The sequence below is a fragment of the Sardina pilchardus genome, chromosome 5, assembly GCF_963854185.1.
Source record: "Sardina pilchardus chromosome 5, fSarPil1.1, whole genome shotgun sequence".
NCBI lineage: Eukaryota > Metazoa > Chordata > Actinopteri > Clupeiformes > Clupeidae > Sardina > Sardina pilchardus.
Window position 1 is genome coordinate 9023940 of NC_084998.1, and position 70719 is coordinate 9094658.

The window sequence follows — 70719 nt, forward strand, 5'->3', positions numbered from 1 at the left end:
GAGAGTGTGAGTGCACGTGCACGTGCAAGTGCACTTATGACAGAATGTGTGTGTGCATGTGTGTAGTGAGTGTGAGTGCACGTGCACTCATAACAGAGTGTGTGTGTGTGTGTGTGTGTGTGTGTGCGTGCCTGTCAGGATGGTGTCACGTGCCTTGAGTGTTAGGGGGTTTTGTCTATGGCAGGCTCCTAGCTTGCTAACATTTCCCACGCTCTGCGCCCGGCACCAGCTTTGAAACTCCAGTGGCTGGAGGAATCTGCTAGGATTACAGCGGGGCTTCGGATAAGGGGGGGCTCTCTGCCGTATAATTGAGCACTTCATAATTCAGTTTTTATGGATGGTTAACATACTTGAACTCATGCCAGCAACATGTAGCTAAATGATAGCAGTGATGGAGGACCATTGAACACCAAGTAACCTTTTAACGTAATAAGGGTCTCTATTGTAAACATACTAATGCTCAGACTTTACATCTCTCTTCAGATGTTTAGAAAGATGTGGCGAAAGATGTTTCACAAGACACGTTCCTCTGATTCCTGGTTCCCTGGAGATCACTGTGATGTCATCGTCGTAACACCTCTTGTTTTGGATACCTCAGCACCTTTTGTTTTGGATACCTTGTGTGTGCGGAGATCCACTGACCAGTCCAATAAAGGACATGAACCATTGGTTTTAAAAGCAACAAGTGGTTTCAAAGGAAGCACATCCCTTTAGATAATCAGGTCATGATAGTTGTAAAGGATGTTTTTTACATGGCGTGGTGTCCTGTTGCAGTTGAGTAATGTCTGACACGTTGCTGATTTGTGGGGAGGCTGTCTTCGATCAATATCAATCACTCCACAATCCCATCTACACATTGTTGTCTCACTTCTTTTTCCTGTTCTTCATTTTACTGAGACTGTAAAAAAAAAAAACCTTGGAGGTGTGGGTATTCATTTGTTCGCCAGGCCCTTGGATAAAAGCTGTTGGCATGGGATGCGCCGCGTGAAGGAAGAGGTGTTTTTGGAAGATTTAATGACCCAGTCAGCACTGGTTCTGAGCCATCCCTGTGGCCATCAGCGTGAAACATGCTGACTCTCTCTCTCGCTCTCTCCTCATCCTCCTCCTCAGTGCCTGCCATAGAGAGAGAGAGCGAGAGAGAGAGAGACCGGCCTGGGAGGTATCCCCCCCCCCCATACCCAACCCCCGCCCTTCTTGGTGGCTCCACGGAAAAGGAGCGTTCAAAGGCAAGGGGTTACTGACCCTCAACAACGGATGTTTCCTGTGGGTTGTCAACTCGTTTTTGTAGCAGAGGAAACGAGTTCCTCTCCCATCAAAACACAGAGGAAAGAAGGGCACAGGGCCGGGCCTCGGAGCGAGGTAGATTTAGATAAATTTGATGTCTGTGGGGCACTTTATCTCATCCTCTGGGGGTGTGTGTGTGTGTGTGGGGGGGGGGGCCTCAGGGCAGCTTCCCGTTATTCTTTCACTGGATCAAGGTCAGGGAACGAACCCTCAGGCTGGAGATTCTGCCATCTTTATTAGAAGTAGAGGTAGACCAGGCCAGCTATTGTATTGCCACAAATACCTCTTTGCTACCGCAGCCACTCCCCTGCTGAACCACACATACTTGGGAAATTGTGTGGATAAATGTTGCACAGTCTGTGAATGCTGCACAACAGTTTTGTGCTTTAATAGAAAAAGAACATGTTTTGGTTTGATAGAGTTTTTGGCAATCATGCATTGCTGTGCAATAGTTTTGCACTCTAATAGAAAAACAGCATGTCACTGTTTGATATACTGTAGTTTGAGCAACCCTGCATTGCTGCACAATAGCTTTGTGGTTGAATAAAAAAAAAAAGAGCATGTTTCTGTTTGATACAGTTTGGGCAACCATGCATTGTGAAGGACACACATTCAGCCAGCTCAGCCAAAAGCCATGGCCTTTTTTAGACTTGTGTCTTGCTATCAGCTGATGTAAAATGGAAACAAATGTTTTGAGAGCAAAAGAAAAGAGCTGGCATTCCCAGCCAGCTCGATCACATCTCTCAGACGTATCAATCATGCCAGAGGCTTAAAGGGATATTCCGCCATTTTTGGAAATACGCTCATTTTCCACCTCCCCTCGAGCAAAACAATCGATATTTACCTTGTTCCCGTTCATCCAGCCATTCTGTGAGTCTGGCGATACAACTTTTAGCTTCAGCCTAGCATAGATCATTGAATCGGATTAGACCATTAGCTTCTCGCCTGCTAGCTTCATGTTTAAAAGTGACTAAGATTTCTGGTAATTTTCCCATTTAAAACGTGTCTCCTCTCAAGTTAGAAAGTGTAATAAGACCAACTGAAAATGAAACCTGGCGTTTTTCTAGGCTGATTTGACATGGAACTACACTCTCATCTGGCGTACTAATCAAGGCAACTTGCAGCTACTGGCACTACTACTGCTTGTTCTCTATGGGGACTATTTTCAGATGCTGCGTACGATATCACTGCGCCTGCAAGTTGCCTTGATTATTACGCCAGATGAGAGTGTAGTTCCATGTCAAATCAGCCTAGAAAAACGCCAGGTTTCATTTTCAGTTGGTCTTATTGCACTTTCTAACTTGAGAGGAGACACGTTTTAAATGGGAAAATTACCAGAAATCTTAGTCACTTTTAAACATGAAGCTAGCAGGCGAGAAGCTAATGGTCTAATCCGATTCAATGATCAATGCTAGGCTGAAGCTAAAAGTTGTATCGCCAGACTCACAGAATGGCTGGATGAACGGGAACAAGGTAAATATCGATTGTTTTGCTGGAGGGGAGGTGGAAAATGAGCGTATTTCCAAAAATGGCGGAATATCCCTTTAAGCCCCGTGTGCCTAAGCGGGGCAGTATTTCTGCCTTCACGGGGGCACGGCGGGGCGAGACCACTAGGCAATTTCCAAACAGCCCATGGAGCACGTTGTCATGCGGAGATGTACGAGCGAGCTCCAGCATCTCCATAAAAGAAGGGCGCGTTTAAGAGCTAGTCGTCCGGGCCCGCACTCCGTGACCCAGAGCTGCGTCCCAGGGCCTCGAACAACCCAGCGCCGCCCTGGTGTGTTTTATGTGACAGTGGCGTCTGGGGGGGAAGAAGAAGTTGAGCTGTTAAAGGAACTGAGGCGAGGAGTCGTCCAAGATAAATGTCATCATATTTTTTCTCTTTTTTTAAAAAAAAAGTTTTTTGTTTAGTTTATTTTTTCTTTCTTTCATTCCAGACTGCTCATTGTGAAACCCATACTCGAACCGAAGTGCAGTGGTCACAGCACATCCTTCAGTGTTAATTAAACAGGAAAAGAGAGTTTCTTCTTATGGTCACCACCACCAAACCGAATGTTTGGGTTTTTTGAGTAATACAGCTCTGCTGGTGAGATCACGTACGGAAGTAGCCCAGATAAACAGATGCCCACTCACATGCATGTGATGTCTTTGTCCAGACGAGACACTCGTTTATTCTACCATTACCAAATTCGTCCTCGGAAAACGCCACAAAGACACCAACAGTGCCAAACAACCCTAACAATGCCACTGCAACAGACATGCACAGACTGCCCACTTCAAACCACAATTAATTCCATCAGTGTTAAAGCCATTTGAAGCTTGACAAAATTAAACCCAATGTCCTTATTTTTTCCCAAGCTGTGGCTGAGGCAGACAGAGAGGGGAGTCACAGAGTTGAGGTAAAGGAGTCTGATTTAATGGGTCAGTCACATTCGACAGGAAATACAGAAATGGCGCGCTAACGGTGAGATCGTATTTTCCCCCTCTCCCTCCAGTGACTTCCTCGCTCTTCCCATTCCATCCTGTCATCCTCTGGCAGCCGTCCGCTTGGCTCCGGACACCATTGTCTACGAGCGTGAAAAACAAATAGCTGCTCCGAAGAAATATGGAGCTATGATAAGAATGGAAGAAAAGAGAGGGACCGAGGATGCGGCTCTTAAGGGCTGGGTCCCCTGAGCAGCTGCATCCAGGCTGGGATGGGGACCGCAGGCACGAACCTGGAGATGGACAAGCTGCCTCAGTGCGTTCGCATCCGAATCACCCCCCCACCTCACACACACACACACACACACACACACACACAATCCTTCGTCCACTCCCTAAAGTGTTTTGACGCAGAGCCGGGCCGAGAAGTTGAAAGCTGCAGGAAGAGCTGTTTAGTTTTGTCAAGGACGAATGCGTCCAAGCCAGATGCCCAGACAGCGTGCCAAAACACGACTAAAACAAGAGGGGGAACAGACCGGGGGGAGGGAGTGGAGTTGGGGGGGCGAGAGCAAAACATCTCACGCAGACTGGGCCTCTAGCTCTCCTTTTACACGGCTAACATTTCTTAAGTAGGTCAGGACCAATCTAACGTTTCTTATGGCCACTGACTAAACAATGCCTTTAGCTTGATGTAATAGCCCTGTCTACTTCAATATCACAATGCTCCGTCGTGACACCGCTCTCCCCAATGGCTATGTATACAGCTCACCTAATGAAGTCAAGCTTCCATATATGGCCAGGGAATGGGTTTTTCCAGCTGTTGGGCAGGATCGCTTCGGCAGTCTGTTTTCTTTTACACTTGTTCGCTCGCTCCTCTCCCCACCATCTGATTGGCTGGCTCTCTCTTACAAACAATTTATGACAAACCTTTTGTTTGTCATGCAATAGAGCAATACACACATTTGACAAGTAGGCTAATAACACCCAGGCTATGACATAATCTATGGCCTAACGAGTGCTTTGTTTCTGTATCAAATCATAAGGGAATCTTTTTAGTGACAGGATCGTGGAGAAAGTCCTAGGATTTGATGAAATGTTTGATAATATGCCTCCACTTTTTACATTGTTCAATGGCTATTTTGTAGTGCTAGAAAAAGTAATGAAAACTCACCCACGTTAACATGAAATAAATACAGAAAAAAAAACATGTGAAGTGAACTTTCTAAATGTTTTTTTTTATTTGGAATAAATACCTTGAAGTCAAGACCATTCAAAATGCCAGCGTAAACAAAAAAAAAATAATAACAAGACATAAAAAGGTATTTACATGACTTATTTGTGCACAGCCAGATGGATGTATACATGGTATACAAGGCAGCCCATGCAGGACGTTGAAATCTTTTGCAGTACAAAAGCGCAAAAGAAAATAAAATAAAAACATTCCAAGTAATACAGGAACCATCTTTTAGATGGACGATGTGGTCCCTCTTAAGAACCGCACAAAAAAAAAAAAAAAATGAAAAAAAAAGAAAACGTATATGTACTGTATGATGGATTACAGGGATTTCAATAACTGCGAAACAAAAGAACAAGTTCACCACAAAGGCTGTGGACACCAAACATACACACTGTACAGCCTCGTCGCCACCTCTCACCTCTCAAAAACGTTCTACTAGTAATAACTTAGTTACTATGGCAACTGTACCAGACAGGGCATGATTATAGCAGCCGCACTGCTGGCTCAATAATAACATGAGGAGGAGCAGAGGACGATTCCGATAAAAAGCAAACCGCTAAGTACACTTTGAGAATGGGACAAGGAGGACCCGAGGCTTCAAGCCGGATGATTAATGGCATGTCTCTTGGCTAGAATCTACAGCTAGGTAGGTAGACAGCCCCACCGGGTTTCAGTGATGGTGAAGGAGTACGAGGCACATAGAATGGACAGGGAGGTCATCCTCAGGGAGCTAACGTGCTAGCGCAGCATGCTGTGTGACACAACACAGACGTCCGAGCGGCCAATGTTTATTTCCTGACCTGCTTCATCTTTGGGGATTTGGGGTGGCTTGTCTGTTCTGTGTTTCTTTCCATGACCTCTACTCTTTCAAGTTTTCTTGTCAGGTCTCGTGAGACTACCGCACAAAAGGTTAGCTCTGTAGTTTTTATTTGCTGGGATCAAATATGGAGGACTCCCATTTATCAATAACATGTCAAAACAGTGCCATGGAGAAATGGCCGAGGCACACACTCAGGTTCGCTGTGTGTACACACGGTCCTCATGCCTGCACAGTCTCCCCAAGCTCTGGGAAAAAGACTGAACTCTCAGCACTCTCCAGGACTTTGGATGCTCTTATTAGCCCGAGCTGTTTGAAGTTCAGTTAACCCAAATGCATGACCGACACCACTGAAGCAAGTAACTCCTGCTCCGACGGCCCCTTCTCTGAGATTATTAACTGGTGAAGTGAAAGAGCCTCCATGGGCAGTGAGCACAACCCTGTTAATATATTACCCTGTCCCAGTCACAGAAGGCCACAGCTATCTCTCTCTGTCCATCACACACCAGAGAGTATTGAACAAGTACCCACTGCATCCAGACTTGCAGTACAATGGCATTCACTTAGTTAAGACTCCTATCTGTTTAACGGAATGTTCCAGAAATACACCAAATCCATTTTTTTTTTTTTGTTTGGCGAAGATGATAGCACACAAAGCTGCTGTTGTCCCTCCTTATTGATTCCTTGCTGACACTGAAGTTACTCACAGGAGTAGAATGTTCCAACTGTTGTGCAGCTAATGACAGTACCATGCTAACCATGCTACCACACAGTACCTAAAACTAACTTTTTGGATGGTTACTAGCATCACAATGTACTTCCTACAACATTGTGGGAATGACTCTGTGTAATGGATTGGATTTAAGATGATACCTCAGTTTCCTACTAGGATCTGGGCACTGTTAGACTTGTGAACAAAACTGCTGGTTTCTACAGGCAGAAAAAAAAAATACGGGCAGAGAACATCATTTTCTCCTGTTACAACCAGAGGTAGACTTTGGTGTGCTGAAATCTGAAATGAACATCAATGACTCTACTTTACCTCTGTGCTTTGTTACTCGCTCCTCCTCCTGTCTGTTATTCACATGCCCCTCTCAAAGGCTGTCTGTTTTTATCATCCTCGTGTCTATCCCCTGTTGCAGGCAGATGCGAAAATGTATGCACCAGAACGAACACAGTTCTGGATCGTTTTTTGTTTTCTTTTTTTTTAGTGTTTCTGTCTTTTCTTTTTTTTCCTTTTCTCTTTTTTTTGTTGAATATATCATTTAACAAAATGACAAGTCCATATGTGGTGGTGGTTTGGGGACGGGGGAGTAGGGGTAAGGGAAGGGGGGGGGGGGGGGTAGAGGTCATTAACAGGGCCGTAGTGAACAGAAGTCCAGCTCCTGCGGCTTGCGTTGGCCCGCGCAGTGCTCGCGCGGCAGCAACAGTCCCCTCCCCGCGGTGCAGCGCAGCGGCCGCCGCTTGAAGCCCTTGCCGCAGGTCTTGGAGCAGGGGGACCAGTCGCCCACGTCCCACACCGGGCAGGGGTCCCCGCAGGAGCGGAGCGCGCTGGGCCGCTGGGCCGCCTCGCAGTCTGTCCCCGTCCCCGTCCCGGGCCCGCCGCCGCCGCCGTCGCCGCCTAGGCACTGCACCATGCGCCGCTGGAAGCCCACGCCGCACGACACCGAGCACTCGTCCCAGCCCGAGGCCTGCCACTTGCCCGGCGGTGGCGGCGCCGCCTCCTGCTTGGTGAACGCCGGCGACAGCTTCTCCTTGAGAACGTCGCCGTCGACTCCTCCTCCGTCCTCGGCCAGCACGCTGTTCTGGGCGCGCGCGCGGCCCTCCTTCTTCAGCACGCGCTCCTCCTTGCTCTCGCGCGGCAGGTAGAAGGAGTAGCGGATGCGCGGCGGCGTCATCTGGCCCACCGAGAGCACCTCCACCGTCAGCGCCTCGCCCAGCGGCTTGACCGCCTGCAGCGTCTCGGACAGGCCGGCCGTGCCGCTGTAGCGCAGCAGGCTGCCGCGCACCAGGATGTCCCTCTCCACCGCCGACACCACGTAGTTGCCGTTCAGCAGGTACACGCCTTTGCTGTTCTTCACCGCCAGGTAGTTGTCGTCGTTCACCATGCCCTTGTAGCCGCGCTGCCGGATGTCGACGTTGGCGGCGCCCAACGGAAGCATGACCACGAAGTTATAGCCGTGTCTGGAGGGGGGAAACGAAGGCGACACACACAATGAGGCAGAGCACACAACATTACGTCAGGATGTTTTATGGACTTAGCAGGGGGAATGAGTAATGCAATATGTCGGTTGCGGAGGGAGGTTACAGGCGAATCGGGCCAAAGGGTGTGAGCGCATCTGAGTTCACTCACATGGGTTTTGTGAAGAGGCCAGAGACTTTCTTGCAGTTTCGGTTGTCTCCCCCACAGATTCCACACTTGTCGAATTTCTTGCTGGAGCCCAGTTTGCCGTCACACCCAGCCTTGATGCACTTTCCCTGGACACAGACCGAGGAGGAGTCTGGGGAGCAGGGCGTACCATCCACCACCTGCGGAGAGGAGAGGAGAGGAGAGCAGATATGATATGATATCTCCCTTTTATTGCATTTTTCAGAGATGCCACAGAGGATTTGTGAAGCTTGCATACCAAATATGACCCCTTTTCCAAATATCGGAGTCTGGCTACATTTCACATAACCTGCCAACAGTTCGACTTTTTTTTTTTATGACATGATTTCCTTTTGTCTGCGCACAGATATGTGGCTAGAGTCCCAGTCGTGTCTTAGAAATATTAGGAGTTTCGAATTTTTGCGCACAGCTCAAGCCGATCGCATCCCACCCCTCTGAGGTCCGCCAGGTCAGCGTGTGCGTGCGTGCCAAGGTCAGAGTGGGATGAAAGTGTGAAGCCCGTGCGGCTCAGCAGTGGGTCAGCGAGCTCCGCTTCGCCAACTCTCGGCGTGCCCGTCTCCTCGAGGCTGTGCTTAACGGTGCCCAGTCATGCCAAGATCCATATGCCGTTGCCTGTTCTAGCGGAGCAGCATTCACTCTCCAGATCCAGAGAGTGGTGAATCGCACTCTCTCCAGATCCACTCTCTCCCGGGGCATGACGTGGCCTTCACCCAACTGATCTGAGGTCAAGGGCCCCTGTTCTATATCACTATCTTTTGATGTTACCCCCCCCCCCCGGCCCCCCTCTCTACAGGAGAGGCTGAAGACACATACCTCCAATGCTCCTGCAAAGCTTCACTCCTCACTCTTGTATCTATGAATGATTTACTCCCCCCCCCCTTTCCCTCTGATTCTACATTTTTCTCTTCTTCTCTTCTCCTCTGATTCGTCTCATCATTCTTTTCTCACCCCCCCCCCCACACACACACACACACACACCCCTCTCCCCATTGTTAATTATGGAGTTTCCTACTTACACAATCTGACACAGCCAACTGCAGCTGACCCTGTACTCGGAGAAAAACATTGCTCGTTCTATTTCTATCGTTCTCTATCCATCTCTGTCTGTCTCTTTATCGACTCGAAGTCTTGTTTATATCTGAAGGAGCTATGGCTTCCACATGCATGTGAAGAAGGAGAAGTGTCTGCCAAAGGTTTTGAATCATTAATGCACACATAAGTGCATCATCCAAGTGCGGCGGAAGGCTCTCGCAGACTTCCATAATTTCTCATGACTGTTTTCTTTTCTGCCAAAGTGAATTTTGTTTGCTAGTTCTCTAGTAAACACCATCGGTTGATGTCCTGGATTCAATAACGGGGAGTTTGTAAATATTTTTCCAGATGGGTTATGTCCAAGGAATTGTTTAACATAGAGGCCCACCAAAGTGCAGATCAGCAGTTTGTTGTAGTGGGAAAAAAAGTACATCTAAGCAGGTACTGTTGTAAACAGTTCACTTACAAACCGTAATGCATTTAAAAACAGCAACAGAGATTAGTTGTTGTCTAAGTTCCTTTTGACGTCAGTCAGGCCATAAACAATCTTTATTAGGGGCAAGTAATAAGTCATCAGGCTCAATTAATCCTAATTACAGCACATGCTGGTTTTGGCTGAGCATTTGACCTCAGCTTGAACCAGTGTTGGCCGTTCTAGCCCCAATTTCCACATGGCTGTGAACTAGCTTGACAACTGTGAGATTGATAACAAGCAACAGGATATGTAAACAGTTTTTTAAAATAAGAATGGATAAAAGGGATTTGTGTCAGTTTGCTTACCTTGGGGGCGAGGACATAGAAGTAGCCTGTGCCATTGGCCCTGCAGATGAGCTTGCACTTGTCCTTGGGCGAGACCCCGGAGTACTTTGGCACCCACACCACGGACGGAGTCAGACGGTTGGTGTTGAGGCTGAAGCCGTTGAAGGCCTCGCACTGCTCCTCCCGGTAGCTCTTGCCTGCGCAGCGGAGGAGGAGGAAGGGCAGGTCAAGCATGGCAGAGGTCAAAGGTCACCAGCAGCACCCGCAACGCAACTCAAGGGTGGGATTTTGAGGTCCTGCTAAGGTCACCGCAGTCTCTCTGTCAGTCTGAACCTATAAACTACTCAAGCTTTTTCCATTAGCAACCTGCGAGCAAAACCAGACACATTTCCCTTCTGGGTCCCTGCTGCTAGTAGTTTATGCAAATAGGAGAACTAAAATAATATATGTCTCACCCTTAAACCTGGAAATCATTTTGTCAGCTTAATGTGGTAACCTTTACCGTGATATAGCCACATAAATGACTGGCATTCTTCAGTTAAAACACACACAGATTAACTGACAGCCATACAAATCAGCCTGCTTTTTTTACGAGCAAAAGACCGTTTACAATAGGCTTTTCCACTTGCGGAAAATTGACTCTTTTCTTTTCCAATCAGGTCATCCAAGGCAACTTTCTCCTCTGAATGAGGGCTGTCTAAGTTCAAGGCGAATACCAACATGTCCGCGACAACATCAACAACACAAAAAAAGCCAAGTTGGGGTTATTTGGGAGCAGCTCGGGCCCTCACCTGTGTCTGGGCACGGCGTCAGGTTGCAGGAGCGGTACTTGACCCGCACGCCCTGGCAGTATTTGCCCCCGTTGGCAGGCACCGGGTTGTTGCACTCCCTCTTGGCCAGCTGCACGCCACCTCCGCAGGTCCTGGAGCACGTTCCGAAGGAGCCCCACTTCCCCCATCGGCCGTCCACCTGAGGAGAGAAACGAGAAACGTGTCCGGACGGGTCAGAGCTGGAGCCGAGCGCCGAGCGCCGAGCTTCTCTCCTCTCATCATCACAGAGGTTTTTTAGTGAAGTGCCAAAGAAAAGCCCATTTCTGTGTGGGGGATAGCGGGTAACAAGTAGGCACTGGCGCGCTGACTCCCTGTAATACACACTTGGCTAATATCACACCGCTGTGACAGTTCCAGGAAGCGCGCGAGTGTCTCACGAGTCACGACAACGAGATTGCTGGAAGGCGCCGCAGGCACCGAGCTGCCTTCAAAAGTGGTGCAGAATTGCAGTGGTGCATGAATTGCCAGTAAAACGTCAGGTTGTATAGTCTAGCGCGTCTAGCTTTGTAATCAAAGTATTCTGTTCTATACCCCCCCCTTTACTGCACGCATGCATTGTGTCTCCGCGGTAGAGGACCCAGTCTCACAAGCCGTGGGGTGGACTTCCCTCTCCGGTCCGCTCACCTTGATCTTGGTGATGTCCTGCTTCTCGGTGCAGACGCCGCGCAGGCAGAGCTTGCCGTCGCCGCAGGCCGTGCCGTCGGCCCAGGGGAAGTGGCGCGTCTGGCACACCAGCTGCCCGCGGGTCTTGCCCGTGCACCACAGCCGGTTGCAGGGCGTCTCGATGAAGGGGCAGGGCTTGGAGCCCGTGCCAAAGGCCAGCTCGCACTGGCGGTCCAGACTGTAGGAAACGCCGGGCAGCACCTCGGGCAAGACCAGGGGCTTCTGCGGCTGGTCGAGCAGGCACTCACCTGCAAAGACATAAGGAAGGCTCAGTCTGTGTGGACCAATCATATACCAGGTGGATTTATGGCTACACATCACTCCGTGTCATTCAACATTCAGTATAACATGTACATATAGTATTAAGAGAAGTACAGTATCAGCACATTCATAGCATCATTGGCCATAGATTAACATTAGTGTCAATTCATATCTACACAATTATCTTTTTCAGAGGGTAAATAGTAGATATACCCTTTTTTTTATTACAGCATTGATTAATAATGCAATCATATACAAAATGTGAAGTTTTGCTTATAAACTTGATGTAAATTCCTAAAAAAATGTATTAGGTCACACCTAACTCCCCATGAATAAGTGCCCTTAATAACTATGCACTTAATAGTCAATTAGCCTATACCTAGTTTACATTTATTAATTCATGTCGGTGCTACATGAGATTATGGTTAGAGTCAGGTTTACGCTTCAAATGTGAAATAGTATCTACTTTTATGAAAAGCACTGGTGTTATAAGTGTTATTACAGGGTATTACATATTGTTTACTTAAGTAAACGGTAATAAAACGGAACACCATAATGTTTGACTTAATGTTTCTATTTTGTAATTATGTTGTATATTTTTCTTAATTCAAAGGATTGATCCCAAGAGCAAGAAGGCAGAGCTGAATAATAAGCTTGCGGGGTTGTGTGGCCTTGGGTTATGCCTGTAAAAATGTTCTGATATCTGCGGTTTCCTCTTGAGCCTTTGTTCAAATAAACAGTTATGTCAGACAAATGTTTGCCTTTTCCCTCTCTCTTTTCAAACATCAGACAATCCCTGTATGCGTATGTGTGTGTGTGTGTGTGTGTGTGTGTGTGTGTGTGTGTGTGTATATGGGCGTGTGTGTGTGTGTGTGTGTGTGTGTGTGTGTGTGTGCAGAGGTTCCCATATGGTGTTAACATGTGTGTACACTATGAAGTCCATGGCCTCTCAGTCAGTGTCTGCGCAGTGACCTTGAGATGTTCGTCTCTTTGAAGACAAGACTTGCCTTCTTGACGCCTCTTAAAGCTGTGCTGCTAAACACCCCGCCTGCCCATCACACCCTACTGTATATAAACACACAGTTTCCCCCTCGCCTTCTCTTGCCAACTCTCTCTCTCTCTCTTTCTCTCTCTCTCGCGCCACATAGACCCTCTCTCTCTCTCTCTTCCTCTGCTCTCGTTGTCTCTGGATTCATGAACGCTCTGCACAAAGTTGACATCATTCGATGATTCAGTGATTGATTTAAACGGCCCAACTGTGACATCATTCTTTCGGTTCATAGACAGCGTCAACTCTTTCAGGCTTTATACTGATCGCTATCCTGCTTATCCAAGCTAAGGCAGCCGGGCAGAGAGGGCAGACCAACCCTTTGTTAGAGACTCCATGCACAAGTGCTGGATTTCACTGATAAGAATGAGTACACGACTTTCAAGGCATGACCCTTTCAGTAAATCAGTGCTCTTGAATGGGAAGCTTATTTCAAGAAACTGTAATGAAATATCACCAAAGGATTTGTGGTGAGAAGGGCTTATAATGTTTGTACTGGAAAAAACTAAGGTGAGCTATACTCACACAACTCTTCACAACATCTGATATATCATTTTAGCTTTCTGTACAAATTGAAGGGCTTGTCTGAGTGTGTGTGTGTGATCCGTGTGTGTGTGTGTGTGTGTGTGTGTGTGTGTGTGTGTGTGTGTGTGTGTGTGTTTGATCCGTGTGTATGTGTGTGTCTGGCCATTCCTCTTTACGAGTGGCAGTAATGAGGTGCAACAATCACATTCCCTTGTTGCTATCAGAGCAAAACAACACGCACAAAAAAAAAAACCCTGACCCGGCCAAGATGCTATTTTAACCTGCGTGAGAAAGTTCGGACGGACTACACCTAGCTGCCAACGGGACCCGCAACCGCAGCAGGTTGCCTGTCATAACCCCGTCTAATTTCAGACAGATGGAGGCCCTCGAAAATAACAGCTTGTCACATGCGCTCCCCAAATTGCCGAGATCGGGAGCCAGACATGGTGGTTTGCCCTGGTTGGCAGTGGCCGTGGAAGAGAGAGCGCAGCGCTCCGAATCGCAGCGAGGCTGGTCTGAGTCGAGAGAACAAGCCCAACTGCAATCATCCTCAGGAAGGTCAAGCTCGCCGCCGGCTTCAGCTCGACAGGAGGTGTCGCTGTGCCAATTGTGTGGGAGCGCCCAACGCATGACTAGATTTTATGATGGAGCCACCCATGTATGCTATGCGCTCTCACCTCAAAACAACATTCATGGTGGATATTACACCTCCTAACTCGTGCCACGGCCCTGTTTTCAGGAAAGCTAACTCGAGCAAACGACAGTCGGAGCTTGAGATTTTTTCCACAGCTACTTGTCGGAGGAGGGAACTCCACCACTACATCCTCCAGAGGAGCGTACGTTATTTTAAGTGACCGTGTCTGGCGCTTAAGCTGAAGCTGTGGGGACAGAAAATAGAACGTGTCTGAAGGGGTCACTAAGGGTCATCACTGCTCTCCACCCTCACCAGCGATTAAAAAAAAAGGACGTTTTGGGGGGCGCTGTGGCACAGCAGGCTACAGCGTCCGTACCATTTACGGGTCCGAGTGCCCACGGGGACCCAGGTTCGAATCCGGCCTGCGGTCATATCCCGATCCCACCCCATCTCTCTCTCCCACTTGTTTCCTGTCTATCACTTCACTGTCGTGTACTAATAAAGGCAAAAAGCCAAAAAATATACTTAAAAAAAAAAATTTACAAAAAGGACGTTTTTAAAAAGGCTCACCGTGTCCACTGTCCAGGAAGTCGGTGATGATGGCGGCGCTGCACGGGGACCAGGGGCTGGTGCGGTTGATCTGGATCAGCGTAGGGGACATCATGTGGTTGTCCTTCAGCTTCCCGAACACCTCCTCGCACGCCTTCACGTTGTCGTGGGGCATGTTGAAGACGTGGCCTGTCAGGAGAGAGAGAGAGAGAGAGAGGGAGAAGGATGAGAGAAAGAAAAAAAAGAACAAGGGAGGAGAGATGAGCCTCGGCAATCAGTCAGCCAGCCGGCCGCATCCCCCCTTCGGCCGTCGCCTGTGAGAGCCGAGCGGCAATCAGGGGCCTCCGGGGCTTGTTTTTGTGTGAATCAGGTCAGCCGTCTCCCCACAGTCATGAGTCAGCGCGGGGGACCGGTGCCAATTTTCCGTTTTGTCTTGTCAGCAGTAATCCCACATGCATGAGAAGCAGCTTTGCGGTGCCCCTAGCAGCCCTCTCTGCTCCCCCCTCCCCTCTTCTCTCCACCCCTGTCCTCCACTGATCCTCCATCTGCATCCCCCCACAACCCCCCACCCCCCCCACCCCTCGCCTCCAACCCACAGCCCCTCCCTGACTCCCCACTCGTGAGTCAGGCCTGGAGTCTTTCCCCAAGCATGCCAGTGTTTAGTCGCTCGCTCCGTGGTCCCGACCACAGCTCCAGTGGGAGAGCTCTAGGGGGGGAGGAATTATGTGTGTACGCGCTGGGAGTAAAGCGCGCATACACAATGGGGGGAGTAATCAAAAAGTCAAATAAACAACCACGGGAACTGGGCCAGTCGGGAGAGCACAAGAAGGAGACGAGGCCATGTACGGGGCGGGGGGGTGGGGGGGTGGGGGCAGAGTCAAGCGTGGAGGAGTCATGGAGGTGCTGTGGATCAGGAGGAGCAGGAGGAGAAGGAGGAGGAGGAGGAGGAGGAGGAGGAGGAGGAGGGGGAAGGCTTACCAAGTTCGTGGGCGGTGGTGAAGGCCGATGGCAGGCCGTCATCTTCAATCACAGAGCAGCTCCTCTTGGGGTCACACATGGTGCCCACGTCGGCCATGCCCAGCGTATCGCAGGTGGACGCTCCGCACAGGTCCTGGAACAGACACAGACACTGATTGAGCCTGACTGTAGAGTGTGGAGGCTGGCCTGGAGTCAGTCAGCCACAGAAACACATTTCCATCTGAATTCATTTAGCACCTCACCTCCTCCAAAACTCGTGAGGAAAAAAAAAAGGAATAATCATAACAACAGAGAGTTGAGACCATTGCCATTAACCTGCCAGTGTTGACCACTGTGTGGATATTTCATCCTCATATAATCATTGTGACTAAGACAAAACTATATTTACAGAGAGGATGATTGGAGTACATTGCTCATTTCGGCACTAAAGAGGTCCTAAATTCTAAGATAATTGAATAAGCTGTTTGGTTTTGACACACACCCCACGCACAAATGGACACAGCCATACACATAATTGAGGTGATGAGAGAGATCTCGAGGAGTCACTTTGTGGTGCGTTCAAAAGGATGGCCCGGTCCTGGCCACCATTTCATCAAACTCTGAAGGAATTCTGGGAAGCGTCTCTCGTTTCCATAGAATTTCTTGACGTGTGACCAAAATCCCAACCAAAAACATCTTGAGAAGAGAGAGATTTGCTCTCCAAAAAAGGGAATTTCGTTTCTGAGCATTTCTCGTCCAACGAGAGGGATTCCAGATGGCCTGTTAAATTTATTTCTGATTTTGGTGCTACATGAGGTAATGCTTCTGCTTCAGAATGTTGCAGCTGAGGGGCAAAGTTTCCAGTTGACCTATATTTTTTTTACCACCAAGTTTAACACTAAACCTCTCAAAAAAAATGTTTGTTTAGCTGTCTGATATAAATGCCGTTTCCTGGCGATAGAACAGGACATGGCGGCGGCACACCTTCTACGGGCAGTTTCCCAAATACGCTATCTTATTTGGATAGCCCAAAACATATTGACAAAGGCCATGTACTGCTTTAGGAATTACAACTACAATCTAGCCATTACAGCTTATCTGTCAAATGAAAACATGACTTATCAAATGACTAAACCACATAAACCTCTTTTCCTCGCAGAACCTGTCAGTAATGAATCAAACTTTTCAAAAGTGTATCCAAAGACAAGATCCAAATCACTGTAACAAATTGTTCATGGAATCCAGTTGTTGACCAATGAGAAATCCAATCCAGATGTCCATATGAGTTTGGAGTGGTTATCAACAACAACAACGAAACATACTGTATGCACACATGATGCACACATACAGTGCTGCTTAACACAACGATACATTGTTTCCCAGCAGCAAGCAATGTTTCAAAGATGACCTACTTCTAGAGTCAGCAGTTTCTGGCTTCTTTTGAGACGACTGTGAGCTGCGAACCTCCCAGGGCCAAACCATAACCAAACCTGCTCACACTTTTTTGCCTGACCTCCTTTGGGTGGGACACGCCAAAACACACCACAGCCAAAAGTTACGTTCCTCTCCAAGATCCACTGCACCAATGGTAGTTGTAGAGTTCAAGTGCGTCAGCAGCAACAGAGCCACATTCTTAGCTCAGCGTTGGTCATGAGGGCCGAGGCGTGGAATCAGAGGAGGGCCGGGAGAGTAACTTTGGTAAGCCTTGTATGCATCGTGCAATATGAACTCATTCGTAAAGTGATATAAAGTATTCATGACAAGTCTATACTACAACTACTACTACTAAAATACAGCAGTGATGACTGCGTGTGTTATGTGTGTTATGATGTTATGGTAGAAACCCTAAAGAATCAGAATTTGAAGAATCAGAATGCAAAATAATGCTTTTTGCTAATGCTGATTATTCAACAAATGGTCTTAATAAAGTTGTTATGTGACCCCATACATACTTTCATAACAAAAGTTTGGGTAGGACTTGAACTACAACATCATAATACTTTATGAGTGTGGTCTATTCATAGACATGTCAGATGCTATGATCCGTTATGAATACTTTATAACATGTATTAATGTGCTTATAATGCTTTATAGATCTGAGTTTAAGAAAAGCATAACATTTACTGCAGGATAATGGCAAAATGTGAGGGCCTTTTGTTTGTCTGGAGTTTATGTATAATACATTTGGGCTCTCAGCTGATGCCTCTACCTTCAGTACACAGTGAGGGCATACATTTTCTAATACCTAAGGGTCTGATCTGACTAACCCCTCATCTGATCATCCATCCAACTATTCACTCATACAGATGGCTTACGAGTAAAAGGGTCCAAATATGATTCACTTTAGTCTATAAAAGTAGACATTTGGAAAGAATGTCTGTGGTGCCTTTTAACATTGCACAAAGAGATGACTGCACATTGAAAAATTGTTCTCAGAAGTAGTCTATATTTGGTTCTGCACAAGGAGACTCGAGCCAGTTTTGATCTGTATTATCAGAAATGTCATGGTTTCACATGCAACAAACAACATGATGGCCTCTCCCTGTGTGCTGCTCTATCATTTAACAATAAACCTTGTTGCTGACCAAATATACAACATTTGCTAATACCAATCGCTTCATCGAAAAACTGGATCAGATTCACGCATCATATTCAGTACAGTTACAGTACATGAGGGGGGGGGGGAAGAATATGGAAACACCACACTAACCTTTCCACAAATCAACTAATACTTGTGCAGTGCCTTTGACAGGATGGTGCTCTAGTGTTTCTGAAAGCTGGTAAGTGACCTGTCTGGTACTTTGGATCGCTTTCAAAATATGCCAGACTAATGACACCACCTCCATGACATAAAGAATCCCGAGCTTTCATGATCCCCTGGACGTCTGCCTGAAGTTAATTAGCCCTGACAAAGCCCGTGGCCCGGGCAAATTAATCTTGAACCCCCAAAGTCATTCATCCTTGTGGGAATGCCTGACCTCACCTAAGATGCATTGTTTGATTACATAAAGAGTTTCCTGCATCCCCAGCACCTACAGGTGTGGTTAGGACTAGTCACAAATCAACTGGGGGCGGGGTGAAAAAAATCCCCTTCAGCGGGACTGACCCAGTTGGCATCCAGTGGTGCAAACATATGATTTTCATTACGCCTTTATAAAATCCAAACTCTTCCATGTGTGGATTGACAAACTGCTGGGTCTTCAAATGATTCTCCTCTCTCTCTCTCTGCGGACTAGTCTGTTCTTTCTCTCTCTCTCTCTCTCCCTCTTTTTGTCTTTCTTTCTTCTTCTTTTATTTCAGAGAAATCTTTAACTCTCCTCACTCCCATACACACACACACACACACACACACACACATTCTCTCCAAACTGCCAAAATCCACCCACCACCTGACTACAGGGTATTCAACAGTAATGTGAGTCCAAAGCCTGTGACACATAAAATCCACATAAAATCAATCAACCACAGGACTGCAAGCATGCAAAGTCGTGACTGACCACACTGACAACCTCTTAATGGTGTCCGTGTTACAAGCTCTTCGTGACGGAGCCATTACTCTTTGTCTCCATGCCTTCCTCACTGTTAATTGTTTAGCTACGGGACTGACTGGCCTGTGCTGGTTTTTATTAAGCATTTACAGTTACAACTCGGGATGACGTGGCTTCGGATGGATCACCCCCGAGTCCTTTTCCACACACTGCCGCTTTTCAAAACAGGTACAAAAGGAGAAAATGACTTATGCAGGGGCACTGCCAAACATGCAGCACTGCCAATGCACCCAAAGCTTTCTTTATTATGTGCTAATCTGGTGGTGACCAAGAACTCTATAAAGGTGTGTGTGTGGGTTGAGAAGGGGTGTAGTAGACCCAAACCACAGATATTTTGACTTTCGATGCAGGGGCATCAAAAGACGTGGAACCTTGTGCAACCTCTCCAGAAAAAAAAAAAAAAAAAACGGCCCAGCAGTCACACTTGACTCAAGCCTGATTCCAAGCATGAATGACTTGCCACATGCTCCCCATATCTTCCAGAAGCCGCTCAATGCATTCGCATTTAGCGTGTGAACTTGTGGGCGTATACTTTCTGGTAACATGGAAAACACCCTGGGAGTACTGGAGGACACGCACTGCAAAGATGAGGCAGGAGTTAATCATAACACATACTCACACACACTCACTCACACACACACACACACACATTCTCTCTCTCACACACACACACACACACACACACACACACACACACACAGACACACACACACACACACACACACACAAACACACACATACACACACACACACTCTCGCTCTCACTCTCTCGCACACACACACACACACACACACACAAACACACTCACAGACACACACTCTCTCTCTCTCTCTCTCTCTCTCTCTCTCTCACACACACACACACACACACACACACACACACTCTCTCTCACACACACACACAAAGGAAGGTATGGCTAACCCAAGGGAACATGTTCCAGTGCCACAGAGGCGGGGTGCGAATGCTGCTCCCCCGGGCCACAGCTGAGCTGCGAGGGCGTATAGTGCGGTGGGGCGAGTGGGCAGGTGGGCCAGGGACCTGTGGGATTTGGAGCCTCTTCTCTCTCTCTCTCTCTCTCTCTCGCTCGCTCTCTCTCTCTCTCTCTCTGTCTCTCTCTCTCTCTCTCTCTCTCTCTCTCTCTCTCTCTCTCTCTCTCTTGCTCTCTCTCTCTCTCTCTCTCTGGGGCTCCAGAGGCTCGTGCTCCAGCTGACTAGCCCCTCCAGGAGCATCCGTAATGGGAAACAGGCCTCCTCGGAGCGGAGGGGACAGCCAGTGGGATGGAGAGCGGCAGAGCGCGAGGGGGGAAAAGTTAGATCACTCACAGCTGGAGCTCGGCTAGGGGAAGATCCTCGCAGAAACGGGACACTTCCCGTTGTTGTTGCACCCCTCGGAGAGCTACATCTCCACCAGCCGCTGTCAGATTAGGTTCTAAGCACTATTACATTTGGGCTCCTACAAATGACTGTGATTATCAGACTAACTCTATTGAATACATCCTTTCCAATGACATGCGGCGTTACTGCCAAGAAGCACAGGCCATTAGCATCATCAAGCAACCTCATTTGATACTGCTGCTTGTTGCCAAGCAGTCGAATGTAGATGGTAGGGAATTATGTTCTTGAGATTTATACAATGTCCACTGAATCTTATCATGGTGTGAACAGTATTAAACAAAAATACAGGCCCACAGCATATACCTTGTATCCAACAGTATGCTGCTCGGTGCCATAGAAGGGTGCATATGTGTGTACAAGTGTGTCTGTGTTGTTTGGCCAGGCTTGTGATGTGCTGAATCAAAAACTTTAAGACACTAAAGTCACATTGGAATGTCAGACCAGCTCTATTTTATGGCAGTAATACTTGGAGGAATTTAGGGAGTGACTCTGGACCCTGGCACAAAAACTTAGCAGGCCCCGAGGAAGACAACAAGGGAAAAATTAACCCCCCTGGTGGAATTACTCATTTTGAAAACAGTGGGTGGTCCTGATGATTAACATTGGTCAGATGTTCACCATGGTCTGATTTTACGGAAAGAAGTTGATTAGTAACCATGAGAGTCTCAGTGCTTATGAATCAAATTTACCAGCTGTGATGGAGCTGAGCATGTGGTTAGATGATTCATTCGACTAACAGAAGAGGGATTCGAGGAATGCCATGATTGTCATCAAGACAATTATCAACATTCATTGTAGCATCAATCACAGAGGCTGATACGTCTTTGGCTTGCCAGGTGACACAAACACCGGCAAGAGGCCGATTAGACCCTGGAGACACCCTCTTACAGTGTTACAAGTGATGACCTATTAAAGTTATCCTTATCCTTATCCTTATCCTTATCCTAATCACCAGCAGACACTTTTCCCTGAGTTTGGGAATGAATCTCAAGGTCACCACATCATATGCTTTCATCATGTAAAACAATCTTCCAACTGCTCCACTCCAATCCACTTCCATCAAGTTCCTGGCTAACTACCAGGGTGAACAGGGTCCGGGACACTGATAGAATGAGGGAGTGATTGATTTTATGGTGAACGTCTGACAGATGCATTCTTCCACGCAGTGAATTACCTGCAGACGGCAGCATCCCGGGGTCATGTTTGACCTTTGACCTTCTCCAGGGCACATAAAACAGACCCCATGGACCTGATGCTCCTGTTGCAACCTGCTTCACTCCATTTTTTGCACATTCATCATGCCCAAGGTCAGCAAAATGCTCAGAACACTCTCAACACCTGTTCTGCTAAACATTCTATATGATCTTGTTGAATAGCATGATTTGCATTTCGGTTTGTGATGACAGGGAGACAGATGTTCACAAACACACAATGCATGGCCATCATAACATAACATAACATATGATCACAACATAACAATCATAACTTCAGGCTGATTACCATGGGGTCTTTCAGATCACAAAATAATGACCTTTTAGACTACAACATCCAACAAAAATCAAATTAAACAACTGAATTGTGCGGATATCTTACCTGTTTGGTGAAAAGGATGGCAGTATCCCAATACTCTGGGTGCTTATCGTTGTTTTTGTTCAGCTTCTTCTGCCAGGTGCAGAAGTTACGCAGTGTCATCGCTGCGTTCCCAGAAACCTTAGGTCCCTTGTCAGCCTCGTTAATCACAATAAACTTGACAACTACGATGCTGATGGAGTTGAGTATGCTCGGGTGCTTGTAAAGCCTGGCCGCTACTGACATCAGGGTCAGGAGGTAATGTTTGAGGTCATCTCCATGGAATTTAGCCATGGACTCGTCGGCAACAACCAGTGTCTCGACATATCTCGGAATAGAGGCAAATCGTTTCGACCGGCTCTTCAGCACAGTTTCAGTCATATTGTGCACATTAAGATCCTTTAAGTGCTTGTATTTCTCCAGTGATTGCGTTGCATCCTGGTTCAAGGCAGAGTCCACCGCGCACCTGGATGTGGAGTTGCCACTGAGATTCGCGTTGGTCCGACGTCGGATAACATGCGCTCTCTCATCTCTCCAGTAGATTCCCGTAGACGTGTCATTCATCGCAGGTTTGATAAAATATTCCCAGCCATTGTAGCCAAAAGCACCATGCAAGCCGTTGCAGAGACTAACTGCTGCGTAAGAATACCGCTCAGAGTTGACATCACCGGAATAGAAACACCGGCTCAGCTCTGCGCTCTCAACATCGCTTTGCGCGGTGACAGTCGGCGCAATGAAACTTGAATCTGGATGCAAATCGAGAACAAAATCCTGCTCAAATGCTCTAATTTTGATAAGAATGTTTTGAGGAAGTGTCTCCCTGTCGTTTTTAACAAAATTATTATTCCCTAAATGAGGTTGATCAAGACGTGCAGGGAAGCAAAATTCACTCTGCATTGAAAGAACAATGTCACAATGAGCAATTAGCAAATTCGTGAGAATAACTGTCCTTATAAACATTGTGCTGATGAGTGAAAACAGTTATCAAATATCTGAGAGCACTTCGTGCAGGAAATCGCAAAATAAAAAAAATTAAACCCGCGATGATAATCCAGACGAATGCAGTCTAAAAAGTTGCCTTTGCACGTCCTCTCATTGCAAAATCTCCAAGCGAAAGATCCATTCCCCTGCTCTACCTGTATGCTGTGGCGACTCTGTCCCTCTGTCGACTTTATGCTTGCGCGTCATGTGTAAACATTAAGGGATTGTAATCAGAGTTTTTGGGGAGGTGCTCGGAGAGCTCATTGGGTATGCCTCTCAGGTTAAGGTTAGCCCTGCAACCACTTGTAGCTCTGCAAGCTTTAACATCATCGCTCGCGTGCTGCAATAAATGTGCTTCCCTCCCACTTTGCCTGTTCTGGGAGCGCGAAGCATCCACTGAGAGACAACCTACGCAGGACACTGCAAGCAACCAGTTTTCACTTAGTAAAAAATCTTTCATGTCTAACAATATTTATATTGTTGTAGATTTACTACATGTGTGGGAGAAGTCTTTAAAAGTAAATAGATATTTCTTGATCAAAACCAAAAACACCTTGGCTTGAAATTGCATTACGTACCAATGTATTGTGGCGAACCTCCATCACCATCACTGACACAACCGATCTAGCCAATCTATCTCATAATCACTGAGGCTATTGCCAATCAGATGATGTTGGGCAAAGACGCACATCGGCTACTAACAGTTCCATGTTACGCACAGATGTCTGTCAAATGATAAATCAAAGGTGTATGTCTAAGAACTAGTTACCTCTGTGGTGAGAATATTATAGCCCCTATCACTGTAAAAAAAAAACACACACAAGGTAGGCTACTTTACAGGATGCGACAGCGACTTTAGGCTGTGCTGGGTAGGGAAGAGCAAAGCAATAGTCACTGCACTAGCATTTGCTTGGGGCACAACCAATTACTTCTGCAAATAAAAAAATAATGTCTGGTTTCATATGTCTATGAGTGATAAGACGTGACATATATTGGGGTCTGTAGACAGATATGAATATTGAAACTTACCAGCTTGGTGCTCATTGTCGCCATTTAATCGTGACTGAGTTCAATTTCACACCAGTCATCCAATCTGGAGTGATCATGTTGTATTATTGACATACATTTTGCATCCTAAGTAAGTCATTTCTTTCCACGTGATCTATCTAATATTGCTGAAGTTATGCAGCACTCTCTAACGGCATCTGTAGTAGTGGAGTCTACAGAACCGGGGAAATTAAAAATGTGTTGTATACAACCACGACATCTCGTGGTGGCTAAAAATCGGTTGAGACCATAAAACAGCTGTCATGACAAGATTTTTTTGTTTCGCGTAGGCTATGTGATCACACTTCCAACATGAAAATATCCAGCAGTGCGTTGTGCGCTTGTCCTGTGTCTTGCAGTAGCCTACGGACTAAAAATGATGTGACAGTGCCACCTTGTGGATGTCATTCCATCTCCTTGAATTGAAGAAGGAACGATTGAAGAACTGCAAGAACTGCAAACTGCAAGAACTTTTTTTATTTTATTTATTTAATTAGGTATTGGTAACTGTGTCTAACAATTAAACAAAATTATGTTAAATAAGGTTATGTTTTGTTTTTTCTCTAATTTGTTTTTCAAAAAAAAAAAAAAAAAACATCAAAACTTGCTGGATGACAGCCACCCGTTGTTGTTAAAAGTAACGGGATATTCTATTGTTTTCTTAGATGATGCACAGACCTGTTACATAACGCAGCTTTCCTCAGGAATCTTTCCACTCTCAAGAAGTGCATATGCATACGCATATGAGATTGCCCATGATTTATAACGTGTTTGTACAGAAGATTTTTGGAGCTACATTTATTTATGGAGTAGTTTTTGATGTTGTTTGCTTTTTGGTTTAGTGGTGAAATTGAATCATTATGTAATCTATCGACCTGCTTAGTACACTAAAGACCGGTGGGTGACGATCTATATCCAGTTGCGGTTTGGTTCTTTTAGGTTATATGGACCTACTTGGCAGACTTCTGTATGAGATGTATCACCCAAGTTATGCGGCTACTTTTTAGTCCAACGTTTACACGAAGAATTCAGGGCTGTCGAAATGCTTGAGCAGCCAAACATACTTCGGGTAACTTTGCGCATTCCGCAAACGAGCTGCGTGCTGACTTGGTTAATAATAGTCCGTATGTCAAACCAGAGCTATTGAAAGGGGGGGCGTGTCAGGACGTTCCCATTGGATCTAACGCTGATCCCAAGTTGTTGAGGTTTTTCATGAGGCATGAGGGGGAGGAGAGAGTAAAGTTCTGATGGATATCAAAAATAAACCGCGTATGTTTAAGAAGGGCAAGACTGTATAAATACCGCCGTCACGACCAGTCATCGCTAATACCGTGGGCTGTAAGGGTGTTCTTTAGCTTTTAACTTTTCCTCTTGAGTTAACGTTAACAGCCTGTTGAGAAACTTTGCAGTTGTTCTCAAACGGGTAGTTTTTTTGTAGTTTTGGTATACTTTTTTGTTTGACTTGTAGTATTTACAAGCTGAAATTGTTCATCCCCAAATACGTTACAGTCCTTGTGTATGTAGCCCCAGAGGCTACACAGTGTTTATTACACAGCGGATTTATTTGCCGTATATGGTATTGTCTTTTTAGTGCCGTTTCAGCTGAAGCATTTTACCATTTCTACCTAGCACATAATGGGTTATTTTATGCATATTGTCTTCTTCACGTTGTCGTTTACCGGCGTTGCGCTTGGTGAAGTAGTTGAGTCGGAGGAGATAATACCTGTCAGACTGAGTATGAGAAATGCTGAGCAGCCTTGGACTTTGGGACGGAGCGTAGAGCGGCTTAGCTTTCTATTAAACGCATTTGGTAACAAATTCACTATTCATTTAAATCCGGACAGTAACTTTGTCGCCCCAACACTTAATGTTCAGCACGTTAACTCGAAGCATCTTTCTGCCCTGCTCAATGGCACCAAACCTGAGGATATCTTCGAAGGTGACAGCGAGTCGTTGGAGATTGGACAAGACTTTAGAGATTGTTTTTACTCGGGAACCGTTAACAACAATCAAGAATCTGTGGTGGCCGTCAGCTTGTGCCACGGCATCCAAGGATCATTTGTAACGAATGGCGATGAATACTTCATTCAACCCAAAGAGCATCGTAATGAGACCAGCGAAAGGTCATTTTCGCAGGTGCACGTCATTAAAAGGAGAGTTTTCCCTGTCTCAAAAGACGCTATAAAGACTTTGTATGATCATATTGGAGCTGCCAAACCGCTTGTGTCCAACAGTAGGCCCACTTCGTCCCATGGAAAGACGGATGCCAAGGTCACCCAAAGACAGAAACGTTTTGTATCCTCTGCCAGGTACATCGAAACCCTGGTGGTAGCTGACTCCACCATGACAAGTTTCTACGGAGATGAAATCAAGGTAACTTATAAGTCTCTCTTTTACTCCATAAATAACAAGGCAAATAGATGAAAATATTACCGTTACCTTTTATGGTGTTGACTATGTGGTGACTTACCGGTGTTCGTTTATCCTAAACTGGCGAACATTTAGCACAGGAAAGCCATACATTCTGCGTTGTACATAGCTTTATGTTTGGGCTATAATGATCTTAATTGAAAGACTGGACAATATTATGACTTGGCAACCACATTATTTGCCACCCGGTTTGTGGTAAACAGTTCTTTTCACAGACTGTCTTTTTGCGCCCAGTATTAGTTCAGTGTCATTACTATAAAGTACAGTAGTTTCCACTACCACTACTTTCCGAGAAACAATTAATTTTGGAGGATGTGTGGGAGGCGGGGCGGGAACGGGGCCGAGAAATTCAAACCTTCAAGCTGAATCGCGTCGTGCATTATCTCAGTTCTGACGCGCATTCTGAACTGCGCGCGAGGTGAAACCACCGTGGCAAGTACCGTAAGGCATGTTTCTGAGTCTAAAAGGTCTCATGAAGACAAACGAAAGTACTTGACTACTTCCAGTATAAACATCTCACATAAACATTTAAACGCTGCTCTCCATTAATGCTCTTCAAAGCATAAACAGACCCCTTTCATTGTTCTGGTCAGTGAAAGAAGAGGAGCACTACGCCAAACAAGCACAGGCGTTTTGTTCTGGAACGGATTCTCGTATAGAGACATATGCATTGCTTGAAGGCGTGGTCATAAAACCCGTCTATGGATCCAAGTACATGCTCATAATAAACAAGAAATTTCCCCTGAAATATTCCATGGAACCTTTTCTGCTTTCATTTTTTTTTCAGTAAAAAACTACCCAACACACATAAAAACTTAAATATATTTCTGGATCAGACGTGCTCTTAAGTGTTCTCAGAAATTTCTTGGAATCAAGCAATATGATGTGATATATGAACACGTGCTTCTCATGGTTTTGTCAGATTGTATGAATAAGGAGCCTGTATACACATATAGCGTTTTTCCTGTAATAGGGCCCCAATAGGTCCTTGCAAGACATGAAATAGACTTGCTGGCACAAAAACCTTGAGTTTTAGTTAGCACCATCTGGATGTTAAGGGATGCCAAGAGGAGTTTGTTTTCAAGCGCCTTCCACCCATTTTATTGATGGAAAGAAAAACAAAAATGTTTAAATATTTCTGTCCCCATAGGCTCAGGGATTTGTTTTGAGCTTTGCTTTTAAAGTTTCACATAGACAATAACTATCCTAGTTTTACCCCATGTATATAAACGTAACCCACTGTCCTGGTGGTCAACACTTCCAAACTTGCAACTAGAACAAATGTGGATTCCTCACAATGACTGATGAGAGAGCACCTCAGCAACATTTGATGATTCCATTTGTACTTAATAGATATTCTGTCGTAGGTATTCTGCTTCCTCCCCAAGGACAGAGAATATTTTCCATAACGATTTTATCCACAATTCAAATATGAACAGTTTGTTAGACAGTTTGTTATTTTTACTGTGTTAACTGAAAGAAGTGCTGTTTTTTGTGTCCATTCCAAAGGACCTCAACTGTGCTGACAATACCTTGGCTAGGACACTTGACTGCTGAACTTTTTTGTTGTTACATTAACTGTGAAAGTGTAGAGGAGTAGATGATAGGCCATCATGTCTTTCTTTCCTTGAGAAATGTCCACACCTTCCTCATAGAGCTCGGGTCAGTCACAGAGATGAGATTCTCTGTTATAAGGATACACTGTAAAATTCTGACACATTGACTTGAAATTGAAACACAATGAAATTCTGAAGAGATGCAAAATCAGGCGAACGAAACGTGCCGATTGCATCTTTAAGCGTTGGAGATGTTCAGAGATTGCTGGCCCGGCTCTAGACCTGTGTGCGAGCCGGCTCGTCTGTGTGTGGCTCATCGTCTCCCAGACAGCTGTGGGATCTTATTCCCTGACCGTCTGTTCCCATTCCCCATTACAGCACTACCTCCTGACCATGATGGCCATGGCTGCCCAGATCTACACCCACCCCAGCCTGAAGAACGCGGTGAGCCTCGTTGTGGTGAGGATGTTTCTGGTGGAGGATGAGGAGGAAGGTCCAGAGGTGTCCAGGAATGGAGGCGTTGCCCTGCGCAGCTTCTGCAACTGGCAGCAGCTGTTCAACCCAACCAGCCAGAGGCACCCTCAGCATTACGACACAGCCATCCTCTTCACCAGAATGGTACATTTATTACTTTAGTGGTTTAAGATGTAGGAATCTACCAGAATATATAGGGATCTACTGAAAATAGGTAGGCAGTTAAACTATTATGTAAGATTTTGATTGGATAGGTTTTTGTTGTAGAGTAGCCTACTTTGTCCTTCAGTGTAAAGACATGCATTCAAGACATGCAAGAAAAAAACAACATTCTTTCTTAGCCCCTTAAGAATGAAATACGGTAGAGACAATCACGAAAACAAACAAGAATGACAATAAAAAACATGAGGTCCATTCTTAGTTGAGGCATTGCTTATTAAACCCCATGTGGCATCAGTGTGTGTGTTTGTGCTTGTGAGTCTAGTCTTGCTGGTGGTCCTTGTCTTATACAGGGAGACTTAGATATCTTTACCATACGCTGACTTTTTAACTTAGGCATGTAAAGGGCTGTGAAGTCTTGGACTGGACACTGTGGAGATCTGAGAGTTAAATTTCCTCCCTCTCTTTAAGTCTACAGTCTGCCATGTATTTGCTTCATTTTATGATGGAAACACTGACAAATATGTTTTGCTGGCAAGAGCTCGCACGGGAAAAAAAGCCGTCTGTCTGGAACAAATGGAGCGATGTCTGGATATCAGTGTCCCCCTCTCCTCCCCACTCTAACCCTTTCCTCCTCTCTGTGTGTGTCTCCCCTCCCTCCCTCCCACCCACCCCCCTCTCTCTCCTCTCTCTCTCTCTCTCACTCTCTCTGTCTGTCTGTCTCTCCCTCACACATTCTCTCTCACTTGCTCTCACCTCCAGGATATTTGCGGAAACAAGTGTGACACCCTCGGGGTCGCCGATATAGGCACCATGTGTGACCCCAAGAGAAGCTGCTCTGTTATCGAGGACAATGGCCTTCAGGCTGCCTTCACAGTGGCCCACGAGCTCGGTATGTGTGCCCTGTGTTCCTGCGGCCAGCCAGTCTATGTCAACTATGACAACTCAAACTGTGCATCTCTGCCAGAGAGATCTAATTTCGGCTCCTGCTTACAAAATGTGCGTTTACCCCCCACCCCTCCCCCCCAGTGCTCTTGAAACTTCAGGACTTATCCTGCATTCAAACACTGTCACTTGGTCACATTTAAACTGGCGCGTCACTGAGGGTTTTGTTGAGTGATCCAAACAATCTGAACTAACAGCCGTTGAAAGAATGATGCTATGTAAACAAAGCGTTACATAAGGATCAACATGGCTAGGCACGCTGAGATAAAACAGGATAACATTATACCAGTATAAATAAAGTCTGGTATCATGTAGTTGTACTTGTTCTTGGAAAGCGGCTCTTGGAAAGACACTTTGACGGTCTGTCTAAAAGACCTGTCATGTCAGAATGGCTCCCTTAGTTTAAATGAGGCTCTCCTCAATTGTATGTAAAACCCTCTAGTGACTTACTTATCAGGCCCTTAGTGGGTAGCACTGCAAGACATAGACTCTCTTGCATGGAGCACTATGTGGAATGGAACTGGAATATGGGACGGTTGTTACACTTGAGAGGGTATTAACTCTCTCCTGTGCCCTTTTTGTTCTAAGGGCACGTTCTCAGCATGCCGCACGATGATTCCCGGAACTGTGAGAAGTGGTTCGGGCAGCTTGACGGACACCACATGATGGCACCAAAGTTTGTCCACCTCAACAGAACTTTTCCATGGTCACCTTGCAGCGCTCAATATATCACCGAATTCTTCGACAATGGGCATGGTAAGGACTGGGTTTCACTGTGTCAACACATTGTTACCTTGTGTCTATATTTGCCATAGGAACACATGCTGTAGGTAAAATGTGTTGCTGGAAATAGGGTTGTCACATGGATTTGTTTGGTGCTTGTGAGTGAGGGTGAGGCTGTGTACTGGCAGATGGGTTTCCTTCTGCTAACATGGGGTTTTCAGTTTTCATTTGGTTTTGGCACCAAGGACAGAATATTTCCGAAAGAACTCAAAGAAAAAAAAAAAAGTCATAACTGTCAACATTTTAAGGCTCGTGTCCTAGAATGTCAGTCTGTCATCATGTAGTGAATGGAAACCTGCCATAGTGTTCAGTGTCCTTTTGGACTCGGCAGCACGACGTCTCTGTATAATGTAACCATTTTTTATTTTCTTACCCTTGTATTTTTTTCCCGCTCTCCTCTCTTTTTTACAATGCCCTGTCTGCCTTAACTTACTCCCTCACCACTAATAACTGGGTTTAAAGCCACACTGTGTAATTTTGCTGAGAGTGTCAAAACTAACAACCATTGCAAAGTAAACTGCTCGGTCCCACCGCAGCAACACCAAACCCCGCCACCCCAATCCACCCCACCACCCCCCCAGTCAGGTTAGCGGGAATCCAGCGGGAGGCGTCAGGTGGAGGAATGCCTCAGATTGTTAGCAGGAGGCATTTCAGGTTCGCTACCACAAGCAGAGCGCGAATTGCAGTTCTTAAGGACGTACTGCCGCTGCATCCACATCCACTATCCAAGCTGAAAAAAGGGGAAGACAGAGATAGACTTGCAGTGCAGAATAGCAGACGTATTTCCTTCACTTGCTGATTTATATTGTCGATATTTCAGTCTACACTCTGGCTTGCGCTCACTCTCTACTGCTCTGACTCATCTGCTGTGAGTCACGCATTCCTGGTTTAACAACTGTTTTCCCTCACAGAGAAATCGAGTGTAGCCAAGCACATGTTGTCTTAACCAGACTGAATATTGCCACAGGTACATAGTGAACTAGTTGTACAACAGGTCCCTCTTATTTTCTTGCAGTTCTTCAAGTAGTGTGTTGTCCTTGCGCTCCTGCACACATAAAGGAGTTTGCAGAGGGCTAACCTACATTGCCACAGCAACATGATGTATTTCCACAGACAAAAGGGTTACATTACTATCCTCCAATTAAAGGCTTTTGTTCTTTCTGCAGCCACTAATTAGAGAGCTCTGACTATGCATGTTGTAATTATAGTGATTCCCGCAAACGAAGGTTTAGATTTGCAAGGATCATACTTTGCTTTTGTTTGCGAGTGAACTTGATTTGTTTGTATTCTCAGCGTATAAGCCACGTTTCAGCAGAGTCATCATATTTTATGCCTTGCCTCTGGCTGTTTCAACATGTATTTGTCTGTCTGTCTGCCTGTCTGCCCGTCCTGCCTGTTTTGACTGTGTCCGCTCACGTGCCACCTCCAGGTGACTGTTTGCTGGATCCTCCTGAGCAGACACTCCCCCTGCCAGTCGAGCCCCCGGGTCACGTCTACGGGCTGGATCGGCAGTGCCAGCAGGTCTTCGGCGAGGACTTTGGCCACTGCCCAGATGCCCAGGAGGTCTGCTCCCAGCTGTGGTGCCGCGAGGAGGGTCAGCAGCAGTGCACCACCCGCAACGGAAGCCTCCCCTGGGCCGACGGGACCCCCTGCGGAGGGGAGGGCGGCCTGTGTCTGCGCGGCGACTGCGCGAACAAGACGGAGGAGAGGCTGGAGGTAGTTATGCGTGCCTGCCTTGGCTGAGTCACGGCCACCTGATTTATCACGGCGCTTACCTGTCAGAGCGAACGCATCTCAGAAATGATGCCCAAAAATGTCTCTGTGGAGATTTATTGCCGCGATCCTTTCTTGAGGCCATACAGTCACTCTCTCCACCTCGGTCCCCCCACTTTAAAACAATCTTGCGCTTGCCCTGACAGATGTGTTTCACTGCACCTTTCCCTTGACAGTGTATTGACATATTCATATTCCGAAACCCCCCACCCCCCATACACACACACACACACACACACACACACGTTCCTTTTTGGCTCCACGCTGCACTCCACAGAGTATCTTAATATAATTGATCTACTTTAGATTCTGATCCCAGATGCCAGACTGACTGCAGCTGGTGCAAGTACATTTGGAGGAGCTCTTTTTTAGAGGCGGATTATTTTTGGAGAAGCCATTTAAAAAGAAGTCACATTGTATTCAGTAAAGCCCCCTTTAAAAAGAGAGATTATATTTGGTGCGGCCCGTTAAAAACTCGCTTGTGATCCCAGACGGCTTGGCTGTCAGAAGACCTGTCTCGGCCAGCTCATAAAGAAAGCCCCTCAGAAAAGAAATGTGTTATTTCTGCACATGCCTTGAGCACCAGGCCTAGGAGGGGGTTATGGCCGGGAGGCTGTAACACGTGTGTCAGGCCAGAAGTGGAAACAGGCCAGCACCGTCAGTGACACAGGAGTGTAGCATAGCGTAGTATTCAGCATTTATATTAGATAACCAACCATTCACATTTGATTACCAATACAAATGGTTAGATAGAAAGAAAGATACAGTAGATAGAAAGATAGATATACATTCATATATTACACATGAACTGTTGTTTGGTTGGTTGATTGATTGATTGATTGATTGATTGATTGATTGATTGATTGATTAATTGAATTAATAATTGACTGGTTGGTGGGTCAACTGATTGGTTGATTGGTCAAATTTCTCAAGCAAACCACACATGCAGCCTAAGCGCTCCCAGTTTAGCCTTCTGTGTGAGGCATGATTCATTCGTTTGTGCTGCAGGTGCCAGTGGACGGAGGGTGGGGCGAGTGGGGCCCCTGGGGTCCCTGCTCTCTGAGCTGCGGAGGGGGTGTCGAGTTCTCCCGCCGAGAGTGCACCGATCCAGAGCCTCAACACGGTGGAGCCTACTGCATGGGCCAGAGAGTCAAATACCAATCCTGCAACATTCAGGCCTGCCAGCAGGAGCACGGTAACTTTTTCCATTTCTCCTTCTTGATGTAGGAATTTAATAAGACAAGTTTATTCACTAGAGAGGTCTGTAATTTAGCTAAGTGTTAACACAAAATACTGCTACTCCTGGACTCATGAGTTATAAATGTACAGAGAGAGAGAGAGAGGGATTGGAGGCAATGACATTTTAATCATAATCTGTCATCTGTGGTGCTGCTTAATATCCATCACACTTGCAGAAAATGTAAATGTTGCAACATTGCTTTTTCACTGGAAAAATGTTTAAATGTATTGCTTTACCCCCATAGGGAAAAGCTTCAGAGAGGAGCAATGTGAGAGGTATAACACCAACCGGTATTTGGATATGAATGGGAACATCAAGCAGTGGATTCCAAAATACGCTGGCGTCTCCCCACGCGACAGATGTAAGCTTTTCTGCAGAGCCAAGGGGAGCAGTGAATTCAAAGTCTTTGAACCAAAGGTACACCCTACTTTTCAGCTTTTTAGAAAGGAGCCTACGTCACCGGCGTTTCTGCTGTCACTATCCTAACGTTGTCCATACGTCAGTGTGAAATACAATATCTTTTATTACCGCTTGTTTAGGTCATAGATGGCACCACCTGCGGCCCAGACACCACATCCATCTGTGTCCAGGGCCAGTGCATTAAGGCTGGCTGCGACCAGGTCATTGGCTCCAATCTAAGATTTGACAAGTGCGGGATCTGTGGTGGTGATGGCTCATCCTGTCGGAAAATCACAGGAGCACTGAATAAAGCCACGTAAGCATGAATAACATATTACCAGATGTGGATTATACGCTTATATAATACTGACCGAATGCTCTTAGACACACTACAGATTACTTATGGTTAGAATTACAAGCAAAAAAAGTGACTAATGGTGAAGATGTTCTTATATTTCCATAGATACGGTTACAACGATGTTGTCACCATTCCCTCTGGGGCAACCAACATCGACATCAAACAGCGTAGCCACCGTGGAATCAAACACGATGGCAACTATCTGTCTATAAAGAAAGAGGACGGGCAGTTCATCCTAAACGGCAACTTCTCCGTCTCGACGTCGGAGCAGTACATCTCGGTCCCCGGGGCCGTGCTCCGCTACAGTGGCTCCTCGACCACGCTCGAGCGCATCCTGAGCTTCCAGAAGCTTCAGCAGGCCATCGCGGTGCAAGTCCTGTCCACGGCGGGAGACGAGTCTCCCCCGAGAATCAAGTACACCTTCTTCCTCCCCAGAGACGTTCCCTTCGCCAAGGCGCCCAGCTCCGACCGGGTGTCCCCGCACATCCTCCTGCCCTTCGGGGGCGACGACTGGGTGCTGGGCGAGTGGTCCGAGTGCTCCAAGACCTGCGGCTCGGGCTGGTCACGCAGGAGCGTGGAGTGCAAGGACGGGGCGGGATCCCCGTCCTACTTCTGCGACGTGGACCTGCGGCCAGCCGACATCCGGCCCTGCGCGGACCTGCCGTGCCCCGTGTGGCAGATGGGCCCGTGGTCAGCCTGCTCGCGGACGTGCGGGTCCGGAGAGCGCCACCGAAGCGTCCTCTGCCTGGACTATACCGGGAAGGCGGTAGACCCAGGGTTGTGTAATCCAGACAAGAGGCCCAAGTCCGATCCGGTAGAGTGCTTTTACCAGGACTGCTGAGTCTGTGTGTGGGACTGTGTGTGTGTGTGAGAGAGAGGGATGGGCCTGATAGATGCGCAATGCATAGCAAATGTAGTGAACAAACTTCTTCCCTTTCCCTTAACCACCTGACCTTGTTGCACAGATCAGCAGGGAACCTTTAGCATAGAAAGGGAATGGAGAGGTCACTTATCAAAAGTAGCCAGGATTTCCATTCTGGTCCTAGAAATGATGCCTATATCAACGATTAACTTAACTTCATTTGTTGATAATTTCTTTGATGTTGCCTTGTTATTATAACCACTATTGAAGTTTCTCCCTCCCCTAGAGATCTACCTCAAATGATATACCAGTTTAATACTCTCTTTAATGGTTGTTGGTAGAAGATACTGTCTATATTTATCCTTTCAACAAAGGAACGTAAATCTTGCAAAACAAACATACATACATAAACAAACAAACAAACAAACAAACAAACAAACAAACAGAAATCCTGCTGAGACTCCGCTGGACTTGTTGAGTACCTGCTAATCCACAAAGCATCGTCTCCTGGGTTAGTTTAATCACTCCACACTGAACAGGATCAAGGCTCGGTGGCTGCCTAAAAGCTGACAGAACACTATTTATTTTCATCGATCTTTTCAGAATAAAAGATCTAAATACTTATACTTATTGTGAAGAGTCCAAACAATGATGACGACCACTTTTTTGTTAACAAGGGAAAACAATGTATATCTGATTGGTATGTAATCATGTCAGTGAATGTTGAGTAATCATGCTAGTGAATAATGACATACTCTGATCAGATAAAGCCAGAAACTGTATGTACAGTGATGGGGAGCTACCACAGAGAAAGCTGGTGAATCAAACTCGCAGAATCTTGAACATTTCACTAATTCAGGAACACTGGATCACCTTTTGGAATACAACAATACTCCTCCGTTGAACAGAGATATTGTTACACCACACACATCTAACACAAAGCTATTCAGTAGGGTTAAGCTGATGTATCAATGTACCAATTCATTTGCCAGTTTGTTTTTCATCACACCACGATCTGAGGTAACGATTACCAGATCACAGAACATGACTTTTCTGGAGAAAAGGAAGGCCTTGTTTGGTTATATTTTCGTATTGTAAAGAAAAATGTCAAAAACAGTTTCCATGTCAGCACGAACAATGTGTGTATTTCTACTGTTTGGGTTGATCCTTATAGTAATGTAATTCACACATTATAGCCTACTTCAAACAATTAAGATACAGCAATTTCTTTTTTGTTTTACTTACCCCATAGACACATCGATTTCTTGTATTTGTCAAATAGGCCTAACTCTAACACAGTTAGACCGTTAGAGTTGTATGCAACCAGAAGGGTACAGTCACCCTTGACTTGTAGATAAATATTTAATGAGAGAAAAAGACTTAGTTCTACCATTGCGTTGAATGACGATGTAGAAACCATGATTAACTATGATACGTAGGCTAAGCATTGAGACAGCATCACTATGGCATTTAATGTTAGGGATGAAACAAGACTGACCTATATATCTTTTATATGTGAGTGTTATGGCATTCCAGGTGTGCAAATGGGGAGATTTTTGTTATATATGTAGATCTGAAACGAAAGCATTCTATCCCTTCAATGAAGGTCTGTACAATGCTATTGTTATAGCTTCCTTTTAAGCTATTTATTTTTTTCTACCTTCGGACATCTATTTGTTACATTTTCTTGATGCTGCTGTCTATTCAGAATTGTTCAAAATGAGATCATAAATTAAAAATATGTCTCGACTGAAGATATTTTTTCAACTTCCTTTATCAAAATTGTCACAAATATTTGGAATTCTTCACTGTCAATAATAATAATAATAAAAAGTTGTTTAAAACCTTATGGACTATCTTTATTTTTGTGGCCTATGTGTACAAATGAACTTGTAATTGGTTTTTCTTAATCACAATTCACTATATCATGCTTTTCCCTTAATAAACACAACATAAAGTGTAGCTTATATCCCCTTTTGAAGGACTGCATCAAGGATAGGAATATGATAATGGCAAAAAGTGAAGGAAAGATTGTTGTCAGTATTGACCGTCCGCATAGCATTCTGGGATAGAAAAACAAACCGCTGAATTTGCAGCCCACTGGCTTCCCGCTGATGGGATGAAAAAGCTGCAATATCAACAGATAAAGAAATGTGTTTTACTTTTTTATAGTCTTTTACATGGCATTGTCTCTCTAGCCTACTAAATGCGAACGTGTGTAGGATATGCTTGGATGAATGAAGCAGAATGTTATTAGAAGCACACGGTGAGACTGGCAAGCTAGCTAGCGTTAGCTACTCCGCTATCCATTAGTTTTTTATCGGAGCTGTTAGCACATATGCCCGCTACGAACTGGATTGTTATTCGCCTCAACTCCAGATATTCTTTCCTTCGTTCTGCTTTCTTTGGTAAGCTCGCGTTTCCCTGTTTCTACTGTGAGCATATTGGTTGTTGTCTTGACTTGTAACAAAAATACTTGCGTGTATCATTGGTAATGAGCTAACTAGCGGGTAGCTAGCCAGACCACTGGCTAGCAATTTAGGTATGTTAGTTAGCCAGCCAGCTAAGTTGGCGTTGACGTTACTGAGCGCTGCTGCTAATGGGTCCGATCAAATTAATCGAATGCTATTGTCGATTGTCCGTGCTGTTGCGTTGTCATTATATCCTAAAATATTTGACAGAAATGATCTTGGTTAGTCCGATGCGATTAGGTAAAGTTAGCTGATTAAGGTAGCCTCTTGCTAGCTGATCTGATTTAACTCCTGTTTGGAACTCGTGTTTGCATTTGAGAGGAGACCACAAACAACATGAAATGTTTCCAGTTCTGTTTTGATGACCGTTAGCTAGCTCGTTCGGTCATACACACTTATTTTATTGATGAAGGGCAATACAATTGCGTCATCGCTTTGGTCAGTGTTGGGTTTGTATTGTCAACTTCAACCAACTCAAATGTCAGATGTTAGCTAGCATAGCCAACGTTCGTAAAGCTGCAAACAAAACATAGCCCATAGCGTACTCATGTGGAGAGTCACGCCCCCTTTGCAACCTTCCATTGAAAACAATCTAGGAAATCTGACGGAATATGTCGTAGTTTGAGTAGATATGATTTCTTTAATGTTGACACAAGTACCATCAACGAAGTATCGTTCCAGTCGTCAAAATACGACTCGGGGACACTGCCTTACCACTCGAATCATTGGCGGAAGGGTTAATATTTGCAAAAACATTCTACAAGGCGACCCCTTTGTCAGTCTGTAATTTTACTGACGTGTATTAGTAGTCTACAACCTCCATTATTATTTAGGGTAGACGTTCAGTAACAAAATGTTGCCTTAACTTGCATTGTAGGCCTATATAATGTTATGCCAAGACACCGACCCTGATTGTAGTCTCAGGTGCATCGGGCACACTTTCAGTGGAGCCGCCTGCCTGTTTTCCACGTTTCTTGCTTTCATAAATGGCCTACATAGGCTACTCATGGGGCCTATGCTGTAAATGCACAATACATTACATATGGAGTAGTTTGCATAACTGAGATTGATCTGAATTCCATTTTTGCTTTTAGATCAGCTTTTAATTAAAAATATAATTTGATTTATAACAGACCAGGTGTACAGCAATGTAGTGCAAGAACACTGATGTAGGTTACATGACATATATATATCTGTTCTTCAATGTAATACAACATTGGCACTTGGCAGTATTTGCAGTGATACTCAGATTGTTAAGTCTAAATCTGTGTAAATATTGCTGAGCCCTGAGTCTCCATAAGGATATTCATACAAAAGACAGACTGTACAAATAAATATAGGCCTACTTGTTAAGCATAGAAATAAAGATTTTTTTCAGAACTGAAAAACAGCCATATTGGCAAAACTGTCATGAACTTTAACACGTGTCCTGAATGACTTTTCAACATGGAGATTGGTATTGAAACTCCAAACTGCTCTTCTTTAGCCAAGCTACTTGATTAAAGGTGAAATACCACACAATTTTTGTCAAATTCAGGGAATTGTTCCTCTCAGTCCTCTCGTTACGTGTTTGAACAGTATATTGTTCAAGAATAGTTTTGGATCTGTAAATGAGATACAAACATTGTGTCTCAAACTGAGCCAAGCTCTCAGCCAGTCAACACAGTGTTTCTGGGTCAAGGAAGGCAGGGATGTAACTTGGTTGGCTGTTGAACTTGGATATCAGCAACTATTCACTGTACTGAGGTCAAATAGCAGAATTTATAAAGTGTTGCTTTTAGGTAGTTGCTCTATTCCCTTGATGTGGTCATGCTGGCTGTGATGATCCAAATAAATGTCAGATCCTTAAACAGGTACACGAGAGAACCCAAAATGAGAGCTATTTGAGGTGTTAGTCATCATTATGACAAGTTGTAACTGAATTTCAGTGTTATGAAAGTGAAACAATAATCACCTCCTCATTAAAGGTTGTGCTAGCACTTGTTATGACACGCTTAGTTTCCCGTCAAGGTAACACTTGCAGATTTCTTTTTTTTTTTTTTTTAAGAAAAATGTGTGATTTTCATTTAGTCATTCCATTGATTGTTGGTTTTGAATGATTGTATTTCGTTAAAGGGATTATACATTTAGGCCTAGCGCACAGTCATGGTATAGCAATACTTCTAAAAAAAAAAAAAAAGGCTTAGCAATACTTCTATAAAAGGCTTAGTGTGACATCTACTAGTCAGCCCTCTGCTGAATAGGGAAGGTAAGGGTGCATATCTGCTTCATTCTTTTACAACACAGATTTAATACCAAGAAGTAGCCTGCCATTAGAGAGACAAAGACCCTAACTGCTGAACTGAACACTCCTCCATCTGTCTCCGAAGACCTATAAAGCTTTTGCCATTAAGGAATGGACTATACACTTTTGCACATCTCAGAAATATTATTTTCCAAAGTATTTGGCGAATCACTCTGGATTGGAATGAGTTCGTTTCTGAAATGTGCAAGGTCTCATAGTGGTAAACTTTAAAGTCCACGGGTCAGGTAGTGTTATCCTCTTTGTAAAGAAAAAAGAAAAAATAGCGAGATATTCTGACAGACCCCTAAGCACACCACTATGCCTGAATTTAGACAAGTGTGCTGCTGATTTCTTGCCGTCTGTCATGTGAATCCAGGCAATGCTATGTAAATTCCCAGCAGATGTTGTGTGAGAGACTTTGTTTGGACTCGAGAGAATTACAGAGCCGAATGCTGCGAGTGTTTCAGGACTTAGTCATACTTCAGCGTAACTATCATATGAATTCCAGCCGAGGGTTCAGTTACAGTAACCATCCATATAGACGATTCTCTTTCAGCTTTGATGAGTAATACTATGAACTCAGTGTTCCCAAGGACATATTTTCATTGTTTTTTTTTTCCTGCTTCAATTTAACCTTTACAGCTGCTTTTGTACAACCATATAATATGTAACCTACACATTAATAGGTAAAGTCTGCCATAGATTTTCGCCCACCGTACTATTGTCACCGCATATCTACCAATGTCTCGTTTCTTTTGGATTATTGAATGATCCGAGTACATTTTTCACAGTAACTTTCCTTCCAATTACGCTCTTCTCCCTACTCCCTTCTCCTTCTCTGCCAGCAACACTCATGGCCAGCTGTATCTTTTTGTGAGACAAGCAGACGACGTAAACATGTTCATCAAACGTTTTTTAAGCGTTGGCATGCATGTAAGAGTATTGACTGACATATCCTCATCATTAAGGGCAGAATCCATTTCATTTTGGAAGTGCTGTGCTGTGTTTCTTTTTTTCCCACTTTACTGTAGCCTAATATCTTAGAGCAGAAACCACAAAGTGAACTCTATTTGACATTATAGAGCTAGAAAGCTAGAAAGGCTTTTTTACAAATGGCCAAAAGATATATGTCTTGTGTACACTTGCACAATTTGGTAGTGATTATACTGTGAACTCATATCCTTTCTGTAATGATGCACAGGCTCCAGCTTGTCACTGATAAGGTGTATTTATGTTTTTGTAGGATCACCACCCATTTTCTCCGGTCTGAAATATGGGTATTAAGACCTTTACCCACAATTCCCCCAATCACAGTCAGGAGTTGCTGGACAAGTTGAACGTCCTGCGAAGCGAGGGTCACTTCTGTGATGTCACCATCCGCGTCCAGGGCCAGCTCTTCCTGGCTCACAAAGTGGTGCTGGCCTGCTGCAGCGACTTCCTGCGGGCCAAGCTGACCGGGAAGGCCGGCGGCGACGACGACCGGCGGGGGGGGGAGGAGGAGAGGCCCGTCCTCGACCTCCACCACGTGACCGTGGCGGGCTTCGCGCCCCTCCTGGAGTACGCCTACACCTCCACGCTGTCCATCAGCACCGAGAACATCATCGACGTGCTCGCCGCCGCCAGCTACATGCAGATGTTCGCCGTGGCCAACACCTGCTCGGAGTTCATGAAGTCCAGCATCCTGTGGAACCCCTCGGCGGCGGGAGCCAGCGGTGGGGCCTCGGGGCCGGGCCAGGACCGGGACCGGCCCGGGCCCCAGGAGGCCCCCGAGGGCCAGACGGGCTGCCTGCTGGCGCCGCTGGACGCGCTGTCGCCCTCGCCCGTCTCCTCCGAGTGCAGCATGATGGAGCGGAACATTCCGGTGTGCCGCGAGTCGCGCCGCAAGCGCAAGGGCTTCGCCAGCCCCCAGGCGGCGTCCTCCTCCTCGCCACAGGTGCCCAACCCGTCGCCCTCGTCCTCCTCCTTCCCCGAGAGCTCGGCCCCGGCCGTGGACCCCACGCTGGCGTTCACCTGGACGTACCCGTTCGGCATCGACCGGCGCTTCGCGGCGGAGAAGGCCAAGCTGGCGGAGGGGCTCCTCGAGTCGTCGTCGTCCGGCGGCGGGCCCGACCCAAACGCCCGGGCGCTGGTGGAGTACCTGGCCTGCGAGGGGGCGCGCAGCCTGGTCATGGGCACGGGCACGGACAGCACCGGCGGCGGCGAGGAAGAGGAGGAGGAGGGCGTGCGGGTGAAGGTGGAGCGGCTGAGCGACGAGGAGGCGCACGAGGAGGCCTCGCACCACCCGGTCAGCGCCTCCCACAGCTCCCTCAGCGACCAGCAAACCGTCCCGGGGAGCGAGCACAATCAGGAGGACCTCCTCATCAGCCCGCAGTCATCTTCGATAGGTACACACACACACACACACACACACACACACACATGCAATTCTTTTATTTGAATCCAGCAATCACTAGCCTGGCATAGCCCTCCGTAAGCTTCCGCTCAATTTTCATTTCCCTTCACCATTACGCCTGGGTCTGATCCCATTGAACTCGATTTCTCAGGATGCATTCCATCCGGACCAATCAGCGAACGGGGAGGATGGGGGGAGGCGGGTGTTAACGATGACGTCGAGCATTATGCACATTGTAGTCTTTATAGTCTCCAAACGTTAGCGATTGGGTAAAATCAGGCCCAACCGTTTCAAACTTCAGAGTTCACACCTCCTGCCTGAAATCGATTCTGAATGGAGAAGGTCCAGACCCTCTGTACAGTATTAGTAGTACGAGGGTTTGGGATTCAAATCTTTCCAGACACACACACACTTTCAACAGCCCTCATGATTTCAACATCATCATACCTGAAGCTCACCTACAGTACTTTACTGTCTGTCGGTGTGTAGATAGTGGCACCTCTAGTGAAACTAGAGACACATCCACAGTTCATATACTGGTCATTCTCCATGACGGTAGACGTGCTCCGGCATAGAAATGGGAAGGTCAGCAGCACACCAAGTGTGGAACAATGACCTCATAGTCTTTCATTTTGATTTCAAAGTCATGTGCTGGAGCACTACAGAGCCGAGACAACAAAAACTGTCATGTCCAAACGCGTAGCGCGTATGCCCGTATAAACGTTATGAGTGTATGAAGCAGGCATGCCGCCTTACTTATAGTATTAAGTACGTTAAACTGGATTTGCATTTTCGGTGCACATACAGGAGTTGAGACATTGGTTGCCTTGGCGCCCAGGACAAAATATTTCCAGTTGTCTCAACTCATCATAAGCATAAGTTGTGTGTTGGACAACTAGGAAAATAAGACACGTTAATTTCCCCCGTTCCTTTGATCCTTCCGCCCTGTCTCCTCGTTTTAGTAATGCATTCTTTGAAAGGGAATATTCCTGGTAAAAATTACTATTAGTCAATGACCAATGTTTTGTTGTTAATGCTCCATTGAAAGTGTAGCCGCCAGAGTGGAAAGAGCTGTTTAATTGGGGATCCGAAACTATTTTCCATTTGAATGATCTGAAATAGTGGTGTATTTAGCATACCTCATTTGAGTTATAAAAAGTGTCGTAATGTCAGTGGAGGTCAGTCCAGTGTCCCACACGACGCCATCGTTGCTGAAAACAAAAGGTGCGAAATATTAGTAACTTTATGTCATAATTTTGCAAGGCCAGCACCAGGGTTAGACTCCAGCCAACTAACTGCTAGCCTACACTGTCAAATGTTTCAAACACTTCAGGTATTTTCAATTTCATATTAGAAGGAGAACTTCAGATATAACACACATGAAGTAGAATGTCTACAAAAAAGATGGGCAAGCACATGTTAGTTGTCCAGCAGACAACCATATGAATTCAGTGTTTGTGCGGCTGTGGAATGTAAACTTGGCCGATGTATTTTAAACTTACTGGAGCAGGGTTAGTCAACGCGCACCCCTCTCCTCCGCTGTGCGACTTGCAGATGCTCAGGACGGCTTTTCTCTCTGTCTCCCCCTCTCTCTCTGTCTCCCCCTCTCTCTCTCTGTCTCTCTCTCTCTCTCTCTCTCTCTCTCTCTCTCTCTCTCTCTCTCTCTCTCTCTCTCTCTCTCTCTCTCTCTCTCTCTCCGCAGGCTCCATAGACGAGGGAGTCACAGAGGGCCTGCAGTCCATTCAGGGGACGCCCAACACCACCGCTCACATGGAAGAGGACGAGAGGCAAGACTTTTTTTTACTTTGCTGTTTTTTTTTTTTTGTTTTGTTTTTACAGAGTGTCCTTTTACAACGTCTCGCTTTTATAGTTTCACGAAAAAAGGACCCCTCCGAGGAGAGGCATAATTTTTTTTTTTCATTGTTCCTGTTTCCATCCTTTCCTCGCTTATACAATGTCCATAAAGAGTGGAAGCTAATGTGATATTGTCGTGGCTTTTTTAGAGGGCAGACCCGACTGCCAACAGGCCAGAAGCTTTTTGGCCCGCGTGCTGGAAAGTTCTTGGATCTCGGGTTTCGTGTTGGAATAATGGCAAAAAAATGAATTGTCATGATGCAAAACAAAAGGGGGTGGAAGAAAAGCCTCAGTCATCTAAGCCAGTGTAGCAGTTGCTTCTCGTCTGACCTTTTTTTTTGAATGCATGATTGAAACCGTGCTGATCTTTGCAGGATTAAGATAGGACACAGTCAAAATTATTAAGAGATTACACTGTTTTAAATCAGACCAGGCACACGCAGTAGAATACCAATTTAGGCAAACAAACCCCAGTTTAGTTCTCGAAGAAAAGTATGAGACGTGGGCCGAGGGATGTGAGGCTTCTCTCGCCTGCTGGTCGTTTGGCCGTCCTTTTTTCGAAGAGGCACATCTGTTTGATGTCAATTCCCGTAACATGACACGGCGTTGGCACTTTGTGTCCCCAGGCTGGAGAACGTCCAGTACCCGTACCATCTCTACATCAGCCCGTCGAACCGGCCCGGCATCAAGGGACCAGCGCGGCCCTTCCAGTGCCCCACATGCGGGGTCCGCTTCACTCGCATCCAGAACCTCAAACAGCACATGCTCATCCACTCTGGTGAGGACTTTTATGCTGATATGCTCCAGCTACGGTCTGCATTCCATTCCATGCCCTGCATTCTGCACCGGCACTCTCTTTGCCTCTACGTCATTGGGTGTTGTCAGTCTGCATCAGACAGTGTGTCTGTCAGAATTACCAAAGGTACTCTGTTGTGGTAGCAGTGGCCATCCTCCACATACTCTACTACATTTCCCTCAGGATGGATGAGTTATCTAGCGATCTAGCTATTTATCCACTCAAGCATGCCATTGTCCCCATTTTGAGTTTGCCTGCTCAGCTTCTTCTCTTGAAGCCCATTCTGATTCCCACTCTCTCTCTCTCTCTCTCTCTCTCTCTCTCTCTCTGCTTCTCTGCCTTTCTCTCTCTCTCTACCTCTCTCTATCTGCTTCTCTCTCTTCTCTGCCTTTCTCTCTCTCTACCTCTCTCTCTCTGCCTCTGTGTCTCTCTGCTTCTCTCTCTTCTCTGCCTTTCTCTGTCTCTACCTCTCTCTCTCTCTCTCTCTCTGCTACCATTTTCTTCCAACAGGCATTAAACCCTTCCAGTGTGACCGCTGCGGGAAAAAGTTCACGCGGGCCTACTCCCTAAAGATGCACCGGCTGAAGCACGAAGGTAAACGCTGTTTCCGGTGCCAGATCTGTAGCGCCACTTTCACTTCCTTCGGTGAATATAAGCACCACATGAGGGTCTCCCGCCACATCATCCGCAAGCCTCGGATTTACGAGTGCAAAACATGCGGCGCCATGTTTACCAACTCCGGCAATTTAATCGTACACCTGAGGAGTCTCAACCATGAGGCGTCAGAGCTAGCAAACTACTTCCAGACCAGGTGAGGCTTTTGGCAAAGCAGGGGCACAATAAAAAAACCTTTATGAAAAGATGCATTAACACTGAGGGAACACACGTCACACACACCACCACCACCACCCCCTCCTCCTCCTCCCCATTTAGAACAGCCATGCATGTTAAAAATTATGGACTTAAAAAAAAAGTCTTGGAAGTTAAAAAAAAAAAAAAAAAATTAAAAAGTCACAGTTGTTGCTACAACGCCTGTGCCAGAAACCCAGTTGTAAACATGCTAAAAAGGAAACATGTTGTTCCCAAATGCAATAAAATTACAAAAGACAGTCGTTCATGGTGGCGCAACATCTGGATGGCTCTTATCTGGGTTGTTTTACTTGCCAAAGGCGCACTTTTATCTGCATACGTTACAGCTGCACATTAATTGGCTAAGTAATGCTGTCTGGGCTTCTAAGAAATGTCTTTTTTAGCAATGGCTTCATTAAATACCAGGAAAAAATGATGCTTCTGTTTATACTATGCAAACCATATCCAAGTTACTTATTTATTCTTGTTGAACCAAGCAAGCTGTGATCCAATCTGATTTGTCCATTGTATATCTTGGGTATCACATTGTTTTTTTTGTTTTTTTTACTTTCACTTTGGTTTCACTTTTTTTGGCTTATAGGTCATTAAGTGGGTAAAATCTAAAAGCTAGATACCAAACATTACCTCAGACTGGCGAGTCTGATTTGACATCTTGTCGACATTGAACCACCACTCTGTTGTAGTGCAATCGCAGACACCTTGAAATAGAGCCTTGTGACGTTAGCGTTAGCGTAGTAGCCGTAAGGCACGCGTAGATAGCGGAGCCCCAGTCTTCGGCCACGCTTCTGAGCTCCCCTCTCGCCTGGCCTCCACCACCCGTCTGAGTCCAGCAAAAACAAACAGCGGTGGGGCCGGTGCTCACAAACGCGGGGGGAATGAGGCAATGTGTTGGCCCTGGCTCCATTTAAAAAAAAAACAAAACACGAAACCCGCGCCGCACGGCTTGCGTACGTGCGCTGGCAGGCAGTTAGGGGCGCCACTTTCTGCGTCCTGTTACTTGCGTGTGTGAGTATGTGTGTGTGTGTGTGAGTGTCTGTCTCTTCGCTCAGATAACGAGGAACAGCCGCCGTCGGTGCTGTCGGTCCCCTGCTGCGGCCGAGCCAGGTGGGCTCTGCCGTCTGGCACCAGCCATCATGCAGCGGTGCAGCCACGCGGCCCTGATGTTCCTATAGCCCCGTCCATTTGTTCAGCAACAGCAACAAAATACCTGCAGGGGGAAACCTCAGCAGATGCGTGCGCGACTGCGCGTGTGTGTGTGTGTGTGTGTGTGTGTGTGTGTGTGTGTTTCTACACAAGTGGGTTGTTTTCCATACCATTAGCGTTGGCCAAGTTTGCCTTTTATAGGCGTTTTTCTCCTCTGTCGAGATTAGTTAGAGTGAAGCGAGGTGCAGGGAGTGTTTTTCCTGACAGGTATGCGGCGCGGTGAGATGATTGTGTGTGGTGTGCTCTCTCTCTTCCTCCCTCCCTCCCTCCCTCCCTCCTTCCCTCCCTCCCTCCTTCCCTCGCTCCTTCCCTCGCTCCTTCCTCACGCTGCCCCCAGTGAGTTCCTCCTCCCCGAGTACCTGAGCCAGATGCAGGAGGAGTCGCTGGGCCACTTTGAGATGACGGACCAGGCGTTTGAAGGCGGCGGCGGCGGCAATGGTGGCGGCGGCGGCGGCAGCTCCTCCTCTTCCTCTGTCCAGATGCCCGTCATATCTCAGGTGTCCTCCACCCAGAACTGCGACCTCCATCCCTCCATGGCTCCGCCCGAGGCCCCGGCGCCGCGCGGGGGTCAGGGTCGCGGGGCGGCCGCCGGGGGGGAGGTGGTGGTGCTGTCAGACGAGCCAAAGACCAGCGTGGCCATCCACTCTCCGGAGGCCCTGGAGGAAGAGGAGGAGGAGGAGGAGGAGGGGGGGGACGGAGAGCGGGAGGAGCGCACAAAGAAAAAAGCACTTGTGTCCATTACCATTGAATAAGATGTGATGTTCCCGTATTCACCTGTGTAGACACACCTTAAGAGCCCGCTTTTGAGTCACAATACTAGAGTGCATACTGGATCGTGATCGTGTTGGTGCCTGGCAGTCATAGACCATTTTTGTTTGTTTGTTTGTTTGTTTGTTTGTTTTTATAATGACTTTTTTTTTGCAGTGATTAACGTGGCTTGGTGTAATCGTCATTTGTATTGTGATTGCATAGGAAATTACAGATTATTAACACATTTTACATAGGATCCCTTTTGAATTGCAGTACATATTCCAAGTGCACACTGGATTGTGATTCTCTTTGGAGCTGGCCACCTTAAGGATATATTTCCATGCATCAAAAGCTCTAGTCTTTGTTGCTCTGTGACAGAATAGATGGTGAACATGCCCTGAAATATCCTTCCCCTTGCAATTGTTGTCAACATTTGACTTTTAGCTGACTGTCTTGTGAAATTGTTTTTACTTTTTTGTGCGGATTGAGACACAATGATTATTGTGAGAACATTTTGAGATTTGTATGTTTTTTTGTTTGTGCGTTTGTCAGATCTTTCTTTTTCCAGTCTGGATGTGTTAAAGCGCCTTACCCAGTCCTGTACAGAAAAAAACTGTACTGTGAATCCATTATGTGATGGATACAGATTGGCTTATGTCCTTGTGTTCCTTTGAGGGCTTTGCCTTGGTAGATAATGTAGCATGGCCAACATAAGGGACTGTACCACTGAGCAAGGGCCATGACTTGTCCCTACCCTTCCCCAACCCCTTTCCTTAATTACAGGACTCTTTCCAATAACGTTTCAGTAGGTTTCGTTTTTGGAACGTGTCAACTATAGACAATCTCCATGTGGTTGATTGAGTCAAACAATCATGCAGACTTTGTGGTGTTCACAAAGAAAATTGTCGTGTAGATGCGTATTGGATTTCTGTGTCGAATACACAAGAGCTGTGACACCGTTTGCACAGTTTTAAGCCTTTGTGGAAACCATTAAATTAATGCATTTTTGCAGAGTGTAACTGTATGTGATTTCATGCGAAACTGAGGTAGTGGAAGTGCAGGCCTTCAGGTCCTGGTTAGCTGTCACTAGTGTCTTATTTTTGAAGTGGAAAAACTATAATCTCATCCTGCTGTCCAGCTGAGAAGCATTGCATGACTGACTTTGTGATACCTGCTTCTTTTGACGCACACACTGAAGCAGTTATAACAGTGGAATCACTCCCAACTGTACGCTAATCCAAAAGTGAGAATCCCAATTTTTTTTTTTTTTTTTTGACCGAATCAAAAAAATAGATGATAAAAAAAGCTGTAATTTGGCAGTAGTCACGGCTAACCTCGACCAAGAGGGGTTTGTATTTGTCCTGGGTCTGCTGCTGCTATTGCTCTGTGTATCTCCATCAGACCTACAGTAGATGCAGTTCCACGCTTGGATTGTTAAGGACGGTGCCCACCGGACACGTTCGCGGTGCGACGCGACAAGATTAAAAAAAAATAAAAATAAATAACTCTATTGTTTTTAAAGGAGCAAATCCTACTAGAAATGTCTGCCGCAGAGGGTTTAAAAAAACTGTTCTGAAATCCTGTGCGTCAAGCCCTCACTGCTGAACACCGTGTCCAGTGGGCGTCGCTCTTTAAGGTGTGTGGCCGTGGTCAGTCTTGAATGTTACATGTGGAAAGATGCAGCAGAAGTGAAGTATATAACCATATTTCCAATTTGCAAGATTCTCAAAGACTATCTGAAAAAAATGTGCCATTCTTTTATTTGTGCCTATTATTAGCTACCATTAAGTCCTGTTTACTCACTTAGGAATGCAAGGATGCAATGTTTTTGGTGATGTGAGAGAGCTTTTATATATGTCAAATCCTTTAGCATTTACTTGACTTCTTTAGATATTTAATATACATATCTTTGTGTCTACCATTTGCACAGGGCAATCATTGTTAAATGCTGCTTAGTTATAATGTGATATTTTTTAATGTGATGTTTTCCAATATTTCAAGAAAAAAAACGATTTCTCCCTTATTGTGCAATACAGTTGTAATACAGTGTACATGTTTTGGAACATCATGTAAAAAAAATAAGAATGTATTGTTGGTTGTTCGAAATAATGAGCAATATGAAAGCAAAAGTTGTGAATATTGGAGGTGGTTGGCACTTCCTTTGTTAAACAGTTACTTGTGGTTGGAGGAGGAGGCTGTTATAATGGACTAAAATGTGACATTTCGGTTAGTTTTCGTTTTGCGCTTTTGTGTCTGCACTTTCAACAGAAGCTACAGGTGCAGAGGGTCTCCTGCAGTGCAAGGGGGGGTCGGGGAGCCCTTCCTCTGATGTCAGCTGTTTTAATATCCGTCACTGTACTGTACCGTACCGCATCCTGTATGGTACACTAAGCTCTATGCCTGAGAACTTTGCCTGTGAGATAGTATGAACGCCCTATTTTTATTAGTAGTAATGTGAATTGCGTGGTCGGTGCAGTTACGTCTGTCATTTTTAGCTTCTGGTGACGCACTCTCTCTATAAGGTTTCAAATATTGCAAATATCGCTGTCCCAGACCTCACTGTGGTACTGGCATGTTTTCCCACACAAACATATTAAAAATACCGGGAAAGAATACAGAAAAAAATCAATATAGCATGGTTTACTTTCTTGGCTGTTTTGTCAGATATGTACAACTACGTTTTTGTATACAGTAGTGCATCTCTGTAAAATGCTTAAAAGCAAGAGGAAATGGTATTCAGATGTCATGACACATTTTGGTCTGTTTTTTGTATTCGTCATCTTTCAAGTATAGAACTTTGTATATTTCTATTATCAATGTGAGTTTCAATAGTCGATGGATTTGAGCCTTACATCATACTATTCGCTTTGTGACAATGTCTTTAAAGTGTTCCTGTATAGTTTTATTTTCTAAAACCTGTTTTTATTTGTAACTTGTGCCTTTGGATATTGAATCGGTAGTGCATTTTAATAGTCATGAACATCCATTGCTATGATTCATATCACAACTACAAATGCTGGTAGTGCTCTGATGTAGCTTGTAACCTAAAGTATTTTTGAAGTGCTAAACTATATTTTGTTTGTGTGCATTTTTATTTTAATATCTACAAATGTGGTGACTGTTTTTTGTAACTTTCCAATGGTTTTCATCTTGAGTTACTGTGCCAGTGTGTTAAACTGAACAATGTTTTGTATAGACAATGTTTTGATTGAAAGTAAAGTGATGAATAATCTTACCATTGGCCTCAGAATACCAGTCTTTTGCAACTGACACAGTGGCACAGAATCAGGTGCCAGCAGCGAGAGCTTAAAGGTGCAGTTAGCAATTTCAAGCCCATAAAAAAATGTTCGCGTTCAGTAATCATTCCCTCACAATTCGCTAGCTGCTCATTTCGTTGGTAGACTGACAACAATAAGAGTTGAAGCTCCAAAAACTGGAAACAAACAAAGAAAGTTGGGGCAGCCTGTCCCCGCAACAAAAACAAAACCCTGTGTGACGTTACATTAGGATCATGAAGGGAAGGGTGAGCTACCTCTCTGGCGTGTTTCATTTGGTCCTTTAAAAAATATCATTCATTTTGTTTTGGACAAAAGCGTCTGCTAATAATTTAAAATATAAACATGAACAAACGCGACTTCCTGCATCTGCATCTTTTAAGCCAGGTGTAAGTGCAGCATGGGAAAAGTGTTCTTATGCACAGGAGGAGGATTCATTTGAGGGACTGACAGTGTCAGGAGTGCTTTGAGAGGCCCTAGATGAAAAACATGGAGTAAACCACACAGCTGCACAAATAAATGATCACTTCAAGGGGGTGCATGTTGTAAGGGTGGTGGTGGTGTGTGTGTGTGTGTGTGTGGAGGGGGGTTGAGATTGAGAATGCGGGAGTACTAGGCTACGATATAAAAGCTATATTTTTTGCAAAGCCCAAACACCTGTTTGTGATTTGGTGTCCTCTTACCTCATGACCTGCACATCAGCCTTGTTGCGCGTCCTGCAGGTCAGGAGACAGGATGGTGGAAATTGGGTCAGAGCTACAAAGTGGGTCACGCTCCATCAGCCTGCTAATGGAATTAAGTGGCTTTATGTAGCTTTTGCTGAAAATGACCTGCGTGTAAAAATCCACCCGTCTATTTCCTCAAGTAGAAACTATGCATCATTGCCGCAACTTTATATGGGGCGATCTCTGAATTGGGTCAACCATACTATAACTCAGAGGTTAACGCAACTAATTGAACAGAACTCAGAGGAATGCACAACACCATACCCTTACTCAAAACTGCATGTGCCTCCAACACCTGCAGAACCCACTAAGGCAGTGTTACATAACGGGAAAGGACCACCATCTCTTCAAATAAGAAACCTGACTCAGTGCCAAGACTTTGTCGAGGAGATTACTTTTGTCGTGATGAATTGTGTGTCGGGTCCCAGTTTTCCATCATGTGACTGCCGCACAGGAGGAACTAATACCTTAAGCAGGAGAGCGCTACAATGTTACTGCAATATTAGTCAGTGTTACAGAGGCTACTTCGAAAGCATAGTTCTGTAGATAGATACTAATAACTCCAAACTGGAAGATGTCGACCTACAGCAAATTTACCCTAGGGAGAAATCTAGTTTGGTCAACTAACGCTATGTAGAAAAAGTAGCTCTAATTTGTAAATAATAATAATAAAAAAAGGTCGAATGGACCATACATGATGGGAAATTAAAACAAATATGATATATAAGAGAAAGGGCAAGGAGTATCTGCTTTGAATGCAATGTCCATTAGTTAGACACCTGCCTTACAGAAACAACAGTCCAGAGATTACTGTTGCCCAGAGAGATTCTAAACTTTTCTGAATATTTGAAACAGCAATGATAGTATACTCGTGAGTAAAGAACAACTGATTTATTCAAATAGGTCAAAAACATCAAAATATATGGCCATGTATTTTTCATGGGTGAGCTGACGATCCCTGAGATCGTCATAAACAAAGCAGTCCCATCAAGGATTTTCACAAGGAGAAAATGCCAAGGAATTGTAAACGAATTGTAAACAAAAGTTGTAAACGACTTGGTATCTGCTTGCTTGTATTCAACTGCAAGTAAAGAAAACCGTATTTAACCTGCACCGTTTTGAATTTTTTTTTGACCAACTTGAGTGCTGGTCTTAAAAACAGGCTTGAATTCTCACTCATTACTCAATAGTAGACTTCTACAATAGTCCTCACACTCACACCATAGGAGACGGTATGAACTGTTTTACTTCTCAAAGATTAATTCCAGTGTAGAAACAATGGTCAAATAATCAAATCAAACGTATTATGGCCTTAGATGGTTTGTAGTGGCAATACAATGGCAAAAGAATAGTGGAATTACTTGGATCTCTATGAATATGAATGCAGTTGAAGTATCAGAAAGCTACTGCAAGACACAGGTGATAATAGTTGAAATTGGAGCTTTCCTGTTGACTTCGTGGAGTGTATGTCAGTATTTATATATTCTGTGTAGTCCACTATGTGGGCAGCCTAAGTGACGACTCAGCAGGTACGAAAGGAATCCAGCTGTTGTTGGCTCTGTGCTGCAGATTTATAGCAAAGAACAGGCGAGTTCACCTTACGTTGTTGTAACGGGTTTTCATCATCCCGGCGACAGCTCGAATGTGTTCCGCTTTCCTTAATGCAGCCGTCGGTCTTCCTGCACAGACACAGCATCCTGTGCACATTTTGTACAACACGTTGATGGACACTGACCACATGCGGGACGCCAGCGACTACCTGCGTTATGTAATGGCACCGGAGACACTCGAGCAGCAAGACTGAATGGTGAACGTTCCCCCAGACTGTCACCAGAGACGCGTCCAGTTTCAACAAGGTTTCTTAGGCATACAGTTTCATCTGCCAAGACTGTTGTCGTCAAGATCAGTCTGGTAGAACCATCCATTAAACATCTTAGAGAGAAGCGGCCAAATATACCTTGTACACAGCCAAACATAGTGTTGTTAAATGAATGGATGTTATGTCACACATAACACATTTCATCTAATATATCATCTGTGGCAGAAGAAAGTGATAATACTGAGGACAGAGTCTTGGCCTGCGAGCCATTTAGACACAGCAGGGGTAGATTTCTAAGAATCCTACAATCACAAATTATATATATTCCTAAATCCATTAAAGGAACTCGTTGGCCTATAGAGGGGGGGGGGGGGGGGGGGGACTGTTCCTTAACTGAGTTCCTTACCTCTCATTTACTTTCTAAGACTATAGTCTGCATTGATGTCAGTAGGAAAATATAGGGTCTCATTGCCTGTGTACGGCTTTGTGGATTTCATGGCAATTAGGCCGTATTTCCATTTGTGACTGGAAAAAATCACAACCTATGAGTCAAGGTAAAGGTGCATCTGCTGGTGCACATTTCCAGGTCCCTCTGATGCTGTCCAGCTGTTGACGTTTAGTTTCTGATCATATCTTACTCTCGAGGCAAACGTGCCCATGTCCACCTGCAGTGGATTATGGAGAGGCGTTACAGAATTTCAACTCTTATGCAATGTCAAAGACACCGTGACTCAAATCAGGCCGAGGTGAATGGAAAAAGGTAACGCCAGCCACTGCTAGAATTGAATGCCTCTTCTTTACGCACACTGAAATGTGAGGATGGAATTAATTTAGCCTATTTATAGTTTTAGACCATTTAGAGTCCTGTGTATTTGTTTTCCTATAGAAGAGATGTACTGTATAAAGCTCCCATTCAGGCTATCTACAGTATTTTGAAATATATTCTAATTAAATTCCTGAAATTCGGATTCATTATTGTATAGGAGTTTAGTCTCATTTCTATGGACACCAAGTGTCTTTCGTGGCTCGTCTAATGAAGTGCTAAAGAAATAAGGCGCATGTGTTTATGTCCACTCTCCGACAGGCTCCTGGAGAGAGAAAACCAAGCACAGACGATGGGCCTACACAGAGACATAAATCAAACGACCAGGGGATGGGTTGTATCACAGAGGGAGTAGGAAATAGAAAACCTCATTGGTAAAACTAAAGGCATCTAGCATCTGACATATTGCCTGACTCTGTGGAGGAGGTTTCAGTCCTCCCCAAGCCTGCAAAAAACGCAGCGCTCCTGAATTGATACTACGTATTTAGCCAACAGGTCATATAATGTGGAACAGTCGGACAGATAACAGAAGACGTCATCGTAATGTCTGTTTTACTTTGTTGCGTCTTCACAGACATCTGGCCCTGTCCAAGACTTTGATGGCTTTTTCCCTGAGGATGAATGTGTCTGTACCTGCCTTGTGTAAACAAAAAGTAATGTCACTTTCTATAAACTAAAATATTAAATGTGACATCAAACATGCCTGTAGTTTTATGTATTCTTCTTCCCTATCTGAACTCGTAGCTCCTTGAAATCTGGCTGGTGATAACGAATACTATGAGTCATTTTCCTGTCTCCATCCAGTGATGTTCTAAGTCTTACCACAACAGTGGAATCAGTTTTCTGGCAGCGTGTTGGACTGTAACATGTACTCACTCAGTCATATTGTCATTTTATGTTTGCCGCCGTCACCCTGGAGACAGTCCACATACTGTAGCTGCGCTCGGAGATACTGCAAACCAGGAGGCTGTCCTGTCTCCGCACAGAGGTGAAAAAGGTAAGGAAGATAACTGTCTCTCTGCTTCTTCCCTGAGGCACCAGCGATAGGCCGGTTGCTTCGATTCCACACCATAGAAGGGCATCAGGGAGGCAGCCAGAAATCTTGGGAGAAACAGTTCCACAATTATGTTTAAATTTGTGAATGAAAGAGGGGACTGGAGGGGCGGACAAATAGAGAACACTTTTCTTTTTTTGCTCTGTACTCACATGCCTTAAATATAAGCATCTGTCCAAGCCGGTTCATTAAACAAGATTTATTTTTGCTAATTAATGCAAGTTATTGATATTCAAGTGTCTGTAAAGATTTATTGCGAATCAGAGTTCCAGTTGGAGAACCGTTTCTCACTCTTTCTCCTGAGACAGGCCCATTTTCACTTGACTTAATTGCTCTTTGCTCTGCTCTCATTAAATATTAAGAATCTCATAACAACTGTTCTTCCTAGTGCTCAAGACTCAATGCCAGGTGCAGTGAAAATAAGCGATAGGCTTCAATGTTCCATTCTTTCACTACTTACTAAGAGTAGCGTTTTGTTCCATTGCTTTTTTTCCATTGCACGTCGGGAGAGTTGCTGGAAAACTCGACCTGACGTAAATGACAGGACGTTTAAAACATAACATGATAAGAGAGTGTCTTTCCAGCCAAATGGAATGTCAGCTGATTTGAGAGTGCAGTGGCCTCAAGTGAAGACCACGTCACCAGGCCCCCAGATACCTCCTTAGACAGAATGCTTTTGGGGTAGACATATTGAGTCATTCCAAACTGTATGCTGTCCAACCGCACACCCATTAGAATCACTAGTATAAATAATTTCACTCTTTCTGCCCAGACTTGGTCCGTACGATAATGGCAACATCTAACGTGCTGTAAATAAATCAGACAATCTCATCCTACTCTTTACAGCTGAACCAACTTAAAGAGTTGGAGCTGGTTGTGATTTTTTTTTAAGTATTGTCGGAGCTATAAAAGAGGTAGGCACCAGTAAAAATGGTGTCCACTCCTCTCAGTCAGGGTGTGAAGGTCACACGCACACAAAAAAAACAAGTTTAATCTGTCACTCCATCTCTCCATGCTTCACTGGTCCTCACTGTGATATAAACACATGAATACCGCACTGGAGGCATCTGAGTCTGTGACCTCAGTTAGCACACAGACACATAGACCAGTCACTACAGCAGCAGCAACACAGCGTCATGCCTTAATCTCTCCAAACTCTTCGCTCCTAGACGATTCTGATATGAAATACCGTGCTTCCTCTGGACATCCCAGCACATGGATTGCGTTTGACAGTGCTTACAGTTAGTATAGGATGTGAATGTTATGGATGGATGTTTTGTCTACATTTTTATATTATATCTGTCATCTTGAATTAGTGTGTTCTCAGAATCATGTTCCAGCAAGTCTCCATCTCTTACTGAATCTGTGAGCTAAGTTAAGGGAGTGCTTGTGGGGAGGTGGACCTTGTATTACATCAAGGAATACTGCGGACAAACCAGGAAGGCGAGACGTCCAGTGGCTAGACATGACCTAAAAACCCACCGGATGAGTCAAACCTCACCCCATAAATAAAAAGTCTGATGTCTAGGAGTTAACCGTGATGACACCGCACTTATCCGGTTGCTTCTTGGCATCCTCACGACGAGGATCCACAAAGAAACTGACAAAAGAACGAAACAAGATTTTTTTTTTTAAAGCGGACAACAGTCCAGGAAGTCCATTAGAATCGCCCCCTCAGTGTGAGCTCCTCTCTGGAAGCTGTCGGGTATCCTTTATTGAAAAAAGGAATGTCGCGGCGCGGCCGGGCTCCAGCTGCTTTGACGTAAAACACCCCAGCATTCCTGCGTCCTTCCAAGGATATGTTTGTTGCCATGGCAGCCAAACGCTGCTCTGGGACAGCCCATGGAGAGCATCCCAGAGTCCCTCGCAGCTGGATGGACGGAAGTGCATTCCTGACCGTCCCTCTTTAAAATGTCTGTGGAAATAGGAGAAGCCCAGAGTGCTTCATCATCCCCGTGCCTTATCATTAAAAAAAAACAGCCTAATCACAGCAGTCGTAAAAAACTTTTTTTTATGTGTTATCTTTGCTACTTATCAAGTATTCCCTTCGAAAAATATTGTTCTTTTATTTATTCCCCTCTTTGCGTTTGAACAAAGAGACCGTTAATTTGAGGGTTTTTTTTTTTGTGGTTGCGCCCGTTGGAGAGGCTTGATGCTCTTTCCTGTTACCAAGCTGTGATACTAATCGCTGGAGTGGTTTCTTGAGCGCAGCCCAAACAGCATGGCTGCTTTAAGCGACTCAGGGGTCAAGCACTGCCTGCTGCACTCACCCAAGAGGTGAGGAGAGAGGAGAGGACGGAGGAGCAGAGGCTAGCCAAAAAGTTAGTTGCCAAGACTGGTCCTCCCCTTCATAAATAAGAAAAAAAAATTATTTGCAAAAAAAAAAGACAAGAAAAAAAAACGTACCAAGGAAAACTGATGACACTACCATGTGTGTACCTCGTCTCTTGTCTCCTAAAGTTACTGAGATAGCTTTCGCAGATGCCCCCTCTCAGTCTCAGGCAACCCTCTAGTTGTACCTGCATGAGTTCCAACGAAAACGAAGTTACACGCTTGCAGTATCACTCTGCATTTCAAACACTTTCAGAGATATTTACCATGTTCAGCAAATTCGCTCTTTCACTCTGAGTACCTCTTACCTCATTTTTATCAGCGGTTTTTATCTCCCATTCTAATGTTTACGTTACGGTCCTACACTTAACTTATCTCCTTCTACTTCAAAAAGACAGTCCTCGAGAACGTTTATAAAAGCAAGCTTGTAAATGAGATGCACAGCTGAGTGGTGTATCCACTAAAAATACTTCACTGGTTTCAAGCCCCTCGGCTAATGCAGTTTAACTTCAGCCTCTTCACTTATGGAGACCACAGTGAAATACTGTGAGATACATGCTGTCTTGCCAAACTCTTTCCATTTTCGAGCTAAAAAATCCGTATCTCCTTTTTTGGAAGCCCAAACGGTTCTCCAAGACCTTGCTAGATGAAATAGTGTGTTTTCCTTGTTGGCCCGTTCAGATGAACTTTGTCTACCTGATGGTCCCCCAAGGTAAATGTTTTGTCTGCACAATACGCAGCTCTCAGAGAGGGCATTGATGAGACACTCACTCAAACTAAAACACACTGGTGCGCGCACGCACACACACACACACGCACACACACACACACTCACATGGAGAGAGGGGGGGAGAAAACACTGAGGAGAGTGCAGTCTGGGTAACTCGCGCTGCTCGACGGAGCCACATCTGGACAGCAATCTGCCTCCTGCGCTGCCAGGGACTGCTGGTGAAGTGAGGAGGTGCGTGGAGAGGGAACACTGAGTTCAGATACAAACGCACACATGAGAGAGCAAGGGCACCAGATTAAAGGGATCCATTTACAATACTCATATTTGTTCTATAACAAGAGACATGTTAACATGAGCAACAGAGGAAATTGCATAATACAGTATTCCAAAATATATGGGCAAGGAAATAATAAGAATATCTATGAAAGCAAGATGGTTGCTTGTTACGCAAGTGTCTAATTTCCAGTAGCTATTCCATCCTTTTGATGAGAGATGGAATAGACACTGGCTGGTTCAGTGTTCATATCCATGAAAATAAAGAGTATCCCCTCTGTATCTTTATGTGGTCTTGGACTTGGATATGAGATTGCTCCAAACTCTTAAAGTGAGACTTACGGGCCATTTCACGACATTCAAATGCTTTCTAAGAATCTCTTGGCTAGTGGTATATATGGCACTCAGGAGATTACTCGGGCGAAGATGCATCCCTGGCTTAAAAGAACCTGCGTGGGCTCCTGCATGTCTATCCGGGTTACAATACTGGTTTAAGTAACATAACAGGAGAAATCAGTCCTAGATGTTTTGTTATGGTATGGTGTATCATGTCAAAGAATTGGCCAAACAAAGAAGTGCAACAGAACATTTTCTGCCAATTGCGTCAAAGACATTAGTTGTTTTGCACTGATTCAGGGTGCCATAATTCAATATTCTCTTTGCACAACTTCAACTGTTGTTCCCACTTGGATTGTGTTTGTAGACTAAATATCCATGACTTAGGCTTAGACTATGTTGTCAACATATTAGTTAGAAGCAGATTCATGGATCACAGACTTGGCAAATGCCAAGTAGGAGATTGAAAAAAATGAAGAAATACTGACCCCTGGTGAAAAGTGAGAACACTTCCCAACCCATCTCAAAAATGTGCTCAAATGTAATGATTAAATATATTGTCATGTTTTTTGCTGTAATTTCTAATAGAGATGACAGTAACCTTCAACAATAATTCTGTAAGTCTGTCAGAGCTTACAAAAACGGCCTGACCAAGCTTTTTATTATCCCTTAGTAAAACATTACTCATTACTCATGACATTTTGACTTAGCAACGTATGAAAGGAACTGTGAGATGATCAAAACACAAGTAAACAAGTACTCCTCATTTGGAATGGCACCTGCTCGGTGGGGCGGTGAATAACCTGTCGCCACAAGCGATCATGCCACCTGACATCACCCTTTCCTCGAGTTGAACACCTAGCTCACATAACGCCTGGCCACCAATAAAGACATGCAATTGTTCAGCCGCAGATGACAACACCAGTGTAAGATAAATATGTGGCCTGAGGTAACATGATTTAATGTGGTATTTCTTGCACAGCCACAGAACCACTGGCAGCTTCTCAAATGCCCTACATCATCAGTGGATCTTTCATAACTGTAGATCGAAGCTGGCATAGATGGAAATGGTGTCAATCTTATCCCTTGTTAAATATTGCTCTGTGTTTTGCAACTGAAACATTCAACCCAGAGCACTAATAAAATGACTGTAACAATTCAGCTTTAGAGGGATTTCACCAAATATGTGGGCACACAGATATGACAGTGAAGCTGAATGTTGTGACACAAATACTAAATCTATTTCCTAATTTGATTTAAATGTCATTGCAACATATTGTGTGTATTCACCATCATAACAACTAAACTCGTCAGTGGGTTTAAGCCTGATTGATAAGATATCTGGCTGGAGGGTCTACCTATTTTTGCTTGAAAAGTTATCCTTTTTTGAGGAAGTGAAATTGGTCTCTGAGGGAAATGCCCCTAGTCAACCAGCACACTGGAGAGACATTGGAACACTGCCAGAGAGGGTCATATTTCCAGAAGGTTGCTTTGAAGTGACTTACCGCCATGGGACACGTCTTTTAGGTGTCAGTCCGAATGTCTGGAAGCCATTCAGTTGGGTGAAGGAAATGTGATGGCTCCGAGATCAAGAGAGAGCTTGTTTTACATCACTCGTTTAATCTTTTATTGATGAGGGATGCATATATCTGTACACCGGCTCTTTGTGAAGTTAATGAGTTTTACTTGGTTTGCTCATTAAAAAGGTATCATGGATGTTGAGGATCATATCTAATTTCCCCTACTTTTGTAATTATATTAACATCCTTAATCCCAGAAGGACAAAGAGTGCTTTTGTTTTCAGTATCGTGTGCTATTGAAGAGACAAACACATAAAATAGTACAATGTATGACTGTATTTCCTGGCAGAATGAGTTTCATCTTTGTCTTCTTTTAATATGCTTTGATCTCCTCTGCTACTTCAAAGCCTCTGACATTTTATTCACAAATTATTTGTTTGCGGAGAATGTTCAAATCTCAAGCTCAAATTGACAGACAAGACAAAGATGTCATGGAAGAAATCTGTCTCCAAGTCTACACACACACACACACACATATTGAGATTAAAAAGATCAAAGAGCAATGCCTTTCCCTTTCAGGCTGCCCTGTCTAAAATAGTCTTCTCTGTCTACATGCCACAATCTGTATCCACCATCTTTTGTAATATACATACAGCACAGTCAGTGAGCACCAACTCATCTTTCACTCTCTCTTGTTAACTCAATTACGCCTCCTTCATGCAAAGATTCGAGCCGATACCTTAATACACGAGGCTGCTGGAAGGAATAAGACGTTCTGAGTGTTCTCCTGCCAGAGTCGGTCAGATCTCAAAGGCGACACAGACACTACTTGTTTCCTGTGTGTGCTGATAATGATCGTCAGAGGCCACTAAGCTAACCTGTTTCCTGTCCTTAATTAGCAGTGCTGACAGCCCCCTCATCACCCAGGGGGGGGGGGGGGCTGTGCCACAGAGACCACGGCCATGAAAGGGCCACCTTGTGTCCGACACAAAGTCCACTGGCAGGAGGAAGCATGATCTGACTGCAAGCCCCCCGACGTGGAAACCACTCACACCTGGGCCACCTCAAATCAACAGTGAAGGTGAACCAAATGGGAAGACATTGGCATGAGGAGGTGCATGGAGTGTCTGCATGCTTTTATTCTAATACACTGCTTCATAGGAGTATAGCATCAAGTCAGTCACACTCTTGTGGGATATTGATCTGGCCAGATATGTAACAGAGGTGGTTGTGAATCAGGTTCACCTTCTTTGATGTCAACAAAATTTTCTACAGGTGTACTAGAGGGCCAACTGTGAGACGAGCCCCAAAACAGGAATGGCTTTACAGGTGGTGGCAACTGGTCATTTTTCCATTTTCATCCTTCTTGACTGATTTTTCACTAGCTTTGCATTTGGATAGGGTCAGTGTTACTACTGGTAGCATAAGCCATGTATCTGGAGCCAACAGAGGTTGCACAGGTAGTCCAACTCCTCCGGAATAGTATGCCAATACTTTCCATTGCCAGAAAGATTGCTGTGTCTCCCACTGCAGTCTCAAGAGCATGGAAGAGATTCCAAGAGACAGGCAGTTGCTCTAGGGGTGCCTCTCATTTGGGGTTTTATATGTCCTCTCTCACTCCTCGGGCCTCGATCCTCACTGATCTACATAAAGAATGATGGGGCGAATACAGTGGGATAGTCTATCCGGTGTTAGTTATAGATCGGTGGGAACGCCCCTCGAGGATCGAGGAGGCATGTTGAGAAGCACCTTAGGAGAGCAGGGCAGGGTGGTAGAAGGTCAAGGAGGCCTTTACTACAACCATTCAAGGGCTGTGTCTGAAACATCAGTACACACGCTGGGCAGTGTGCATTTTCCGGAAGTTACGTCAGAATAGACTGTCCGAAAGTCAAGCGCTCTCACTAGTTGGGTACTTCGTTTGGCGTGATTTCCAAGCGTGCATCGATGCATCTTTTTTGCCCTCAGATATCCCATAATCCATTGCGCAGCGCAGGTCAAGCTCCATACGTCATGCAAATCGTCAGCACACCCCCCTCCCCGAGTCAAGTGACGCCAACTAGTTAGTGCTGTCCAAATGTAGGTAGGGACGCATACTGAGGAGCAAGCTTACTAAGACACTACTGGAAAGAAGGTACTATCCAGCGTGCACGCTTGACTTCTGGACACAGCCAAGTTGTCTTTCCATGGAGGCTTTTTCTATGAGGGCTTTACATGTCTTCCTATTGGGTCAGAACCCTGGGGTTGTGATCCCTTGTTCCTTTCTTGTGGAGAGGGAGTGGCCCCTCGGGTCTCCACTCCCCTTCTCTAATCAGGAAGGAGAGGGCACCTCCATGTGGCTCTGCTTTGTAACCCGTACCAAACAAACACAGCATGTCTACTTGAAAGAGAAGAAAAGGACAAAAGAGGGAAGTCGAAAACTTAAAAACAAACAAAAAAAAACCTAACCTCTGTACATTACAATGTCACAGAAGAAAGGAACCATATGTCTAATTAACAAAATCAAAATCCAGAGAGATTTTGCTACAAAGGTGCAGATTACCAGAATTGCATTTGCATATTGTAAAGTCTTTTTGACTTGACACTAACCATGAGTTTAGCCAATTAATTTAATCCATTTTACGATATGATTAATGGCACATATTTGCCATATATTTGATGTAAATATTATTTTAATATGAAATACATTGGATAGTTTTTGAAAATACTGCTCTTTGTTTCAGTAATCTCTAACCTTGCCATACAGTAACCATCAGGCTGTTTCATTACATTAGTTATTCATCTTGGTATGGAACCTAGCCTAAATTAAAAACGTACAGCATGGATTCTCTTGATACTTCTGCATAACATGGGCTACAAATTTGGTTTAACAGAAGAAACACAAACCCCAAGGACTGCTAACTAAAACCCAAAGATTTTACAAACAAATTCCATTGTATGTGTGGCATCTTGTCAGATTAAAATGGAATGTCCATAATAGGTGATAAACTGGGTAGATTTAATCATTTTTGTATTCATACAGCAATTGGCAAATGACGATGAAATGAGCTCCTATTTTCTGAAAAAGATGTACATAACCTCACTTGACAAGCTGTCACTTCACACAATTCAATAGCTCTGGTGAGACAAAGTGAGACTGGAGATGGAATACAATGTTCATGTTCTCTCAGGCTGAATGGCTTAAAGAAACTTAAACTACAATGGGATACATACTCTGGCCAGACATGTGAACATTTGTAATGCATCTGGCTCACACAGTTCAATCAGAAACATACAAAGAAACAATTAGGTCACAGATAACAATAGTATAGGCCTATTGTACTTTCAATATTGTGGTGAATATTGACTCATCAGCATTGAAACAGAAATATATACTTTTGAATTACTTTCGAGGATAGGCTATGTTTGGAGCTGGATATTCAAGCACAGAATCATGTGTAGGCACTATACTGTGCTTAAGTGATCTGTGATCACTAATTAATCATTCTACAGGTGACGGAGGGACAGGCTGTCTTGCTCCGAGCCAAATAACTCAACTGGGGATGACCAACTTCACAAAGATGTGTTGGATAATGTGGACGTGTCATTCGGCTTTATTCACACCTCATCTCCATTGACCAGGAGAAATCAACTGTGGGGATCTGTACAAGAGTTCTTGAGATGGTCTCTAAACGGTATCGGAAAAGTCACATATGTCCACCCTTCTGTACCATTTGCGAGAAGCGATTCGTTATGGTGAGCGTAGTATCGATGAAACGCTCCACACAGCTCTCAAGGCAGGTCTCTGTGCGCGAATCTAGCTTTGAACTTGGTTTGTCCATACACTTGTCCCAGCAGACATCAGTAAAGTTATGCACCTGTGAAACATACAATAAATATGTTTTTGTCCAAAGGTAGAATAGAAACATATAGAGGTCATGCATTGAGTAGGCTATCCGTGTAGGTTAACGTAGCGTAGCCTACCTGGGCTTGAAATTGTGCTTTCTGCTGTTCTATAGCTATCATTCGCTGAAGCTCAGCACTTTGTGCCGTTTCTGAGCCACCGGCAGATGATAAACCGTAATCAGAGCTAAAATCTGCCATCCTTAATATATTGGAATAGTCCGATTTGACGAAGGATCCCCACCAGCTGGCTCGAAGTAGGTATGGCTGGGCTGAAAAGCTGAAAGTCGGTCAGCGCATGTTTCCTGGGTCCTTCCTGTGTTACTGTCGCAATCAGGCAAACGTCATTGGACCTAAATCGGTTAAATTAACATCGTGCATTAAGGTGTCTGAACTGTAGTGATTCAATGTCCATCAAATTACTAAATAAGTGTCGATACAGATTTTTAAACATGGCTAACAAAAGTCTTATCCATATTTGTGTCTGTTGTTCTGGCGTTAGGTTAGCCACCTATCTGATTAAATAACGAAACGTCATTTACGTGCGACAAATATTGAAATTGATATTAAAAGTTCTCTGATAGAGTTTTAAAAACAAAACCATTCAGCGATCATCAGCGACACGAAGAGGTAGAGTGCACTTGATGATATCGACGAGACGATATGATATTTGATATTTGTCTCCCTCCGCATTTCACGTTAACCCCGGTTAACCCTCATCAGCATGACATTACTTCCATTACACTAGATGGCAGTATTTCAACATTTTTATTTTCGTTGTCAGAGTTTTGAATAACACAAGGCACGGCGGTGCAGTGACTGACCTTGTCCCACGAAGATGGCGAGTTTCGTCAGGCTAAGTTCTATCTGTCATCGAGGTGTAAAACGTAAGCATGATCTTTAAATTATCTTTCATGTTGGTGTTTTTGAGTCTCTGTAACATTAGCCTCTGAGCGAGATCAGCGCAAGCTTACGTGGAGGTAACCTCGCTAACGTCGAGTCAACGCTAGCAGTTGTGCGACTTCTTAACATTAACGTTACTCCTTATGACTAAAGTTACTCCCACACTATCTTAAACGTAACAAGGAATTGATTTCCAGATGTTTAGTGTTTTGTTTTGTCTTTTAACATGACCTATTTTCATTGTGTAGCTTTATTTACGAGGAGCAGTTTCTTACCTCGTGAATTGCTTGCATGTCGGGCGTTACGTGAGAAGGATTCCATGCAAGTTCAAGTCCATGCATCATCACATTCAGGTGAGAGATTATGTCGTTCATTAGTTATAAACATGTTAATTGATGGACTGTATTGTGTACTATCCGTAGGCTTTTCTGTGGAAGAGGCCTTTAAATGATATCCAAACCAAGCGACTTGTTCTGAATCAGCAGTCAGTTGATGTCTGAGAAAGACCGGGCAACCACTCTTTACTTTACCATTTCCCTTCCCTTGATATGTATCTGAATGTAGTTGTCTAACTTTGAGTATTGACATGAAGTCTGACTCTTCCATCTATGCAAGAAGATCAAATGTGTTTTTGCCTTTCTGCCATCATTAGCTGCGAGCGCCAAGGCAGCTTCCATGCACTGGACCGGTGAGCGGTTGCTGAGTGTGGTTCTGCTGGGTATGGTACCTGCTGCCTACCTGTACCCAGGTCCAGCAGTGGACTATACCGTGGCTGCAGCGCTCACTCTTCATGGCCACTGGTAAGGCAGATAATATTCCTAGCCAGTTCATTTGTTTACTACATTTCAGTGTTTATCTTGATTGTCTGTGCTCCCTGTTGATTTTGTACACATGGCTGCGCAATTTTGATGTTTTGTGTATAATTTCATGAAAAATACAAACCTGCATATTTTAATTTGAATAATGTGGCGCTGTTGGGGAGTATGCTGTTGTTGTTCCAGTTCTACATAAGTGAAATTAACTTAAATACATTTGCATGTTGAAAAAATGGAGGTCTGATCACAATGGTAACTGTCAAACTTTTAGCTTGCTAATGTTGAATAAATGTGACTTATCTTTTCTCTCTGTGGATACTTGTCTGCAGGGGGATTGGCCAAGTCCTAACAGACTATGTTCATGGTGAGACAAAAATCAAGCTTGCGAATGCTGGTTTATACACTTTATCCATGGTCACCTTTGCTGGGCTGTGCTACTTCAACTACAAAGATGTGGGGATCTGTAAAGCTATTGCCATGCTCTGGAGCATCTAGGGCACTGCAAGACAGTCCTGCCTCTCTGTGGAATCACAAAGGTTTCAGCTAATGTCATACACAACTTGAAGTCATGTTATTTTCTTATTTGGAGGACTGTCATTTGGCAGTGTTTGAGGCAAGGGCATCTAATTTATTTTATTATATGTTGTCTATATATTTTCTTGTTTGTTTTTTTTTGTTATTGTCATGCACAAACACTTTCTTTGCCTCACAAACACATGCCCTTGTAGTTGTACCTCTTGTCACTGTTAAAAAATGGTTTGCCCAATACTGTTTTTTTTTTTTTTTTTTTCAAATCTCCAAATGGCGAAGCATTCCAAAGCAGTTAAGCTGCAGTGTATGAAATATATTGCATGCCTTCCTTTGTATTTTTTGTCCATTCACACTCGAAGGAATGAACAGATTGTAAACACTTGTTTCTTTCACTGCCAAGTGTCCCCCTGATGATGCCTCATTAGTTCATGAAGGGAATTTGAACTGATCAATCTGTAAATCCCTCACATTGCCCATATGGGTAGCATTTCATAAAAGGAACTTACAAGGAAATATCTAAGAACTCATACTTGACTTGGGGCATTTATTTATTTTACAATACAGCAAATAAATATGTACTTAAAATATACTGTGCCATTTTTTTTTACTCACTGCACTTTTAACTGCAATTTCTCCACATGCCCTAGGCCAAATTATGTTATTCTCGCAGTATAAATCTTGTACCAAAATGTAGTTTATTATCAAATTGAAATAGTAGCCAAAATAAGTCAGCTCTGTTAGTTGAGCACATTACATTACACATATGTTCGAAGTGTTATTTTGATGTGTTGAATGAAATTCAGTGGGAGCCATACATCTAAGAATAGCGGTGACCATAAAATATTCTCCGGATACTATGACAGTATAGTGTGGTTGGCGCTGTTCACTGAACATAATAGCATCATTCTGACGAGCTAGAACGGCAAGATTTCAGTCTGAAGTTGACGGCAGCTGGAATGGGTAAGTGTTTTTCAAAGAGTGTCCCAAAGTAGGAGGATCTTTTTTGGGAGTCGTTGCTGAACATAGGCTACTGCCAGCTGACTGTCAAGACAGTTTTCACCCTGCTGATGGTGTGTTGTTGACATGATTATTCTGTGTGACATAATTGGGGGAAAACTTAAAACGCACCTCTCCTCACACACTGCACATTCGTGAGGAACCTAAATCATTCGTGGACGACCTTGCCATTTTTTGGGGGTGTGTAAACATCCTTTATCAAAGACCTAGCCTATCTGAGGCTATCTTTACGGAAACGACCTAAAGCGAAAACACAAGGGTGCGTTGCGTTGTGACGTAGACTACGTTTTATTCCGCGTCTAGATGTGCGTTTTGGGGAAATAATAAATGCATCCGCATCTTTAAAACCCGAAAGTAAGGTCTTAACATCCTTCCTCGATGCTCGTTCCTCCAGGCTCGTTCACACTGAGATAACACTAGACTATCCCATTGTTGCCGCCCCATTGTAGATCAATGAGGACGGGGACCGAGGAAGGATGGCCTTCCCCCACCAATTTGTTGGGTTGCATTTATTTTTCGTTAGATTGACCGTTTGGCCCTAAATTCGCAGAAAAAAACATTGGATCAAATTGTTTTGCAAACATTTTCCCTGCTGCAATAACCAAACTATTTCCACTCTGGTGGGTGTTTCAATGTTATAGCCTACGTTTTTAATCCCCTAAACGATCGGCCATAAGCAGGCACACCTGATGAAATATTGTGGTTTTCACCTGCACTTGACGTGTAAAGAGGGACATAGCCTATATTAGGGGAATATTCAACCATAATAAAGCCAAACCCTCCTCCATAGGCTACTGTGTGTCTGGGCAAAACAACACGTGCAGGTGAAAACCACAATATTTCATCAGGTGTGCCTGCTTATGGCCGAGTTTTAGGGGATTAAAAACGTAAATGATCTAGACTCTGGGATCCCATTGTTCCTCCAGGCTCGTTCCCACTGACCTATAACTAGACTATCCCATTGTTGCCGCCCCATTCTGTAGATTATGTGATAATGCTCGGAGAAAGGCTTTCTCCGAGCATTATCACATGATCCAGTCAATTAGAAACGATCACTGTTTTTCAGTTTTTTCTGATTGCTTATAAGCACATTTTGTATTGGCTGTTTTTGCAAAACTCATCACACAAATAACAAAACATTTCACCAAATTATCAAAACATTGTAGTTATCTTGCAAAAGCGAACACAGCTTGATTAACTCTCCACACCTTTGTAAACATGGTGTTTCTGTATCAAACAGTAAGCCATAAGTTAGGCCTACTAAGCACACAATGTGTCAACTACACACTGATGGTATGAATACAAGACACATCTGGCTTTTGCTTTATCTGTGCATAAGGTAGGCTACAGTATGTCAGTTTGAGGTCATACTTTTGTCATAGTTCTGTAAACATACAGGAATCCAAACTTCAAGTATTGGTGTTCACACTCATCAAAACAAATTTGTATTTATACAAAGTCAAAACACAAAATAGTAATTTCACTGAGACAAAACAACAACAACAAAAAAATCTGTCTACATCATGACGTCTCTCTGGATACGGCCACAAAATGTCATCTACATCGCATGCAATGTCCTCCTGTCCAAGGCAGGAGGGCTCCTTGTCCTTGTCGTCCTCTCCCTCTCGCTCCTTCACCTCCTTGTCCTCTTCCTCCTCTTTCTCCTACTTCTTCACCTCCACGTCCTCTTCCTAGGCCTCCTCTAATTCTCACTCTTCCTGCTCCCTCTATTGTACTCCACACGGATATCTTACCTGTGCCTTATTTACACTGCTTAGGCTGATTGCAAAGTGAACTAATGATCTAAAACAGTTTTCACATGTGAAAATGTGTCAGACAGTTGGCAAAATAGTGTTAATGATAGCCATACATGTGTATGATTTTGCTAGGAGTGTGTTGGAAATTTGGTAATTGAGTGCAAGCAGTGAGTTGTGTTTAAAGCTCCGCAAAAGGAGTGTTGTGCAGTGAACTGTGCCTACAGTTTTGCAAAGTGTGTGTTACAAAATTGCAAACTGAGTTCAAAGCAGTGTTTGTGCTTTTAGTTTTGCAAACTCAGTGAGTGGTTTTGCTATATGTGTTAATAGTTTTAGAAATTGTGCTACAAGAATCACGATGAGTGCTTAAGCATTCAGAAAAAACTATAACCGCAGCCAGGGCATTTTCACCTAAGTAGAACCAACATTTTTTTATTGCCATACCGTCTTGTTTTTCCCATGTTGAAAATGACTAGGCCTATACTGTGTCACTTATTTTCTTATGTTTGTGAAAAAGAAAGTAGGCCTAATTTTAGCCTACTTCTTAAAGTTCACCGACACTGATACATTTAAAGTTGAATAAACGGGAAAATGCTTATGGTGTGGATGTTGGCCCTATGTGCCCACCAACATGTTAGGCTATACAACTTGAGGGGTTTTCTTGGAAGCGTGTGTTACTATGAAACGCAAAAACATGCTCATGAGTAATTCTAGCAAAGTTAAGACATGGCGCATTTTTCAATAGAAATGTTATGTTCTCACGCAGTGTTTATTTCCAATCTTTGTTATAGGCTAGCCTGGAAGCTATGTAGGCTACACGGTCTAGCCTGGAAGCAGGAGTGTACCCATGTTCCCCGGGTCCTATGTTCCCCACTTTGTATGGGACCGGGGAACATAGGACCCTTTTTTTCTTAAATTTTGAAAAGGGTTCTATGTTCCCCGCTTCTCCGAAAAAAGGGTCCTATGTTCCCCGGTATGTATTGCGACCAGGGAACATAGGACCCTTTTTGAAAAAAAACAGGGGAACATAGAACCCGGGGAACATAGGGATGACCCCCCTGGAAGCCATGTAGGCTACACGGTCTGGCTAAAATGTTCTGCACAAACCTGTTTTGGCCTAGCCTAAACCCACGGCGTTGTAACATATAGCAGCATTATACATGTGTTATTATAGTTAATATAATAATTAATACTGTATTGAATGTGGGTGATTACTTCAGACTTTTCATTGAAAGCACAATTACGTTGGTAGCATCTTGAGCAAGACCTTACATTAGGTGCTCTGGGCAGGCTGCACGCACGCTGCTATATTTTATATGCTAGGCCTAGGCCTACAAATGCTCCGAACTTAACGCTTTAAATAGGCTAATGCATGTAGGCCATACA

General features: G+C 44.6%; 5 protein-coding genes across 8 annotated transcripts; 3 read left to right on the forward strand and 2 right to left on the reverse strand.

Moving 5' to 3' along the window:
* Positions 1–4927: 4927 nt before the first annotated feature.
* On the reverse strand, positions 4928–23039 carry adamts15a (ADAM metallopeptidase with thrombospondin type 1 motif, 15a). The gene is made up of 8 exons (XM_062536299.1): positions 21946–23039; positions 15431–15563; positions 14474–14641; positions 11397–11683; positions 10734–10911; positions 9964–10139; positions 8116–8291; positions 4928–7946 (listed from the first exon to the last, which is right to left on the reverse strand). Exons 1-8 carry the CDS (start codon positions 22879–22881, stop codon positions 7115–7117), a joined length of 2886 nt encoding a protein of 961 aa, XP_062392283.1. The 5' UTR covers positions 22882–23039; the 3' UTR covers positions 4928–7114.
* Positions 23040–25507: 2468 nt separating this feature from the next.
* adamts8a (ADAM metallopeptidase with thrombospondin type 1 motif, 8a) lies at positions 25508–36756 on the forward strand. Its single transcript, XM_062536300.1, has 9 exons — positions 25508–26322; positions 28314–28553; positions 29331–29460; positions 30102–30269; positions 31726–32012; positions 33078–33264; positions 33554–33726; positions 33849–34024; positions 34172–36756. Exons 1-9 carry the CDS (start codon positions 25585–25587, stop codon positions 34905–34907), a joined length of 2835 nt encoding a protein of 944 aa, XP_062392284.1. The 5' UTR covers positions 25508–25584; the 3' UTR covers positions 34908–36756.
* Positions 36757–37006: 250 nt separating this feature from the next.
* On the forward strand, positions 37007–50783 carry zbtb44 (zinc finger and BTB domain containing 44). 4 transcript variants are annotated; one of them, XM_062536301.1, is made up of 6 exons: positions 37007–37336; positions 40927–42067; positions 43778–43862; positions 44556–44707; positions 45236–45536; positions 47136–50783. In XM_062536301.1, the coding sequence occupies exons 2-6, from the start codon at positions 40957–40959 to the stop codon at positions 47548–47550; spliced, it is 2064 nt and encodes a 687-aa protein (XP_062392285.1). In that variant the 5' UTR covers positions 37007–37336; positions 40927–40956; the 3' UTR covers positions 47551–50783. The 4 variants fall into 4 exon arrangements, with proteins under 4 accessions (XP_062392285.1, XP_062392286.1, XP_062392288.1 ...); XM_062536302.1 differs by having other exon boundaries at positions 37007–37194; XM_062536304.1 differs by having other exon boundaries at positions 45236–45319; positions 47136–47297.
* Positions 50784–63408: 12625 nt separating this feature from the next.
* Positions 63409–64640, reverse strand: timm8b (translocase of inner mitochondrial membrane 8 homolog B (yeast)). Its single transcript, XM_062536306.1, is given in 3 exon segments — positions 63409–64213; positions 64216–64273; positions 64396–64640. Coding segments are annotated over 3 exon segments (273 nt in total). The 5' UTR covers positions 64515–64640; the 3' UTR covers positions 63409–64117.
* Positions 64641–64919: 279 nt separating this feature from the next.
* sdhda (succinate dehydrogenase complex, subunit D, integral membrane protein a) lies at positions 64920–67147 on the forward strand. Its single transcript, XM_062536305.1, has 5 exons — positions 64920–64943; positions 65098–65200; positions 65465–65569; positions 65869–66016; positions 66361–67147. Exons 2-5 carry the CDS (start codon positions 65152–65154, stop codon positions 66524–66526), a joined length of 468 nt encoding a protein of 155 aa, XP_062392289.1. The 5' UTR covers positions 64920–64943; positions 65098–65151; the 3' UTR covers positions 66527–67147.
* The last annotated feature ends 3572 nt before the right edge of the window (positions 67148–70719 follow it).

What these genes read in the sequence shown, in the direction of transcription:
- adamts15a (XM_062536299.1), bottom strand. Translation starts at nt 22,881, where the DNA reads ATGTTTATAAGGACAGTTATTCTCACGAATTTGCTAATTGCTCATTGT. An exon ending in CCATCCTTTTCACCAAACAG is followed by an intron (nt 15,564 to 21,945) that starts GTAAGATATCCG and finishes TGTCTGTTCCAG; the next exon opens with GACCTGTGCGGAGCGTCCAC. An exon ending in CACCACCGCCCACGAACTTG is followed by an intron (nt 14,642 to 15,430) that starts GTAAGCCTTCCC and finishes CTCTCCTGACAG; the next exon opens with GCCACGTCTTCAACATGCCC.
- adamts8a (XM_062536300.1), top strand. Translation starts at nt 25,585, where the DNA reads ATGGGTTATTTTATGCATATTGTCTTCTTCACGTTGTCGTTTACCGGC. An exon ending in TCTACGGAGATGAAATCAAG is followed by an intron (nt 26,323 to 28,313) that starts GTAACTTATAAG and finishes TCCCCATTACAG; the next exon opens with CACTACCTCCTGACCATGAT. An exon ending in CACAGTGGCCCACGAGCTCG is followed by an intron (nt 29,461 to 30,101) that starts GTATGTGTGCCC and finishes TTTTGTTCTAAG; the next exon opens with GGCACGTTCTCAGCATGCCG.
- zbtb44 (XM_062536301.1), top strand. Translation starts at nt 40,957, where the DNA reads ATGGGTATTAAGACCTTTACCCACAATTCCCCCAATCACAGTCAGGAG. An exon ending in GCACATGCTCATCCACTCTG is followed by an intron (nt 44,708 to 45,235) that starts GTGAGGACTTTT and finishes TTCTTCCAACAG; the next exon opens with GCATTAAACCCTTCCAGTGT. An exon ending in GCAAACTACTTCCAGACCAG is followed by an intron (nt 45,537 to 47,135) that starts GTGAGGCTTTTG and finishes CGCTGCCCCCAG; the next exon opens with TGAGTTCCTCCTCCCCGAGT.
- sdhda (XM_062536305.1), top strand. Translation starts at nt 65,152, where the DNA reads ATGGCGAGTTTCGTCAGGCTAAGTTCTATCTGTCATCGAGGTGTAAAA. An exon ending in CCATGCATCATCACATTCAG is followed by an intron (nt 65,570 to 65,868) that starts GTGAGAGATTAT and finishes TGCCATCATTAG; the next exon opens with CTGCGAGCGCCAAGGCAGCT. An exon ending in CTCACTCTTCATGGCCACTG is followed by an intron (nt 66,017 to 66,360) that starts GTAAGGCAGATA and finishes ACTTGTCTGCAG; the next exon opens with GGGGATTGGCCAAGTCCTAA.